Source organism: Crinia signifera, chromosome 4 (assembly GCF_055691185.1).
Source record: "Crinia signifera chromosome 4, ASM5569118v1, whole genome shotgun sequence".
NCBI classification, from domain to species: Eukaryota; Metazoa; Chordata; class Amphibia; order Anura; family Myobatrachidae; genus Crinia; species Crinia signifera.
Window position 1 is genome coordinate 289911321 of NC_139220.1, and position 68223 is coordinate 289979543.

Consider the following 68223-nt stretch of genomic DNA (forward strand, 5'->3'; position numbering starts at 1 on the left):
CATTAACCATGAGCCTCGCTGTTGGGGGAATCCTCACTGTCATCTGACAGCGAGGATTCCCTGAAACATTGAATAGGGTGAACGGCTGGCGCGGGGGTTAAATGGCGAAGGTCCCTTACTTTCAGCAATCCCCCGCTTTTTAACCCCTTCGACTTGAATGCAGCCCAATGTGTAAAAGTTCTGAATCTTGGTATAGAGAATGGATCCGCTTAACATCAACAGTTTGATTTTTTTTTTTTAGCTACAGAAATGTCTTTTGAGACTTCAAAGTAAAATAATGAAACCATTTTAATGAAAATACTTTATTGAGTGTCGAGAAGACATTCCTCCTTCTCTTGGAGATGTTTACTGGTGGGCCAGCAACTCTATGGAAACAACAATGGCCTACACAGAGCTTCTGGCAATATAGGCAGCACTAGGAAGTCTCATTCTCAGATACAAACATGACAAGATATACTCCAGCATACAAACTCCATACATGACAGGTCATTCAACAATCCATCCCTAGCACACCGCTCCTATTTAGTCTGCAACTCACGTATTTACTGCAGCAATGTTAAACACAGAACAAAGTGATTAAAATAAAATTATATATATAATATTTACACAACAAATACAAATGTATTTATATATAGAGGACACTGGAGTGCGCCTGTTAGTTCCTCACTTTCAAAGCAAAGAAGTCCCACCCTCATTCGAATGACAAAGTCGGTAAGATTTCAGAATAAAAGCAAATATAGCTCCACTGCGCCAGCTACTGGCTGAGCCACAAACTGCAACTGTTGAATGAAAGGGAGAGGAATAGAGGGGTGAAAATTAAAAATAAATAAAAAAAAAGGCCCTAACCCATAAAAACAATGCAAAAATTTCCAGGCATGCCCCAATTTAAACTGAGCTTATAAAATAAAAAAAAAAATTAAAAAGCAGTGCAACAAACATGTAACATAACAAGCACTCCAGTTAAACACGGTCAGAAAGCGAGATGAGACTAGATCTTTTAGAATTTGGTAGAGATATAGCTCAGAGTCTTGTATCAACAATGTCCCTTTAAGACACAGCATTAGTGTTTAGATTGGCTTAAAATGTGTGAGGGAAGGCTCAGATTTATCTCCATTTGGACTAAAATTACTTAGCAACATGTCTGAACTATACATTCAATGTAGAGTTACTACATATTGTTACAATAGGAATGGTTAAGAAAAAAAAAAAAAAAAACACCTCTGCACCCAGAAGACACAGCTTGGTCATTGGTGCAATTACTGTCCCTGTATACAATGGCCGTTGGCAAAGCGGTTTGTCTGTTTTTGTGTTTTTTTTTCAATTGCAAACGCAAAACAAAAGCATATTATGTAAGAAATACAAATTTCCATGGATATTCCCGAGTGTAGGCTTCAGGCATCTCTAAGCTAGAAAATGTCTGTGCATTACTGCTTTTTATAAAGACAGCCGATTAACAAATGTAAGAACTGTAGCTATTGTAATTGTGTGCTCTAAAAATAACCTCCACCCTTTTCCAGTTTATTTTGCACTGAAGACGTAAAATGACCCCTTCAGTGCCGCTTTGGTCTATGTTCTCTTGGGGCCACTGCTCACTACGCAGGTAGCACCCTTCCTAGTGTTTCCCGAGAAGCAGCAGAGAGGCGGTCAGGAAAACGGATGTCAAACTCCACTATTAAATCGCCCCTCTGGTCAGGTGATTTGGGTAACGGAAGTCCTTCTCCACAGATTCTGCGCTTGGTTCCTGGATTGATTATTTCCTTGATGACCTGCTGAATGGTACGCCCGTCCAAGGTGGGGACATTGATGGAGCAACCGCAGAGAGCCTGATAAAAAGTAATAACAGGCATGATCAGATATGAAATACTACAATACTGAACCGTACACTGTGCAGAACAGGGAATGTTCTGTGAATATAAAGTTTTTCATTGGATGCTAAGGGGGAAATTTATTAAGATGGGAGTTCTATTTCCCATGGGATGTTGCTATGGGCAACCAATCAGAATCTACTTATTTAACACCTTTTAAAATGATAACAGATAGTAGCTGATTGGTTGCCCATAGCAACATCCCATGTGAAATACAACTCTCATCTTAGTAAATTTCCCCTAATAGCAACCTGCATCTTTCAAAACCCTTTCCAAAAAGTTCCTCTTCCCTGTCTTTAGCATCGCTCTTTGCTGTGGTGCTTTGAGCACAGTGTGGTCTGTATTTTAGCACAGACATTTAGACCAGACCTGTGCTAGAAGCAGCACAGCGACACTCCAGGAAGGAAGAGGAACTGCACGGGTTTAGAAAGATGCAGGGTTCTAGAATGAACATTACACTCCTGCTCAATGTAAAGTATTCCACTAGATGCGGTATTGTAGGACTGCTTTCACGCTAAAATTAGCAATAAATAACCAAATCAAGAAAAGATAACCATAGTTAAAAAAAGTACAAACGTCACTGAAAACTCATGAGCTTAAGTTAATGACCATCCTTATTAGATATAATGTCTTCATCGGATTAGAGGTACTGCTGATACCTCTCACTTGGTTGCATAGTGAGAGGTATCAGCGGTAGAAAGAAGTAATAATGCCACTGTATAGGTCATTGGTACGACTTCACCTAGAGTATTGTGTTCAGTTCTGGAGGCCATATCTCCAGAAGGATATAAATACATTAGAGACTGTACAAAGAAGGGCAACTAAAATGGTGCATGGCCTACATCACAAAACATACCAGGAAAGACAAAGATCTTAATATGTATACTTTGGAGCAGAGAAGGGAAAGTGTGTGTGTGGGCATGATAGAGACGTTCAAATATATTAAGGGCTTTAACAAGGTACAGGTGGGAGCCATTCTTCACAGGAAGAGCAGCAGCAGAACACGAGGACATGCACTGACACTAGAGGGAGGAAGATTCAGGGGAAATTTGAGGAAGAATTACTTCACAGAAAGAGTGAACCACTGAACCTCATTTTAAGTTCAGTGGCCATTTAAGAGTGAGATCACAAAGATTAGCAAAATGCCACATACAACGTCAGATTTGGGTGTCAGTGAAGTCTAGAAGCCAACAGTATTTTAGGAGTCCAAAAAGCTGTGTACCCACTGACATCATAGAAATGTCACTCTTGCTACATGCACCGATTACATGGCTCCTGGGACTCTAGGAGACCAGGCTAATATTTGGCATGCTCACCTCTCGTAGGCTTATCTTAGCTGTGTACACCAAGTTAGAGGAGTCTCTCTTGAACACTGAATGGGGTTTGTCTTTCAGGACAAACACAATGTCTGCGGGGATGTTGGTTGGGGTCTCATCTCCCTCCTTGGGGAAGGTGATCTTTGTGCCTTCCTTCCATCCTTTTTTCACTTGAATGGTCAGGATTTTGTCCTCTGTGTGAATATTTCTCCCATCAGGGCTCAGACGTTTGTGTGAGATTTTCATCTTCTTAGTGCAGCCAGTGAAAATCTCTTCAAGAGAGACCGGAAGCTCTCTAATCACTGGGGCATCTTGTTTCTTAGACATTGGTTCACGTCGACCGGGGACAGACCTGGGAAAGCCACCTAAATGGCCAAAGCCTCCCATACCAAACCCTGAGAAAGGGTCTTCAGTGTCCATATCCTCTTCATTACGTCCAAAAAAGTTGTCAAATGGGTTGCGACCCCCAAAGAACTCTGCAAACATGGCATGAGGATCTCCATGGAAAGTGTAACTGTATGATGGCCCATTGGTACCACCACATCCTCCGCCACCTGGTGCCCCCTTCAGACCTGTTAACAGCGTAGGAAAGAAAAGGGGAAAAAGTTTAGAGTTTACGAAAATGCATAAAGATATGTATTCTGTAGCCATGAATATTGTACTGTACCCTAATGCACCATCCAATAATATGTAAATGTAATTAAGGATAATAAAAACTTGCTATGTGCCACTGCACGCACATACATACATACTATCTGCACAGTTATTAAATAATCCCATAAAGTAAGGAGTAATATATAACACACACACACACACAAGGTAAGGTAAGAGAATCAAATTGTTGGGAAGGATGCAGAGAGGTGACGCGGTTAGAGACAGAATTCTGCAGATCTGGGCATGTCTGGTGTGCTGACAGTTTACGACGGGTCAGGTCCTGTAGACTGAGGTTTCTATATATACACACACACACACACACACACACACACATCTCCTACTGATCTCTAGGATCAGTAATTGTTCTCTCAGTTAATAGATAATTTGACCCAAAACTTTGTATGGAATACACTATGGACAAACTGATCTCAAAAAGTTATGTATCTGGAGATTTAGGGGGAAATTTACTAAAGGAAATGTGTAAAAAATAGGTGTAAAAATAGGTGTATTTGTACCCAGAAATACACTTATTTTTTACATTTTCTATCCCGAAAATATGGCAATTCGTATTGATAGCACATCAATATGAATTGCTGTATTTTCGGGATAGAAAATGTAAAAAATAAGTGTATTTCTGGGTACAAATACACCTATTTTTTACACATTTCCTTTAGTAAATTTCCCCCTTAATGTTAAGGCCATAAAGGTCACATTACCATTACTCACCTCACTCCTGCGGGTGGCCTATCTGTGGTCTGATAATAGACTGAGCCATACTCAGAAGTGTGGGATACCAGACCCCAGGTAAAATGATCAAATGTAGCTGTATCGCACTTATAAACTATTTTATATCAGACAGTCTTTAGGTGCAGTACATCCCGAGATGAAATGCTCACACATTATCACGTCACGTCCAAGTAAAACTTGTCTACACTGGTGCAGTGGGAAACCCCACAGAGGTGTGGTATGCAAGTGTGCCAGACTTGTATGTAACAATCTGCCTGAAGATGTGATCAGATTAGAATTGGTATTTAGGCTTTAGATCTACAGTGTCAACATAGACAATCAAAAAGGTGGACATGAGTTTTTCATGATTTTTTAATGTAAAAAAAAAAAAAACCACACACTCGACTCATTCTTTACCATCCATATGGGCATAGCGTTAGATTATAACAGTGCCCAAAGAATGGCAAACACAGCAAGCTATGCGAGGGGACGTGGTACACTTATATGGCGCTCCGACATGGGAACGCCCAGCATTTCATAGGCATCTCCATGTAAATGCGGCTGATGTCACATGACACCAGCCACTCGCCCAGTCTTCGTCCAGGAGCCCGCAATAATAAGTCAGTCTCCAATTACTTCCGAGGGATAAGTATTCATAACAACCCCTCCCCGGCATGGTTGAAAGGGGGGGTTAATCAGTCAACCAGAATCAGGCCCATAGTCTGATCTGACATATGTAATCTGTTCACATTCTCATCTACTGAACACTCTCCTTTCTTGTTGGCATTGTGCCCTATCTGGGTACAATCAAGGTGATAACACACACATACCTTCCTCCCCAAATTTGTCGAATATCTCCTTCTTTTTAGGATCGCTCAGCACGTCGTAGGCCTCAGCAATTTCTTTGAAGCGCTCCTCAGCGCCAGGGTCCTTGTTTTTATCAGGATGGTATTTCAGGGCCTGTTTTCTGTATGCCTTCTTAATGTCCTCCTCAGAGGCCCCCCGTACCAGTCCAAGAATCTTGTAGTAATCTTTGCCCATTCTTCTGACTGTACTTTGTGGTCACTGGTGTCTCAGCGCACAACTGCGGGAGTACAGAATAAAATGCATTAATAAACTATAGACGTTAAGTGTAATAAATGTATTTAATGAAGGAGTTTCTGTATGCTAAAAGAGCTGTATACCTGACACAAGGAAACTATTTTAAATCAGACAATATGAGCAGAACCTAGAACGCAGGTAGTGGGCAATAGAATTTGCCTTTTATACGTCTCCACACAGCTGCTAGTACGTGTGTGTGTGTGTGTGTGTGTGTGTGTGTTGGTTCCAATGTGGGAGTTATCACTTCTACATCTAAAATCAACTCAAGAATAAAATTAAATAATGCTCTATTTTACATTAAGGAACAATAAGAACATTTTGCCACCATCAAACCAAATCTACCCCCTGCATCCCACATTGGAGAAGACTTAAATGGATCTCACGTCCATACCATTCGTGTGTCAGCTGACAGAGATCCCTTACACTGGCCTAGCACTGGCCCTGCAGCTAATAACAGGGAGAATGCTGTGGTGCTGCACCAAGGTTTCCATTTCTGCTCATACATCCATTTGATAGACAGTGGGAACATATACAGATTATGCAAGCTGGGCACAGGTTAGAGATCAGGTGCCTGGGTGGATAAGCAAACAAAACCAAATGCAAAGATAAACAGCTACAATCTAGACAATGAAATAGCTGGAAGCTACTGTAGCTACACTTCCTGAAGCTTGTCAGGCTATTTTACACATTAGAGCGATGGGGTACAACAAGAGAATGTATACAATTTCCCTTGCTGTCCTGGACATGTGCTATTTTATGTACACACTATACCAGTGATGGAGAACCTATGGAACTCCAGCTGTTAAACTACACAAACCAGCATGCCCTGAAACAGTTTTAGCGTGGACCTATAGCAAAACTGTAGCAGGGCATGCTGGGATGTTTAGTTAAACAACAGCTTAAGCACCAAAGGTTCTCCATCACTGCTCTATGCAATGACCATAATATGTGCATAGCATCAACCAATATCTTACAGTCAACACTGCAAGCAGGACTACCATACAATGTCTAATAAGATGCATGGGAGTGTGCATCTTACCACACATTGTGTGTACACGTTATACAATATTGTACTGAACTGACTCAAATCATAACAATTGTGTACAATCTTGCATAATGTATATGGGCCTGTAGACTTTTACAAACAAATTATGGATAAAGGCTGCAAGGATAGGGTCTTCTATATATTGCAATAGGTCTAGGGTACACTGTATACAACTACACACTATACCTGTAAATAGATAGAAATCTGATTCCACAGAAATGTTCTATATAAACATGAACCATAGTCTTATAAAGAAATATTCAATAAAGGGGGGCATCGTTTCAACATCGTTTCCGCCAGGGGAAGTAGCGGCAGCGGCCTATAAAATTCTGCCATTTTCAATAGCATTGAAGGTGGATTCCGACAAAATAGATCAGACTTTAAAACAAATCAGATCTTTTTTGTGTCAGAAACGGCCCTGGAATTCACGGCAGTTTTTGCAGACACGCCCACTTTCCGAAACTCGACATCTGGAACATTGAATACCGGAGGTCAAGTTGCAGGCAAGCTAGGCAAAAGTAGCCTGGGATTCCGACTGTTCAGGATGTTCCGACAGTCAGAATCCCATATTGAATACCCCCCCAAAGTGTCCTAAAATGCATCATTCTCCATATGCAGAGAACTTAATTTATACATACTGCTCCTACATGCATCAGTCAGTACAGCCACCCTGACTGTACAGTGATTTCCGTGTCCAATACCTTTCTCTTATAAGCTGCCAACAGCAATCGCGTTCTTTATAACCAGTATCAATGTGCCCCACCCCTCCGCAACATGATGTGCTCCAGGTTGAAGCAGTAATATCTGACAGTGTGGCCAAACCCATCCCTTATGCTTTATAGATCCCTCATTATGCAACATCCTGACCCCTTATTAGTTTAGTGGGAAACCGTTCTCTTTCTTTACCACCAAACATGCCACCTGTACTTTAGTCCTGTGTCTCTAATGAAGACCCCTTCGGCAACTCTTAGGGGAAATTAAATTGTTTATCATGGCTCAGCTCCAGTCTAAAAGACACAGGGTGTTTTTTGGGCACCAATTACTTATCACGGATTTCTGCTTGCAGGATCCTAAGGTGTGAGCAGAAATCTGGCTTTTGGGTGTCTTAACTGTCATTAGAGATGGGAGAAGAAGCTTTACAAGGGTAATCCTCTGCATTGTGAGGGCGAGATCCACAATAGTGTTGGGTGAACTAGAACAACCATCGGTGAATGGCTTACGGTCACTTTATGAGTGCTAAACAACGGAATACTATCTATTCATTTATGCAGACTCTTATGTTGAGTACTGTGACTCAACAAGTACTGAACTGTTTTGTAGCCTTCCTCATACCTATTATGCAGTTCCATTGCTGTATGTTCCTAATGCTGTCCATTCATCAAACCAACTATTATCCCATAATCCAGCAAGTTGGTTGGATGGAATAAAAATATGGTATTGGATGGAAGTACATGCATTTTGCTCCCAAAATCCAGAAACGGACAACTGTTTGTCAGAAATGTTCCTGTAGTTGAATCTGTTCAATTTCAACAAATTCACTGAATGTTTGTGTCCAATTTCCTGTGTTAATGAGCAACTTGCTGATTGTCATTGGCTCCCATTCAGTATTAATTTACAGTTCAACCAACCAAATAGCGGACATACTAAAAAGAATGACAGTCTTGTCTGCAGATAAGGAATGCCAATTGACTATAATGGGAGAAAATGACTTTTATATTAATATTTCTGAAATTATTGCACATATCAACTATATTTTTGGTATACTTCTTGCTAAGACCATTACACATATTTTACATGCAGAATGACAGCTGCCTCCTATGGAATGACGGCCTTTTAATTCGCCATCCTGAAGCCAAAATAGCATTAAAGCAGCTCCATTATGCGATATTAACACCCCGATGTTAAGGGTGATCCCCATAGCGCACGTGCTCATCCTTTTCCAAATATGCCCGCCTACACCTTAGTACATCCCCCAAATAGCTGGATGAAAGTTGGTCTATGCCAGTGTACACATGTATTGTAATTATCCATCAAGTTATGTATATTGTTTGTACAGTGCCATGGGAACAACCTGGCACACAGTTGCCCTACTTTACACAACTCCATGGCCATTATACAGTAATACAGCATGATCCTCACCCCAATATATGCAGTAACATAGCATACCACCATATATGCAGTATCAGACAGCATACCGCCACCCCCATATACACTGCGACATCAGACAGCATACCCCATATATACAATGACATCAGAGGGTACCCTCATCCATATATACACAATAACATCAGAGAGTGTACTCCAACCACAATATACACAGTATGAGAAAGCGTACCCACACACCAATATATATATATATATATATATATATATATATATATATATATATATATATATATATATATATATATATATGTAACATCATAAATCATACCCCTACATATATAGTAACAAAAAGCATAACCTCCCCATATACACAGAAACATCACACAGGGTACCCCCAGAAATGTAACCCCCCCCCCCCCCCCCCCCCATACTCGGACATCTCAGTGTAACCCCTCCATATATAGTAACAATTGTAAATATCCGTAAACCCCAACCTAGGAAACAAATGTACCCAAACAATAACCCTTCTCCGAGAGCAGCAGCTGCCTGTCGCCCAGCTATGCCCCGCGCCTATGTACATAAGCTTCATGAGAACTCCCTTATAGCAACTAAACCCACATTGCGATCTGCCGAGTCCCCGTTATGCAGCACATCGTACACCTGTAGATACATACCTGTGAACACGGCTTCTGAGGACTACTCTGCTTCAATACAGTGACAGCCTACCACTTGTACAGACACAGCCCCACCTCCAGAACCTTCCAGATCTTTCTTCCGCACTCCAGAAACTTCGTGAGCGGCCTCCTTCTCCGGACCAATCACGGCCCACGGAGTGCAGACTTTATCCAATCACAGACAAACGACAAATTCGTTATATGATTACAACCAGTCACTGTCCTGAACTCTATGACCAATCGCTGCGCCCTTTGGCAATGTGCTACGCTTACGCAAAGCTGGTTGGTTGAAGGGGGCTGTTTGCTAATGCTTCGACCAATTACAAAACAGAGCAGAGATGAGCTATGAATGCCTAGTCCCCATTTTGAATGTGGGCAGATTACCCATGATAAACATAAAGTAGATATACATTTCAACTGTTCTATGGGGACACTGATGTTCCACAGTTTGTTTACTACCATACATTGGGCCAGATACACTAAACTTCAAAAGTGATAAAATAGTGATAAACAACCAACCAATCAGCTCCTGCCTGATATTTTTCAAACGGTACTTGTGTGTTTTCATGGCGCCCAATATATCGGATGCAATATCGGCCGATATATCAATGTGATCTGAACCGATTTTTGACCTGTCCAGAACCCCACTATCCACTACGCATGGAGTTGATTTCATATAGTGTGGAGAGCATAGTGAGCCACCGAGCCCAAAGCGTGGCGAGCGGACTGCGCTTGCCACACTATCTAAAATCATTATGAACAGGTCAAAAATCGATTCGGATCGCATCGATATATCGGCTGATATCGCATCCGATATATCGGGCGCCGTGAAACTACACAAGTACCTTTCAAACACTCGGGGTGAGATTTAATAGGATGAGAGATTCAGAAAGTGAGAGATTTGGTAAGAAATCTCTAGTTTTTTTTTAAGCGGCAATCATTTACACTGCAAAACCAAACTGGTTTTGCAGTGTAAATTATTGCCGCTTTAAAAAAACTGGAGATTTCTTACCAAATCTCTCACTTTCTGAATCTCTCATCCTATTAAATCTCACCCTGTGTGTGACATGGCAGGTAGGAGCTGATTGGTTGGTTGTTTAAAGTAGAGATGTGCAGACTCGGATTCCAGAGATCCGAGCCCCCACGGACGTCATCATTCCGAGCCCGGTTCCGAGCAGCGCTCGGAGATTCCCGCCTGACTCTGGTCCGTCCGCATGGTCAGAATGTCATCTCCCGTCGCCGGATTTCGCGAGGCTTTAAATAGCGGCTGCTGCACCCGCCATCTTCACTCCAGTCTAGTAGTGGGTTGGGAGAGGGTGTGTTGGTGCTGCTGCTGGGGCTTAAAACCAGGGTTGCCGACTCTCCCGGAATGGCCGGGAGTCTCCCGAAAATCGGGACCCCCTCCCGGTCCCCCGGAAGAGTGGGCAACCCTCCCGGATTCAGGGGGGACCCCCCCTGTGCCCCGGATCGCGGCATTAAAATGCCGCAATCCTCGGGTCTCAGAGGAGGGGGTGGAGCTAAAATGTCACAATCGCGTCATTTTAGCCCCGCCCCCTCCACGGAGATTCGTGAATTCGGCAGTTTGCTGTCATGGGGGCAGGGCTTAATGACGTTACACATAAGCCCCGCCCCCTGATCGGCTGCTGGAACTCTCCTCTCCTGGCTTCTCCCGGAGAGGAGAATTATAAAGTCGGCAACACTGGCTTAAACTTGAGCTTGACCTTGAACGCAATATTTTTTAGCCAGTCTAGGGCTAAAACTTTCTGCAGTGTGTGTGGGCACTAACAGGGGTTGATTGGGACAGATAAGCAGCCCTAATTGGGGTGGGGTCTGTTAAGGGGGTGGGATCAATTCTTATAGGGAATGCAGCCTAACCCTAACCTTCCTAATAGTGCCTAAACCGATGTTTGCTGTCTGTATCTTGATCCTTTTTTGAGGTTTCCGGCGCTGGACTTCTGACAGCAGTTGGGATGCTGGTGTCGGTAATCTAAACGCCAGCAACCTGACCGCATCTCGCTCTGATACCACTACTCCTCCATAACACCTAATCCAGGGTTGCCTACCCTCCCGGAATGGCCGGGAGGGTCCTGAAAATCGGGTCACTCGGAAAGGTGGCCAACCCTCCTGGATTCTGGGGGACCCCCGCTCCCCCCCTCTGATTGCGCCTCCCCCCCCCTGATTGCGCCTCCCCCCCCCCCGACCGCGGCGTTTAAATTACCTTATGTCTGCAGATCTCCGGGGAGGGGGCGGGGCTAAAGCACCATAATCGCCTCATTTAGCCCCGCCCCCTCCACGGAGATAGGCAAACTAAGTAACTTTACTTCATGGGGGCGGGGCTTAATGATGTCACATTTAAGCCCCGCCCCCGAGCTCCTGCTGAAAGTCTCCTCTCCGGGCTTCTCCCGGAGAGGAGCTTTTAAAATTCGGCAACCCTGACGTAATCATACATGTACACCAGAATCTTACTACTACTATAACTACTACAGTAAAAGTAAAACCATAAGTCAATTGTGCCCAATGTAGTGATCCCAAACAGTTAATTTGTTGCCAGCTCCCACTGAAGCTGAATTGCTCATGCAGAAAAATACAAACATTAGCTGGAAGTTTTAAATACCCTGTCAGGAGTGTTTTATGTGACCTGCCAGTGAACAGAAGAGGCTGAGCTGCATGTCACTATCTATGCTTAAAGTAACCCTTATTCTGCAAAGAAAAATACATGGTGCAGATGCACACTCCATATTAATCAATAAATCAATAATAGAGGCTCTTGGTATATTAATTGGCCAAGAAATATTTGCCCACCAACCAGCTTCACGGTGGCCTCATTTCTGGTGGGTCCCTAATACTAAGTTTGAATCTGGGGCGCAGAACCCCGAAAAGGTTGGCATAGGCCAGTCACCCCAGGGCAGCACACAAGTGAAAAACTAAGCTAAAGGTGTATTAATAAGAAAGTAGCAGAAGCTAGAGGTTAAAAAGTGAAGTGCTAGAAAGTATAATATATTAGTGGGAAATAAATAGTGCTAAATAAATGTTAGGGTGTGCCACCCCGAAAGCAACTCAGCCACACCAACCCCCCCACCTGATTTGAATATTATTTTACCAGCTTGGTCCCTGGTAGCCAGACTGCAAACTGGAGGCACAATATAGGTAAGACTTAAAATTTACATTTATTGCTAGTCTTGGGGATGGATTTGGGGCGCGGCTCCCCTTGGGTTGGTGTGGCTGAGTTGCTTTCGGGGTGGCACACCCTAACATTTATTTAGCACTATTTATTTCCCACTAATATATTATACTTTCTAGCACTTCACTTTTTAACCTCTAGCTTCTGCTACATTCTTATTAATACACCTTTAGCTTAGTTTTTCACTTGTGTGCTGCCCTGGGGTGACTGGCCTATGCCAACCTTTTCGGGGTTCTGCGCCCCAGATTCAAACTTAGTATTAGGGACCCACCAGAAATGAGGCCACCGTGAAGCTGGTTGGTGGGCAAATATTTCTTGGCCAATTAATATACCAAGAGCCTCTATTATTGATTTATTGATTAATAATATGGAGTGTGCATCTGCACCATGTATTTTTCTTTGCAGAACTACAAGTCCCAGCATGATAGCACCTCATGTATCTTGGGTGTGCATTCTAAGATCCCCCCCCCCCCAATAACCCTTATTCTGAGCTCAGAGAGGGGAGTATTTGATTTATTGAAGAAGGGTACAGTAGCTGGTACCTGCACTGCCGCTGTGATGTTTGGCTGGACAATGCAGAAATCACTCTTCCCCGCACTTTTGGTAGACTGTATCCAGCTTCGATAGCATCTCAGCTGCAGGGCCGGCGCCACCACTAGGCAGAACTAGGCATTTGCCTAGGGCGCCGGCCGCTGGAGGGCGGTAGTGAGCCGCCGAGGTACCCGAAAGCAGGGAGCAGGTAAGTCTGTGATTCTTCATCCTTCCTCCCCCCGCTCCCCGCTCCCATCCCGCCCGTGGCATGAAATAATGCTGCTCCCCCGCGCCGCCCGCTCCCCTCTCCTATCCCGCCCGTGTTATAAAAAAACGCTGCACGCGCCGCACGCTCCCATCCCGCCCGTGGCATGAAACTAAGCTACTCCCCCCGCGCCGCCCGCTCCCCGCCAAGGAGATTTCTGTGCAGCACCACCTGCGCTCCGGGGGGGGGGGGGGGGGAAATCGCCCACCGCAGTATCGCCGCCACCCCCCCCCCTCCTCCCCCCCTCCCCGGCAGGCGGGCGTCGCGCGTTTTTTTTGCCTGGGGCGGGCGGGGGGCTTGCACCGGCCCTGCTCAGCTGAAGCAGCAGGCTGACACTGTGCTACGCTGCTACTGAACTGCTCTGCAAGCCTGCACCGCTGCTGTGCTGTACTGTCCTGGGGAGCATGGCACATGTAGCCTATACCCCCGACCACAGCCATGCTTCAATGCTGCTGGCTGCTCTTGCTGGTGGATGTAGCGGCGCCTGCTCCCGGAAATGGCCAAAAGCCTATGCTGAGGACAGCATCTGACTTGCTTTCCACAGCGGAACGCGAATCTCTGAAGCTTGGTGTTGGGCCAGCAGCATGTGGATTGTTGGAGTAGCCCGGCTGAAGTACTTCAGGACCAGGGGCGGGCTGGGCCGGGGGGCAGAGTGCCATATGCCCCCCGGGCCGCTTACCCACCCACTGGCTGCGGGCCGTGCTGCGGCTGGATCAGCTTCTCCAGCCCTCCTGCACTGGCCGCGGCTTACAGAACACGGCCGCGGCTACAGGAAAATGGCCGCCGGCCCCCTGCACTGAGGACATGTTCTCAGTGCAGGACCGGCGGCCATTTTCCTGTAGCCGCGGCCGTGTTCTGGAAGCCGCGGCCACCAGCGCAGGAGGGCTGGAGAAGCTGATCCAGCCGCAGCACGGCCCGCAGCTAGCGAGTGGGTAAGCGCTCTCCCCCCCCCCCCCCCCTCACCCCAGCATACGTGTTTCTGTCACTGTGTGGGGGCATATCTGGCACTGTGTGGGGGCATATCTGGCACTGTGTGGGGGCATATCTGGCACTGTGTGGGGGCATATGTGTATCTGGCACTGTGGGGGGCATATCTGGCACTGTGGGGGCATATATGTATTTGGCACTGTGGGGGCATATGTGTATCTGGCACAGTGGGGCATATGTGTATTTGGCACTGTGGGGGCATATGTGTATCTGGCACTGTGGGGGCATATGTATATTTGGCACTGTGGGGGCATATGTGTATCTGGCACTGTGGGGCATATGTGTATTTGGCACTGTGGGGGCATATCTGGCACTGTGGGGGCATATGTGTATCTGGCACTGTGGGGGCATATGTGTATCTGGCACTGTGGGGACATATGTGTATCTGGCACTGTGGGGGCATATGTGTCTGGCACTGTGGGGGCATATGTGTATTTGGCACTGTGGGGGCATATGTGTCTCTGGCACTGTGGGGGCATATGTGTCTCTGGCACTGTGGGGGCATATGTGTCTCTGGCACTCTGGGGGCATATCTGGCACTGTGGAGGAATATGCGTATTTGGCACTGTGGCAGAATATCTGGCACTGTGGCGGCATTTGTGTCTGGCACTGTGGGGGCATATGTGTATTTGGTACTGTGGCGGAATATCTTGCACTGTGGGGGCATATCTGGCACTGTGGACATCACATTGTGCGGTGTAATGGGCATCATGGTATGGGGCGTAATGGACATTACGGTGTGGGGAGCATTGGGTAATTGCCATCACAGTATGGGGTGTAATGGGCATCAAGGTGTGCAGCATAATGTGTAATTAGCATCACAGTGTGCGGTGTATTGAGTAATTAGCATCGCAGTGTTGGGCGTAATGTGTAACTGGCATCATGGTGTTCAGCATAATGTGTAATTGGCATTACGGCATGTGGCTTTATGTGTAATGGGTATTACAAGGTTCGCTAAAATGTGCAATCTGCAGGTACACAATACAATCATGGCACAGGCAACGCCCCTTATGATAGGCCATGCCCCTAATTTTTCGGCGCGCCTACGGCGCGCAAAAGCATTCCTTCCGACGGTGACTTGGCTGATTATGGGCCAGTGCTCTGGACTTGCCCCCTAGGCTAAAAGTTGCCAGCCAGCCCCTGTTCAGGACAGTAGGTCACTGGGTGCAGGGGAAGCTGCGGGCCCTTGAAACAGCTCGAGCCCCATAGCAGCTGCACCCCCTGCACCCTCGGTAGTTACGCTGGGAAAAATGGGCTGGGCAAAATGTGTGCAGGAGCGCACATCTCATCGCATCTGTCCATCGCACCGTGTGTCATAAGATCAGTGCACATCACTTCAATATAAATGCAGACATTTCTTTCTCGTTGTTTTAGGGTCATCCATGTCCTGTCATCACGATAAATATACAAAGGGTTTTTTTTTTTTTTTATATTTATCCTGAGTCGATGGGACACGGTTGACTATGAAACTCTGAGAAAGTAAAGTCTGCATTTAAAAATTCTGATATGCCATAGAATGATTTTACTATCTAGGGTATTACACTTAAGGCCCCCATACATCAAGGCGATTCGGTCCGATTTTGGCCGAATGCGACCAATTGGCCCGTTAAATTGCCTCTTCCTGACATGCAGTCGGGTCCGATGCGCGGTCCCGACTAGGTCGGACCGGCTGGCCGTCCGACCACCCGTTCTGTGGCGGGCGGGAAGCACGGACGTATGCGATCCATCACAACGGATCGCATGTAACCCTGCCGTCGGGTGTCCGTACACTGCTGCGAGACGTCGCAGGCAGTGTATGGGCGACTTTACAGTATAGTACATACATATAAAGTAAAAATACACACACGCACAGACACACACATACAGATCATAATATAGACACACACACATACATATCATATTACACACACACACACACACACACACACATCATAATATAGACACACACACACACACACATACATACCCTCCAACATCTGAAGGGCAGAAATCGGTAGACATTCGGGAAGGGGGTGTGACCATGTGTGAAGTGGGCGTGGCCACAGGTGAAGTGGGTGTGGTCAACCCCCCTTTCCGAATGTGTACTGTAAATTTTTTTTTATTCCATGCTGCTTGCCCGTATCCCCTGCTCAGCATGATTTTATACTCTCACCATGCCACCCTAACCCCGGGGAGGACTCACCTGCGCTCCACTCCCCAGCACCCAGACCCGGTCACCGCACATCAGGTGTGGGGCGGCCCTCACACCCCACCAGGAAGCCACTAGTACGCCAAGGTATAAGAAGAAGCTGGCGCAGGGCACGGGCATCTCATCCAGCGGAGCTGCAGCCATGTCCCGTATCAGCCTGCACAGACCGCGACACCCGGAAGAGCATGCGCACAGTCACAATGTCCAAGAGGCTACTGTCACCAAGTCTCCGCACTCACACAGCCTACAACTAGCCGCTTCATTGGCCGCAGCTCACATCACTCTTCCCAACACAGCCCTCATTGGTCAAGTCGATCGCATTTTCAGTGGCTCACTGTAGCATCAATCACATAGCTCTGCTTGTAACTTGCTTCAATCTCACTCTGATTGGATGTCGATGACAGTTTCCAAAACTGCAACTCCCAGAGGCGCTGGCCACAAAAAAAAATCGGTACATTCGGTACAGTTAGATTTAGCCGGTACAGACCATTAAAAAACGGTACTGTACCGGCTAAATCGGTACAGTTGGAGGGTATGTACATATAATAATATCGACACACACATACATACATATCATAATATAGACACACACATACATATCATAATAGACACACACACACACATACAGTACATACATATAATAATAATATAGACACACATACATACATACATACATACATACATACATACATATAATATAGACACACACATATATTATAATATAGACACACACAGACATATCATAATATAGACACACACATACATATCATAATATAGACACAGACATTTCATGCACCCCATCCTACTAAAACAAAGCACAGAGGCACAGACAGACACCCTCCCTACCCCTCCCTCCCTCCCCTGCACCGTACCTATACACATGCTGCTTACAGTAACAACTGCATAGTTTGCTAAAGCAGCATGTGTCCGACCTGCCGCCTCCTCTCTTACCCCTCTCCATCCTGGGCTGTTGCAGTGTGGTGCTGCCTGGAGGCAGTCAGTCACTTGTTCGGCACTGAGGACATGTCCTCAGTGCAGGGGGCCGGCGGCCATTTTCCTGTAGCCGCGGCCCCTGCAGTTGTATGGAGAAGCAAGTGCTGAAGGAGGACGACAATGCTCTGGATCACCTAGACGGCACGATGGCCCGCAGCACTAACTTGTAAAGCGGCCCGGGGGGCGCATGGCACCCTGCCCCCCGGCCCAGCCCGCCTCTGGGTCTGGGGCCCACTGCCTAATACTGCCGTATCTACCGTCTGTTTTGGGGCTCACTGCCTAATACTGCCGTATCTACCGTCTGGTCTGTGGCTCACTGCCTAAAACTGCCGTATCTACCGTCTGTTTTGGGGCTCACTGCCTAATACTGCCGGATCTACCTGTCTGGTCTGGGGCTCACTGCCTAATACTGCCGTATCTACCTGTCTGGTCTGGGACACACTGCCTAATACTGCCGTATCTACCGTCTGTTTTGGGTCTCACTGCCTAATACTGCCGTATCTACCGTTTGTTTTGGGGCTCACTGCCTAATACTGCCGTATCTACCGTCTGGTCTGGGGCTCACTGCCTAATACTGCCGTATCTACCATCTGTTTTGGGTCTCACTGCCTAATACTGCAGTATCTACCGTCTGTTTTGGGGCTCACTGCCTAATACTGCCGTATCTACCATCTGGTCTGGGGCTCACTGCCTACTACTGTCATATCTACCTGTCTGGTCTGGGTCCCACTGCCTAATACTGCCATATCTACCGTCTGTTTTGGGGCTCACTGCCTAATACTGCCGTATCTACCTGTCTGGTCTGGGGCTCACTGCCTAATACTGCCGTATCTACCGTCTGTTTTGGGGCTCACTGCCTAATACTGCCGTATCTACCATCTGGTCTGGGGCTCACTGCCTACTACTGCCATATCTACCTGTCTGGTCTGGGTCCCACTGCCTAATACTGCAGTATCTACCGTCTGTTTTGGGGCTCACTGCCTAATACTGCCGTATCTACCATCTGGTCTGGGGCTCACTGCCTACTACTGCCATATCTACCTGTCTGGTCTGGGTCCCACTGCCTAATACTGCCGTAGCTACCGTCTGTTTTGGGGCTCACTGCCTAATACTGCCGTATCTACCTGTCTGGTCTGGGGCTCACTGCCTAATACTGCCGTATCTACCTGTCTATTTTGGGGCTCACTGCCTAATACTGCCGGATCTACCGTCTGGTCTGGGGCTCTCTGCCTAATACTGCCGTATCTACCATCTGTTTTGGGTCTCACTGCCTAATACTGCAGTATCTACCGTCTGTTTTGGGGCTCACTGCCTAATACTGCCGTATCTACCATCTGGTCCGGGGCTCACTGCCTACTACTGCCATATCTACCTGTCTGGTCTGGGTCCCACTGCCTAATACTGCCGTATCTACCGTCTGTTTTGGGGCTCACTGCCTAATACTGCCGTATCTACCTGTCTGGTCTGGGGCTCACTGCCTAATACTGCCGTATCTACCTGTCTATTTTGGGGCTCACTGCCTAATACTGCCGGATCTACCGTCTGGTCTGTGGCTCAATGCCTAATACTGCCGTATCTACCTGTCTGGTCTGTGGCTTACTGCCTAATACTGCTGTATCTACCGTCTGTTTTGGGGCTCACTGCCTAATACTGCCGTATATGCCTGTCTGGTGCCTAATACTGCCATATCTGTAATAATAACTGCCTGCTGGTGCATACTTACTGACATATTAAATGCACTCCAGTGGCGCTGTCCTGTGACATAACTCCACAAAAATAATGGAGATCCAAAATATGGAGGTTAAAAAACAAAGGAAAGATGAAGATCCATTTCCTCATAGTTTTGAAGCTGCTGCCACTAGTCATGACATAGACGATGAAATGCCAACAAAGTCGTCTGCCACGGCCGATGCCCAGTGTGAAAGCAGAGGGCATGTACAATCGAAACCAAACTTCCATATAAGGAATCAAAATATGAAATGTAAATCGTTGGAAGAGAAACTTAAACTTGGTAATATGCCATTTACAATACGGAGTGGCAAGGAACGGCTAAGGCCATGGCCTAACTTCATGACTAGTGGTGCAGCTTCACATGACAATGAAAGTCCTCCTCCTCTCCCCTCGCCCAATAGAAAATTAAAGAGAGTTAGGCTGACACCGACTCAAAAAAGTCTGAAAAAATTTCAGAAAAAAACCCAGAAAAAAACCTCTGAAAATAAATCTGAAAAAAGCCTTCTAAAGACATATCCCAAATCCCCAAGGAGAGTCCTAGGGTGGCGGTGGTTGTGATGCCGGACCTTCCCATCACTGTGCGTGAAGAGGTGGCTCCTTCCACCATTTGCAGTACGCCCTCTGCATATGCTGGAAGGATCACCCACAGTCTAGTTCCAGATTTTATTAATGAAGGTGATGTTGTACACCAGGAGGAGGATATTGATGTAGCTGGCACTGAGGAGGAAGTTGACGAGGAGGATGGAGAGTTGGATTGCTTAAATGACGCACCAGGGGGAATAAGGCACCTGGGGGTGAAAAAATTGTTGTCCATGGGATGAAAAAGCCCATCATCATGCCTGGACAAAGGACCAATAAATCCACCTCTGTGGTCTGGAATTTTTTTATCCGAATCCGGACCACAAAAGTATTGCCATTTGTAGCTTATGTAAAACTCCAATAAGCAGGGGTAAGGATCTTGGCCACCGAGGGACAACCTCCCTTTGACATCACCTAAGCAAGCGTCATAATTCAGTGTTTAGTTCAGGAACTACGGCTAGCAGTCCAGCGACACCTAAATCACTTGGTCCTCCTTTTGGAGCCAAGTGCCTGAAAAGCACACCACCAACTCCCTTCTCGTCAAATTCCTCCTCTTTCCGGATTGGGGGGAGTCCTGCAGTCCATCTCACCTGCATGAATGACTCCATAGATTCCTCCGGAAGGATCCTGCAGCGCTACGCCTACTACTACTGCCGCTGCTGCTGTTGCTGCTCCTGGAAGTCAGTTATCATCCCAGAGGGGAAGTCGTAAGACCACTATGTCTTTCACTAAGCAATTGACCGTCCAACAGTCGTTTTCAGTGAGGATGAAATACGACAGCAGTCATCCTATGGCAAAGCGGATAACTGCGGCCTTGACAGCTATGTTGGTGTTAGACGTGCGTCCGGTGTCCGCCATCAATGGAGTTGGATTTAAATGGTTGATGGCGGTATTGTGTCCCCGGTACCAAATCCTGTCTAGATTCCACTTCGCTAGGCAGGTGATACCCGCAATGTACAGGGACGTCAGAAAAAGTGTCCTCAGTGCCCTGAAAAATGCGGCTGTACACTTAACTACGGACATGTGGACAAATGGATCAGGGCAAACTAAGGACTATATGACTGTGACAGCCCACTGGGTAGATGCATCGCCTTCCGCAGCAGCAGCAGCATCTCCTGCACGCCAGCTCCTTCCAAGGCAGGCTACGCTGTGTATCACTGGTTTCAAGAAGAGGCATAACGCCAACAACCTCTTAGAGAAACTGAGGGATATCATCTCTTTGTGGCTTACCCCCCTTAGACTCTCCTGGGGATTTGTGGTGTCGGACAACGCCAGTAACATTGTGCGGGCATTAAACATGGGCAATTTCCAGCACGTGCCATGTTTTGCCCACACAATAAATTTGGTGGTGCAGCATTTCTTAAAAAATGACAGGAGTGTGCAGGAGATGATTGCGGTGGCAAGCAAAATTTGCAGACACTTCGGCATTCTGCCACTGCCTGCCGAAGGCTGGAGCGGGAGCAAAAACTCTGCAACCTGCCCTGCCATCAGCTTAAAAAAGAGGTGCTGACGCGCTGGAACTCCACCCTCTATATGCTGCAGAGGATGGAGGAGCAGCAAAAGGCCATTCAAGCCTACACGGCCAACTACGATATAGGCAGAGGAGCGGGGCTACACCTGGCTCAAGCGCAGTGGAGGCTGATTTCCGTGTTGTGCAAGGTTCAGCCATTTGAACTAGCCACACATGAAGTCAGTTCCAACACTGCCTGCATTAGTCAGGTGATTCCCCTGATCAGGCTGTTGCAAAAGCAGCTGGAGAAAGTGAAGGAGGAGCTAAAGTGTAGCGATTCCGCAAAGCATGTCGCTATTGTGGATGAAGCCCTCCATACGCTTTGCCAGGATACGAGGGTGGTCAGTCTGTTACAGTCAGAGGAATACATTTTGGCCACCGTGCTCCATCCTCGGTTTAAAGCGTATGTTGTGTCTCTGTTTCTGGCGGACACAAGTCTTCAAAGGTACAAAGACCTGCTGCAGGAGATTGTCATTTGAAGGGGACCGTGACACGACCCCAGCTCCTCCTTCATTTTCTCCCCCACCTGTGCCTGTGAGGAAACAGCTGTGATTTCCCACACAACCTGCTGGTGGGGATGCAGGGCAGGCAGGAGGGAGTTTGGACATCGGTCCGGACTCAAGGACCTGACAACGATTGCTGACATGTCTACTGTCGGTGCATTGGATGTTGTCACCATAAAAAAATGGTGGAGGATTACTTTGGTGACAGCATCCAAGTAGACATTTCAGACAGTCCTTACCTGTACTGGCAGGAAAAAAAGTCAGTTTGGAAACCCCTGTACAAACGGGCTCTATTTTACCTGAGTTGTCCCCCCTCCAGTGTGTACTCCGAAAGAGCATTTAGTGCAGCGGGAAACCTGGTCAGTGAGAGGCGAAGGAATTTGCTTCCGAAAAATGTCGAGAAAATGATGTTTATAAAAATGAATTCTAAATTATTCAATGAAGACCAGGAATTGCCTCCGGAGATTATAACGGGACCTGTGATTGTGGAGTCCAGCGGGGACAAATTTATAATCTCTGAGAATGAGGAAGTACAGACTAAGGGGGGTGAGGAATCAGAGGAGGAGGAGGAGGAGGAGGAGGATGATGATGAGTGACGATGACATCTTGTCCCTGTAGAGCCAGTTTATACAGGGAGATATTATGAATTGTTTTTTTTTGTGTGGGGGCCCAAACAAACCATTCATTTCAGCCACAGTTTTGTACGCACTATCGCTGAAATGTTTGGTTTGTTAAAGTCCTATTTTGTTAAAGTCCTATTTTCGCAACATAAGGGTGGGTGGGAGGGCCCAAGGACAATTCCATCTTGCATCACCATTCATTATTCCTACTGCTGAGAGTCATTCATATGTGGGACTTTGTTTGCATTCCACTAATGAGAGTAATTGATTGCTGCACCAATCGCCCACTGCTGGTTGCAGCTCTCACCCTGCATTAATTTGGGAGTCTGCCACTGCAGCTCTCACCCTGCATTAATATGGGAGTCTGCCACTGCAGCTCTCACCCTGCATTGATGTGGGAGTCTGCCACTGCAGCTCTCACCCTGCATTAATTTGGGAGTCTGCCACTGCAGCCTTTTTCTTTTGAGCCTTGATACTTTTAGGGATGCTGTACTAGCCCACACCTTTAGGTGGACTCTGGTCTGTCTTGTATCAAGCACAGTGGTCTCGTGTGCATGAGATTGTTCTCTGTCCTCTTCTAGAATTGTGTCACCATCACCATCTTCATTCTTGGTGAGAATGTGATCTCCCTGACCTTTCTGGTTGGAACAGCTCTCCAGCTCTCTCCTCACTTTTTTTCATGCCGCACCGCTGTTTCTGGGGCTGTCACTCAGCACAAAAAAGCTGCATTAGCAGCCGCTGTTCTGTCGCGTGGATACATGGTGACTTGAGTCCACGGGGTCTTCCTTCTTCCCAAGATTAAATTTTATAATAAACCATGAATTTCTCAAATAATCCCATTGGGCTGCAACAATCAATTTTCTTTGTTGAAACGTCAGAGTTAGTGGGATCCACATGGTATTCCATCTCTTCACTTTTTTTCATGCGGCACCGCTGTCTCCGGGGCTGTCACTCAGCACCAAAAAGCTGCATTAGCGACCGCTGTTCTGCTGCGTGGATACATGGTGACTTGAGTCCACGGGGTCTTCCTTCTTCCCAAGATTAAATTTAATATTAAACCATGAATTTCTCAAATAATCCCATTGGGCTGCAACAATCAATTTTCTTTGGTGAAACGTCAGAGTTAGTGGGATCCACATGGTATTCCATCTCTTCACTTTCTTTCATGCGGCACCGCTGTCTCTGGGGCTGTCACTCAGCACCAAAAAGCTGCATTAGCGGCCGCTGTTCTGTCGCGTTGATACATGGGGGGAAATTTACTAAAGAAAATTTGTAATAAATAGGTGTATTTGTATCCAGAAATACACTTATTTTTTAATTTACTATCCCGAAAATACGGCAATTCGTATTCGTATTGATAGCACATCAATACAAATACGAATTGCCGTATTTTCGGGATAGTAAATGTCAAAAATAAGTGTATTTCTGGATACAAATACACCTATTTTTTTACAAATTTAATTTAGTAAATTTCCCCCCCATGGTGACTTGAGTCCACTGGGTCTTCCTACTTCCCAAGATTAAATTTAATAATAATCAATCATAATCACAATCAAGACAGATAGGGGTCTTGTTAAATATTAAACTGATCAAAACAGATACACACTTGCAGAACAAATCAGTGCGGCACAAAATAATAGTCATAAAATGAATCAATCACATCATTAAATTAATTAATAATCAATCAATCATAATCACAATCAAGACAGATAGGGGTCTTGTTAAATATTAAACTGACCAAAACAGATACACACTCGCAGAACAACTCAGTGCGGCATGAATTAATAATCATAAAATGAAAAAATCAGATCATTAAATTAATTAATAATAATCATAATCACAATCAAGCCAGATAGGGGTCTTGGTACTTGTTTTGAGGTTGTAGCAGGGCAGTGCAGCTACTCGTATAACCTTGAACGAAGATCAGTACTTCTCTACCGGCAAAGGACATCCTAATCGACCAAGCGCGCAGCTTCGGTAGGGACGCATGTGAAACAGTGATTAAAGGGAACACCCGCCCAGCCAGCCAGATAGCTGAATCCACCCTAGCGATCAATTGAGTGACAGAAGTAGCAGCCAGATAGCCCTCAAATTCCAGATAGGGGTCTTGTTGGCTGCTTACCCGTACATGTACGGTTAGGTAGTAAGACACCGGTTGCTGAGGATTCAGTATGAAATCCCGGCGGTCGGGATCCCGGTGTTCAAAATCCCGATGCGATCCTCCCTGCAGTGCCGCCGGCCGCATCCCCCATAGGTTTCTATGGGGGATGCGAAGTTGCCCGATGCATCAATCTTCCATCCGCCACCTTAAAATTGATTAGCCCCCTCCCCTCCACCCATTAGGCGATGATTTAAGAGACGACTGGTAATAAATGAATAATAATCACAAAATTAAATAATCAGATTACATTAATTAATAAATAATAATCATAATCACACAATCAAGCCAGATAGGGGTCTTGTTGGATGTTAAAGTGATCAAAACAGTTACACACTTGCAGACAAACTCTATGCTGCACAAAATGCCCACTGCTCCTTGGCTGCACATGGTAAACAGAGCACGATCAAGCCAGATAGGGGTCTTTTTGGGGCCTAGTTTTTTAAACTGCCATCCTGTCTGCCGCTGCAGTGCAACTCTTACATGAGCCACGTGTTTGTGTCGCACACTTGTGCGGCTTAGCATAGTTATCCAGCTACCTCGGTGCAACCTTTTGCCCTAAAAACAATATTGTGAGGTGTGAGGTGTTCAGAATAGACTGTAAATGAGTGGAAAGGATGTTATTGAGGTTAATATAGCGTAGGAGCGAGAAAAAAAACACAATTTCTGCGATTTTAGCAGTTTTTATGCTTTTTTAACAAAGAAAATCAGAAGCCAAAACCCCAAAAATCCAAACACAAAACACTTAGGTGTTTTGTCAAAACCCATTAGAACCCAAAACCTCAAGGTAATCAGAACCCAAAACCCAAAAATTGGCCGGTGCACATCCCTAGTTTAAAGCGGAAGGAGAAAATGCAACAGCCAATCAGCTGTGTTTGAAAAATTACAGTTTGGAGTTGATTGGCTGGTGCGTTATTTCCTTCTACTTTATCTCCACTTCTCCAGTTTATCTCTTCACCTGGCTTAATACATTTGCCCCAGTGTTCCTTACCACATGTACATGCACACACAGACATTCTATGGTTAACTTGTTGTGAGCCTACCAGTATATTTTTGGATTGTGGGAGGAAACCGGAGTACCCAAAGGAAACCCATGCAAGTACGGGAAGAGTATATAAACTCAGCACAGTTAGGGCCATGGTAGGAATTGAACTCATGACCTCAGTGCTGTGAGGCAGTAATGCTAACCATTACACCATCTGTACTCTCTCTACTTTATCACTCTCCAAGGCTTGATACATTACCCTCCATGCCACATCCAGAACATTCCCCCACAATAATTGCTTTCTGGGATAGCAAAATAAACAGTATAGCTATAGAAAACCCTAAACCAGGGTTCCTGGACTTCCCTACCAGTGGCAGTTACAGAGGTTGGACTCCAGCACCGACCAACATTCAAAGAGGGGGGGGGGGGGGGTCACACCAACTGCCAGTGAGTCCAGGACAGTGGACTCACTGAAAGGTAGGCAAGCCTCCCGGGCAACCTCCCACAATCCCCCCGCACGGAAGGGGGTAAATGATGCAATTTACATCTTTGTAGCCCCACCCCCCACTGTGCAATGGCTGAAATACAGAATGGGGGGTGTGGCCATGAGGACGCAATGGTGTTGTCCATGACCCCACACTGATCATCAGCCGGCCGCCACACATCATCCCGCTCTGTCACTGGCCCCGCCCCTGTGTCTCGCTGAACTGGCTGCCCTCTCCCAGAGAGGGCGCCAGGAAGTAGGCAATCCTGTCCTAAACTAGGTGCTGTACCACCCTGGGGTGCTGCATGGCATTTGCAGGGGTTCCACAGGTTGGTGGTCAAATTTATGGTTATAGTACTTTATAACACACCAGCCAATCAGATCCTAACTGTCAAGTTACAGGCTATGGGGCAGATGTATACAGCCTGAAGAAGAGATAAAGTAGTAGTTGATACTGCACCAGCCAATCAGCTCCTAACTGACAAGTCACATAACATTTGTAAAATGGCAGTTAGGAGCTGACGGCTGCATTATCACTGGCCACTTCATTGCTTTACCAAGCTTAATACATCTGCCCCACAGAACTCAATACGGGGATGTATATCACATTCCTCCCAACTGTCCCGCTTATTGCAGGAACGTCCCTGGGGCATTACAGCATCCCACCCATAGCCGGCAGTGTCCCATGATGGGGGACAGTTGGGAGTCCCCCCTGTCCCCCATGAATAGACGCTTTGCGCATGCGTCTTTTCCTGCAGCCAGAGGGGCTGGGGCATGCCCCCACATTGGTAAAAATGGGCGTGGCCTACCGGTAGTCACGGTTACAGGCCATGCCCCCTTCTCGCTAGGTCACGCCCCCAAAATGTCAGCGCGTGCCGCATCAAATGTTGGGAGGTATAATATCGACCCAAATTATAGCCCATGTATAAGCAAAACCAGTGGTGCTGGATGCATATGGGATATAGTCATTAGGTCGACAAGCATTGGGTTGACACCATTTGGTCAACATACAGAAAGGTCGACATGGGTCTAGGTTGACAGGTCATTAGGTCGACATAAGTATTAGGTCGACATGGCAAGGTCGACAGCCAAAAGGTCAACATGGGATTTTTCACTGTTTTTTGAGCCAATAGGTGGTTTTTTATGCCCTACTATCCACTAGGTCATGGTGGGAGAATAAAATAATGTGCCGAGCATAGCGCGGTGCTACATTTCAGTGTTCATGTCAACTGTGTCTACATTCCAGTAAAAAAAAGTGAAAAAACAATGTCGACATTTTGACTGTCATCCTATACCCATCTCGACCTAGACCCATATTGACTAGAGATGAGCAGGTCCGGATCGGATCGCGATCCGAGTCGGGATCCGAGCTGACTCAGGAGTTCCCGTCTGAATTCCGGACCGAAAACGAGGCAAAACATCATCATCAGATTCTCGCGGGATCGGGATGTTATATAAGACACACGCGCGCCCCGCCATCTTCACTCCATTATAGGAGAGGGAAGAGGGTGGTTGGGAGATCTGTGCTCTGTGCACCGTGCCTCGTGCTCAGTGCTCTGCGCTCAGTGCTCCGTGCCCTGCGCCCTGTGTTCAGTGGTGGATTTAGAGGGGGGCACCTGGGCACGTGTCCCACCTGTCATTTCATTTCAAGTTCTACAATATGATACTTGTCTCATGTAAATGGGTCAGTTGGTTCAGAAGATATAGCCGGTTAAATGAGATAACTGGTTAAAGGGGGGGAGGGGTGGTTTTCTCTCCCCCTCACACCAGAAAATACAGGGACTAGGCTGGTGTAAAAGGGGCCAACCTGGGAATGCATTTTCTGGTGTGAAAGGGGTATTAGCCGGGACATGCAGTGCTCTGCATACAGCCATACTCTGCCACTGTCAGTGGCTATCACTTCTGCCTGGAGGCGGCTGTACCCCATTTACCGCTAGCATGAATTCCCCCTTGGCAATGAGCATGTAATCCCACATGGCAATGAGCATGGAACCTCTGGCAATGAGCATGGAACCCTTGGCAATGAGCATGTAGATAAGCAGCACTTATGTAGCATAATTTTAATAGGCATTAGGGTGTTTGGCATAATACATAATGGACATAATGTTTAATGCGCGCCTTTGGTGGACAATGTCCCTGTTTATGAAGCGTATTTTGAATTCTGGCTTAATCTGTGTGGCATTATGTGAATTCTGGCTCAATCCGTGTGTCATTATGTGAATTTTGGCTCAATCCATGTGGCCTTATGTGAATTTTGGCTCAATCCATGAGGCATTATGTGAATTTTGTCTCAATCCGTGTGGCATTATGTGAATTTTGACTCAATCCGAATGGCATTTTATGAATTTTGGCTCAATCCGTGAGGCATTATGTGAATTTTGGCTCAATCCATTTGGCATTATGTGAATTTTGGCTCAATCTGTGTGTTATTATGAACATTTTGGCTCAATCCATGTGGCATAATATGGATTTTGACACAATCCATGTGGCATTATTTGAATTTTGGCTCAATCCATGTGGCATTATGTGAATTTTGGCTCATTCCATTTGGCATTATGTGTAAGGGGCAAGTATAATGGGGTCTAGTATTTTGTTGTATAATGTGTAGAAGTTGTATATGGTGTTGTACACTACACTCAAGGACACCCCCCCTGTTGAGTGGCCACACCCCCTTTTCCAGAGCGCGCCTTCGGCGCGCGCACAACTACATCCTTCACTTTTGTCGCCATGGTGGGCCTGCGTACTTTAAATGCCAGGGCCTATTTTTAATCCCATTCCCACCCTCTCTCTGCCGCTCTCTTAGCATGTACACTGGCACCACTAACACCGCCCCCTCCCTCACCTAAACCCTCTTTTGTCATGGATCCCCCCCCTGTCATTTTATCCTGGATCCGCCCCTGCCTGTGTTAAATTTGATTGATTTTTTTGTTGTAACTAGGTGCTGCAGTGCTCACACTCAATTAGGGTCTGCAGTGCACGCAGGGGCTGCAGTGCTGCTGACTGTACACTCAGTGTACAGGGGCTGAAGCGTGCAGTGTCCATTATACAAGGGGCTGTGTGTGTCCAGTATGTCAGGGGCTGTGTCCAGTGTACAGGGGCTGTGTCCAGTATACAGGAGCTGTGTACAGGGGCTGTGTCCAGTGTACAGGGACTGTGTCCATTGTCCAGGGGCTGTGTCCAGGGGTTGTGTCCAGTGTACAGGGGCTGTGTCCAGTGTACAGGGGCTGTGTACAGGGGTTGTGTACAGGGGCTGTGTCCATTGTCCAGGGGCTGTGTCCATTGTCCAGGGGCTGTGTCCAGGGTGACGGCCTGTGTCCATGGGCAGACTGTCAAGTGTGACGGCTGTGTCCATTGTCCAGGAACTTTGTCCAGGGTGATGGCCTATATCCAGTGTCCAGTCTAACGGTTTGTGTCCAGTGTCCAGTGTGACGGACTATATCTAGTGTCCAGTGTGACGGACTATATTTAGTGTCCAGTGTGACGGCCTATATCCAGTGTCCAGTGTGACTCGCTATATCTAGTGTCCATGGTGACGGCTGTGTCCAGTGTACAGGAGCTGTGTCCAGGGGCGGTGTCCAGAGGCTGTGTCCAGGGTGGCGGGCTGTGTCCAGTGTCCAGGGGCAGTGTCCAGTGTGACGGCTGTGTTCAGTGTACTGGAGCTGTGTCCAGAGGCTGTGTCCATTGTCCAGGGGCAGTGTCCAGTGTGACGGCTGTGTCCAGTGTACAGGAGCTGTGTCCAGGGGCGGTGTCCAGAGGCGGTTTCCATTGTCCAGGGGCTGTGTCCAGGGGCTGTGTCCAGGGTGACAGGCTGTGTCCATTGTCCAGGGGCTGTGTCCAGGGTGACGTGCTGTGTCCAGGGGCTGTGTCAAGGGGCAGTGTCCAGTGTTCAGGCGATGTGTCCAGAGGCAGTGACAGGGGTTGTGTCCAGTGTGAATGGCTGTGTCCAGTGTACAGGAGCTGTGTCCAGAGGCGGTGTCCATTGTCCAGGGGCTGTGTCCAGGGTGACGGGCTGTGTCCAGGGGCAGTGTCCAGTGTCATGGGGCTGTGTCCAGTGTGACAGGCTGTGTCCAGTGTAAAGTAAGAAAAATAAATAAAAGTAATAAATAAATGAAAAACAGATTTTTGGAGGATGATGGAGGAGGAAATAGTGGGAGATCAGCAACCTGATAGAAGTGCTGAAGCTGCTACCACCAGTCATGACAAGGCCAATACCTCTTTGTATTTTTTGCTCTTTGGAGCATTTCTCTTTTTTGGGGGTAATTTATTAAACTGCCACCCTGTCTGCCCCTTCAGTGCTGCTCTGCTTCCAAGATGTGCCAGGTTGGAAGTGTAAGGGCTGTCGCTTAGCCTAGTCATCCAGCTACCTCGGTATAACCTTTTGGCCCAACTACAGTAAATTTAAACAGTTTTGTGAGCTGTGAAGTGATCAAAATTGACTAGAAATTAGTGGAAACTAATGTTATTGAGGCCAATAATACTTTAGGGGCAAAAACAGGCCCAAATTCTGTTATGTTAGCCATTTTTAGCATTTTTTCATAAAAATTCAGATCCAAAACACAATCCCGCAAGGGTGGTTTTGCCAAAACCAATCCAGATCCAAAACACGAAGGGAGATCCAGATCCAAAACCAAAACCTGAAAAAGTGGCCGCCGCAAATCTCTACTATTGACCTTTCTGCATGTCGACCTAATGGTGTCGACCAACATGACCTAATGATCCATATCCATGCATAGGATAACTGCTTTGGGGCTCATCTGCATTTGGATATAAGTCATTTTACAAGATTCCTCTCAGATTTTGCAGTACACACCCATGCTTCTAGGTGCCCCATTCACAATCTTCTTCACAATCGCACCATAGATGGAACTAGACACGCCCTTTGGGAGGAGCAAGACACGTTCCCTTAATGGGGCACTTTGCAAAATTCTATTACTAATTATAATCTCCCTGAAACTAGTTTTCAAAAGTAGGCAAGTATGACTCTCCATCTGTACCTTTTTGGCCAGTACAGTACCGTTTTTTGTGGCCTATACTGACCAGAGAGGGCTTTGTACCTTTTTTTGGTCTTAACGCATAGGCTTGGGGGCATGGGGGGTTGGGTTGCCCAGAAACCCCCATCCTCATGGCAACTTGCTAAAATTATGAAAACAATAGCAATATTATGCAGAATAAGGGACAGAGGAGAGCTTCTGCACATGTCCAGTGGTAGAAGTCCTCCATCAGTGCAGTAGACCAAAGAGCAGCTACCAGGAAGAAGAGATAGGAGCCATACCAAGGGGTGGTAGAATGTGAGCTTAGAAAGTGCAGTACTAGCTCCATTATGTTTGTGTATTTATTATAATGGTATATTTAACCTTTTCTTGATCACTTATTTATATTGTTTAAATGTTTGATACAGACATACAGCCTATACTATAGACCATCTATACTATATTTGCCCTTCAGATTTTAGAGGGTACAGTATGTAACACTTACTGAATAAACGAGGAGAGTTACTGTTGTTACATCTGAGAGGAGTTTTATAATAGTCTTAAAAGGAAATGTAAATGAGTCCCATAGCAGTCACTTGTACAGTCACAGTACTTGTTGATGAAAGGACACTGATACTTTCCAGGACTGGCTCATTTTTTGGGGGGAAATTTACTAAGCCAAATATGGCTAAAAAAATCATATTCGTATTGTAAAATACAATTTTTTTAGATGTATTCATATTTTCAGGATTTACTATGTTAATTAGTATTCATGTTCATGGCACATTCGTATTTGTATTTACAAATACGAATGTATATGCCATCGATAGAATACGAATAGGAACAACCTTTCAAAAGAATGGTGATTCCTAATTTACAAATTTTTAATACAACTGGTAATTACCGGCAATTAGCGGGATACGGTCACTAATTGCCGGCCAAAAATGTCTGGAGAATACAATTAATTTTCCTGGTGAATTTGGCAGAAGCCTGCATGGATCAGTCAGATCCGTGCAGGCTGCAGTGTAAAGAAAAAAATGGTACTTGTTTCCTAGAACGGCCACAATCTGGAGTAATCGTGCATCTTAACTTAAGGTACACGATTGACGCGATGGACCCGATTTCCTTTGAAATCAGGTCCATTTTGCCGGCAAAGGCAAAATCGGGTCCATCGCGTCAGTCGCGTGCATTAACATGGCACGCGACGCGACCGACGCGATAGACCCGATTTTGCCATAGGGTTCAATGTTAAAATATTTTTAACATTGTAATCGCGTTCATCGCGTCGGTCTTGTGCCATTATAATGGCACAAGATGCGATGGACGCGATTAAGCACATTTTACATAGCTAACAATGGGAAATGGGCCAATATGGGCCATTTCTTATTGTATATGCCCCCGTCATGCCTATAAATTAATGCCCCCCCCCCCCATTGTGAGCGGCACCCCACGATTGACGCCAACCCGGAGCGTAGCGAGCCCGCGAGGGGCGGCGGTACGCGTCCTCCGACCTTTTCATACCCCTATTATCCACGTCGGCGTGGAGTTGAGAATATAAAGTGTGGCGAGCGCAGCGAGCGCAGCGAGCCACCGATCCCGAAGCGTGGCGAGCGCAGCGAGCCCCGTGAGGGGACGCGTATACCTGTAAAGTAATGCGAGTCCCCTCGCGGGGCTTGCTGCGCTCGCCACGCTTCGGGCTCGGTGGCTCGCTGCGCTCACCTCACTTGGGCCCTTATTCTGGTCGGTGCGGTAATATCCGCGTGCGTTCGTGCCGCCGATGTTTTGTGTTTGCGCATGTGCAGAGGCATATCTGCGCATTTGCGAACGGCAGGCACGTCCAAATACCGCATGAATTTTCTACACTCCGAACAGGGGGTGGAGAGGGGCGTGAAGGGCTGTTTTGACTCATTACCATATGTGGACGCCCAGAGTTTCATGGGCGTTCCCATGCAAACGCTGGGCATACGTATGGTAATGCGGCCGTGACGCACTTGTAGGGGGCGGACATATGACATCGCCGGATGTCAGCTGCCCGCCCAGATCCCTGCTTTTGCACGGAAAAATGTCCGTGTGGTCTGAGGTTGCGGGAGCTGGTGGACCACTCGGTCCTGCATTCGATGTTCTGCGACCATCGAATGATGGGGGAGGTTCCCTGAGATGGAGGAGGCGTATTCCATGAAAAATACACGTGTGGTCCGTTCGGACAGCTTCTTACCGTGTATGGACGGAGTTGGCGATCCGTATGGAAGGCGGGGTTTCGCACGCACGGTCCTGTCCGCATATTCGGATCCGGCCGCACCTATCAGAATAAGGGCCTTTATATTCTCAACTCCACGCCGACGTGGATAGTAGGGGTATGAAAAGGTCGGAGGACGCGTACCGCCGCCGCTCGCCACGCTTCGGGTTGGTGTCAATTGTTGGGTGCCGTTCACAATGGGGCCATTTGAGCCATCAGGGGGGTTAAAATTGGGGTCTGGGGACAATTTTACATTGAATCCAATGTAAAATAGGGTCCCAGGGACCCTATTCACATTTGATTAAATGTAAAAATCGGGTCCATCGCGTCAGTCGCATCGCAAGCGATTTGGTCGCATGCGATGCGACCGACGCGATTTTTCCGACCCGATCAAAATCGGTGTGGCCGTTCTAGGAAACAAGTACCAAAAAATTATAGAAAAATAAATAAATTTCTGGAGGGGGGGACCCCTTCATTGGGGGGGTCCCCACTCCCCCAGGACCCCTGCCCAGGCTGACCGGTCAGGGGGTTAATGCTTTGGCCGGCTGTGGCATTACCCTGCTGGCTGGTTGGGCCTGGTGCTGGTTCTTGAAATACGGGGGACCCCTACTCATTTTGTCCCCCGTATTTTGGGAACCAGGACCGGCCCTTGGGTCTGGTACTGGTTTTAAAAAATATAGGGAACCCCTACTCAGTTTGTTCCCTGATTTTTTAAAAGCAGGACCGGCTCTTTGAGCCTGGGACCGGTTATGGCTGTGGTTTCCCACACCATTTTTTAAAATTATTTATTTCTTTTTCTTTCTTTTTTTTTTTTTTTTTTTAAACTGCAGCCTGCATGGATCTGAATGATCCATGCAGGCTGCCAATACAAATTTGTATTTTAAAATAGGAATTTGTATTTAAAAATCCGAAAATCTGCGAAAATATTAATCCATACGCCATCGGAGAATACAAATCAGTCAAATACAACTAATTAGTATATTTCCCTCCTGAATACGAATTTGTAAATGCAATACGAAAAAATATATATATCTTTGTAAGTATTTCCCATCTCTGCTCCAAATTATCCATATTAACATTTTGTTTAGTCTTTCCAGGTAATTTGTGTGATGTAATGTGCCATAAACCATTTTATTTGCCCTTCTTTGTACAAACTGTAACATATTAATATTGTTTTGGATATACTGTATGGGGGGAAATGTAATAGGATGAGAGAATCAGAATATGAGAGATTTGGTAAGAAATCTCCTTTTTTTTAAAGCGGCAATCAATTGCTCTTGAAAATCAAACTGGTTTTGCAGTGTAAATGATTGCCTCTTTAAAAAACCTGGAGATTTCTTACCAAATTTCTCACTTGCTGATTCTCTCTATTACATTTATTATTATTATTATTATTATTATTATAATTTTATTTATAAGGCGCCACAAGTGTTTCGCAGCGCCGTACAAAGGAACAATACAGGGAGACAAAACTTTGCATAACATTGAATAAATAACAAAAATACAGTACAAATAAAGAGCACCACAGTTCAATACACATTACAGCTTAAATGTAAGTAGTGAGGACCCAATCAACATACAACTAGAGGCTTGAGGCCAATGATGGAGATGAGTATGAAGATGGTTACTGAGTGTTGGAGTAAAGGAGAGCTGTGAGTGAAATGTGAAGAGAAGTGGGCTTTGACAACAGGAGGGAAGAGGGCCCTACTCGGAGGAGTTTACAATCTAGTAGGAAGGGGAGACAGACAGATTACAAGAGGTGCAAGCGAGGGGGTGGTGGTTAGATAGCAGGATGTAAACAGGCAAGGGGTCGGAGAACCAGCTGGTTTATGCAGTGGAAGGGTACGCTTTGATGAATAGGTGAGTTTTCAGTGCCCGTTTGAAGCTTTGCAAGGTCGGGGAGAGTCTAATGGAGCGAGGGAGTGCGTTCCACTGAAGGGGTGCAGCACGGGCAAAGTCCTGTACTCTAGCATGGGAAGCAGTGATCAGGGTGGAGGAGAGACGACAGTCGTCAGCTGACCGTAGAGGGCGGGAGGGTGTATGAATGGAGATGGGGGCTGGGGATGGTCGCACCAACGTGAGCTCCATCCGTCCTAGGTCGGGGGCTCCCATCCCCGGCCCCGGAGATGAGTGAGTGGCGTGGGGAGGACGGAGAAAGGAGGGCGACGGTGTGCGCTGGGGATTTCCCCGAATGCCGGGGATGAGGAGAGCTGCGGACCGGCTGTGGACCGGACGCGACGGAGCTCCCCCACGGCGGCACGGGCATCGGCTGCTTGTGTCGGAGCAGCCCTGCAGACACAGGCACAGACACAGCCTGCTCGCCAGCTGGGGAGGCGCTGTGGAAGAAAGAGTGCGGCGCTCGATGGAGGAGAGGCTTCCGGAGAGGCCGGGCCGCACTGAAACTGTAACCGCGAGGAGGACGCAGCGACACCCGGTCAGTGGAGGCCGGCACCGCAGCCTCCAGCATCGCCATCGGCCCGGGGGGGACCACTGGAGGAGGAAGATCATCTCCAGATCCCCCTTTACATGGATGGGAGTATCCTGGCAGGCCCGGTGCAGGTCAGGATGGTGAGGAGGACCCCGATCACTCTCTTCCCTGCAGGACCACCCCTGGCCCGCTGCCTCACCTAGGTGGGCCCCTGCCCTGGTAGTCTCACCAGCGGTAGCCTCCCTTCCCTGCAGGCCTGGACTTGGCTCCCTGTCCCATTCTCTGGCCTACTGCGGGCCCAGCCTTGGCCCCCCTGTCTCACCCCCTGGCTTGCGGCACGCCCTGGCCTGCTGCTCAGCCGCGGCCCCCAACAAAGGCCCCCGGACTCACTGGAAATGGTCAGGCTCCAGCCACAGGCCTCGCTGACTCTCCCCTGGCCTCAGTGACTCTCCCCTCCCCCCCACCACCATCTCCACCACTGCAAATGGCGCCGCAAATGGCTGCCTAGGATCTGTGCACTCAACCATATATAACCTGTGTCCCCTGTATGATAACTGTACTGCCTAAGCTATCTCTGCCTTAACTTCAATGTGATAACTGTACTGCCTAAGCTATCTTTGCCTTAAACTGCAATGTATTGCTCATACTGTTACCTACCTGGCTGCTGCAACGACCAGTGGCGCCGCTGATGGCTGCCTAGGCGCTGTGCAGCTTGGCGGGTATTTGTTACCCTATGTGATAACTGTACTGTCCCTGCTCATACTGCTACCTACCTGGCTGCTGCAACGACCAGTGGCGCCGCTGATGGCTGCCTAGGCACTGTGCAGCTTGGCGGGTATTTGTTCCTTATGTGATAACTGTACTGTCCCTGCTCATACTGCTACCTACCTGGCTGCTGCAACGACCAGTGGCGCCGCTGATGGCTGCCTAGGCGCTGTGCAGCTTGGCGGGTATTTGTTCCTTATGTGATAACTGTACTGTCCCTGCTCATACTGCTACCTACCTGGCTGCTGCAACGACCAGTGGCGCCGCTGATGGCTGCCTAGGCGTTGTGCAGCTCGGCGGGTATATGTTCCCTGTGTGGTATTGTACTGTCCCTGCTCATATTGTTACCTACCGGCTGCCGCAACGACCAGTGGCGCCGCTGATGGCTGCCTAGGCGCTGTGCAGCTCGGCGGGTATATGTTCCCTGTGTGGTATTGAACTGTCCCTGCTTATATTTCTACCTACCGGCTGCTGCAACGACCAGTGGCGCCGCTGATGGCTGCCTAGGCGCTGTGCAGCTCGGCGGGCATGTGTTTCCTGCATATAATGTCTCAATTTAATGTATGTAATGTCCCCCCCCCCTCCCCTCCCTGGTTGATCCTGCACTGTAAACCCCCCCCCCCCTCCCCTCCCTGGTTGATCCTGCACTGTAAAATCCACAAAAAATTCCTAGTGTGCGCAAGCACACATGGCCAATAAAGTTGATTCTGATTCTGATTCTGATGAGGTTAGAGATATATGGAGCAATGGAATTAGAGATGGCCCTGTATGTGAGTGTGAGGTGTTTGAAGAGGATTCTGTAGGGGAATGGAAGCCAGTGCAGATTTTGTTGAAGGGGAGTGGCAGAATTAGAGCGGCGGGAGAGGAAGATAAGCCTGGCTGCAGCATTGAGGACAGATTGGAGAGGAGCCAGTTGGGATTGAGCGAGGCCGGTGAGAAGAGCATTACAGTAGTCAAGCCGTGAGATGACTAATGAGTGGATGATCAGCTTAGTTGCACTCTGTGAGAGAAAGGGCCTGATGCGAGCAATATTGCGTAACTGGAACCGGCAAGAATGGGCCAGGGCTTGGATGTGGGGTGCAAAGGAGAGGGAGGAGTCAAGAGTGACACCCAGGCAGCGGAGTTGGGGAACAGGGGAGATGATGGTGTTGTTAACAGTGATAGAGATATTAGTAGGGGGCATAGCTCTGGGTGGGGGAAATTTTCACCCATGGTCTCCATAACTGAACACAATATTATAGACAAGGCCATACTAATGACCTACTGTATACATCTCCCATATTCATACGTATTCATCTCCCTATGCAACCTGCCTTTAGATCTCTTTCCTTCTCTATACTACTATATTTGGCTTTTTGATTTTTGAGTGCATGGTTTTCCATAATTTAGCATTGAACTGTAGTTGTCATGCTCTTCACCATTCCTCTAGTCTATTGTACCTAGATTATAAACCAATTATTTTCACTCTCCCGGTGTGCCTAGCCTGTTACATACCTCTATCTTATCTACAAAAAGACATACCTTACCTTCAATACTATTTTCAATGTCACCAACACAGATATTAAAAAGCACAGGTCCAAGTACAGATTACCGGACCTGCAACCAATATCTTATACATATACTCATCTTAGAATAGAATTCCAAGGTTATTTAACAGTCTGCAATCTATTACTTTAGTCATCCACTAAAAAAAAAAAAAAAATAACAATTGTTTGGAATGGTTTTCCACCAGTAAATCCATGCTGTTTGGGATCCTGTAAATTGCTAGAATTTAGATTTTCTACAACTCCTTCTTTTAAGATTGTTTCCACCAATTTCCCTACTACTGATGTAAGGCTCACTGGTCGGAACTTGCTTGTCCCTACCTTGCTTCCACTTTTGTGCAGTGGGATTAAGGCCTTTGGCATTACCTCTGTAGCTAGTGACTGGTTGCAGAATTATGATAATGGTGCTAACAGCACCCCTTTAAGCTCTTTTAACATCACTGGAGTTATCCCACCTGGTGCCATTTATATATCCACTTTCAGTTTTGTGACTTTCGATAGGAACTTCTGTGTAAATATGTGTTGTCTCCAGCACCACTTTATGCCTTCACAATTACTATAATTTGCCTCATACTCTCTCCTTTGCCTTTCATTATTAAAATGTGCCCCAACTCAACATCCCCTTTCCCATGAGTACTATAATGTAACTCATCCCAAACCCATTCTGCACATGACACCCTTGTCCCAGTAGATTAGCTAGGGCTTCTCTCTCCTTTTCTCTCAAAAAACCTTCTTCTCTGACAGGACATGGAACATCAAATTGTGATACAGTAAGATGGGTACAGCTGAGTTCCACCTGTCTCTTTAAGATTCTTCAGTCAACCAGATGCCTGGAAGATGTACTGTCCATGGGTCCACCCCACTTTAACTGCCCCAGTCTGGGTCTGGTGCCTGTACATCATTCTACCTTCATCCCCAAAATAGCCAGCTCTACAGTATACTAACACCCAGGACAAATACCACACTTATCTATTGCTTATTACACCAATGCACCAATGGTTGAACACTGGCAATATACAAATCTTTTTATGCTGATTTCTCATCGCAAAATGAAGGTTCGCACCAGGACTTTGAAACCTTCATTTTGCGGTGTTCATATCGCCACAGCGAACTGACAATAATGCCGGTTCGCTGATGTCATCCAGGGGGCAGTCGGCGCATCATCGGGGTGGTGGAGGAGGCAGCGCATAGAACTGGCGCTGCTCCAAGCACTGCCTCTTCCATAGTATGAACGGGAAAGGGGTCGGTTGACCCATTTAACCCACTCACACCGCTAAGCAACATGGCAATAAACCGGTAAGGACTCTACTTTTTTACCGGTTCGTCGTGCAATGTTGCTACCTGTTTTCGGGTCTCGGTATTCCCTTTCACATCTCACTAATTACCGGGTCAAAACAGCTTCTACTCGGTAATTAGTTGCGATGTGAAAGGGGTATTAGTCTGGAGATGGGATTTTTGTCCCCCTGTGTTCGCTCCTGCCCTCTGTGACATGAAGTCACACAGTGGAGGTAAGGCTGCTGCCACCATGAAGTAATGTGCTACTGCTGCAGGGCTACTGGCTGGTGGGCCCATTAGGGCAGTGCACCCTCTGTGACAGCATTCGTAGATATGGTCCAGCAATTCCCTGGCAAATGCATACCTGTCTGTGTCTATGTATAACTTCATTGCATTAATGTGAACATGGTCTTACTGTTCTCAGCCTATACTTACTCTCTAAGGTTAAGGAGTTGTAAATCTTGGATACAACCAAATCGACACATGTTTTTTGTATTCATGAAAAACACATTTACGTTCAACTCTTCGTTATGCAGCCGTGATGTCACCAGTTTTCAGAAATTTGATAGGTTGCATACCTGCCCATAAAATGACCACCTGCCATGAGTGTAAGTGATAGGTGCACTTTTTCAAGCGACCCAAATAAACCCGTTGTGATATATAAAGCCTCCCAGTAGCCTTAATTCAAAGGCTTTAAAACTATCAGTAAGACTATTCCGATGCAACGCTAGCAACCAAAGAACCACATCTTGTTAAAAGTGTAAATTGTATCTAATGAAAGTAATTAGCATAAGTTTCATGCTAACGCTATGCTAAGTCCACACACGCTGCAAAAGTCATGCAGGTTCCGTCTCACACGTACATATCAGCTTGCAGGAGGTGGAGACGTCAGACTGTCCTTCTCTCAGATCCATGTCACCAGCTGTTCACACTTATGGATGAGCTGAAGTACAGTATACTGTAACTGCAGGTGCAATGTGGCTACAACGTAAAGCAGAACACATACAGGTACTTGTGTATTATCACGGCGCCCCCGATTTCCATCGCAGGTCATTGTACAACCAAAAATCGCATCGCATCGCATGCGACCGATTTTAAGTCGCACATGCACCCAGATGCCTAATTCCTATGTTAAATGCCCCCCCAGACCCGATTTTAGATCGTACACCCACCCTGATGGATAATGACTATGTTAAATGCTCCCCCCATTGTTAACGCCACCCCGCTATCAACGCCAACCCGAAGCGTGGCGAGCCCAGCCAGCCCACGAGGGGCGGCGGCACGTGTCCTCTGACCTTTTCATACCCCCACTATCCACGTCGGCGTGGAGTTGAATTTATATAGTGTGGCGAGCGTAGCGAGCCACCAAGCCCGAATCGTGGCGAGCGCAGCGAGCCCCGCGAGGAGACGTGTAATACTTGTGAAGTTATGCGCGTCCCCTCGCGGGGCTTGCATCGCTCGCCACACTTCGGGCTCAGTGGCTCGCTGCGCTCGCCACACTATATAAAATCGACTCCACGCCGACGTGGATAGTGGGGGTATGAAAAGGTCGGAGGACGCGTACCGCCACCCCTCGCGAGCTCGCTGCGCTCGCCACGCTTCGGGTTGGCGTTGATAGTGGGGTGGTGTTAACAATGGAGGGCATTTAACATACTTATTACCCATCAGGGTGGGGATACAATTAAAAATCGGGTCTGGCTGGGCATTTAACATTGAAATCGCATCGCATCGCATGCCATTATAATGGCATGTGATGCGACGCGACATTAAAATTGTACACTCTGCCCGGGAAAAGCCTCAAATCGGTCCCATCGCATGCTATCGCATACCTTAATTAGTGGTATGCGATGCGATGCGATGGGCGCCGTGATAATACACAAGTACCCACATACAAAGTTTTTTTTATTTTTATCCCTTTATTAAATGATTCACTACTCATACTTTGGTGGACTGTGCATGGTCTAGGGGCAGGCGGCTGATGTCACAGGAAGTTAGCCGCCCGCCCTGTCTTCATCCTGGCACTCGCAAATAGAAGTCAGTTTCCACTGACTTTGATTGGCAAAAGCAGGAGAAATCATTCGATGGTCGGCGAGGCCAGCGGTGGCATGCGAGGGGATGTGGGTCATCTAGGCGGGTGGCATCTCAGGTGCTTGGTAAGCTGCGATCTTACCAAACCAACCTGAATCGCCCCCCCTTGTGTTATTACTGTTTTGATTACCCATTTGTAAAGCATAAAGGAATATTGTGCTGCTATGGGTCTATACCACTCCCTTTAATTAAGCCTCTCTGGTTCAGTTTTCTATACAGAAGTGTCTGTATCCACCTACTGTATTCTCAAATCGTGCCTAATAGCCCCATTTGGTTCATTCATTTCTGAGACTACAGTATACCGTTACTCTGCATTCTGCCCAACAGTATACTGAGGCGCTCCGAGTACCGGAACATAGCCTCTCTGCTATGCCTCTCTCATCTACAATCATTACTTATTCCCATTCATGGTTAGAGGACTTCTTCAGGCTTCCCCCACACTTTTTGGAATTACCTTACACACAAGCATAGCTTTTGACCCTTCAAGTGTTCCTTTAAAAACCACCTCTTCAGATAATCTTATCAAATTTCAGAGCCACCCACATAAGCTTTTCAACTAATTACCCCAATTAACTTTACATATGTTATTTCTACATTTGTACACCCTCCTGACCCTTGGCCAACATTCCCCTGAAACTGGAACATACACCACACAACCATTTTACCTTTGCAATCTGGCTGGACCATTTGCAATATGTAGCACTTATCCTCATGTATCAAATTGCATCTTTCTCTAATGATTTTTAGAATGTAGGCTCTCTATCTTAACTCTTGTCTGCTATTAGGGAAACGGAGATGGGGTGATTGAAGTTCACTCACTATATAGCGAATTTGTCCCCGTCCAGATTTTATGGGGACTGTGCATGGTCTAGGGGCAGGCGGCTGATGTCACAGGTGAGGCCAGCGGAGGCATGCGAGGGGAGGTGTTTTTGCTACATATCTCCTCTCATGTTAACAAGAAGAATCGGCAGGGGGGGTGGGGGTCATACAGTGTTAGATAGAATGTAAGGGACCTCAGAGACATCCAGCAACACCAATCCAGGGTCACTGCACCCCACACCAATGTTACCCCAATCTGGGTGTACAATTAACTAGCAAAGAGCCACGTGATAATGGCTCCTTATTCAAATATATCCAGACTAAGGGGTCAATTTACTAAAATTGAATGGGTATGAATGGTCGTATTCGTACCCATTCGATGTGGAAAACGTACATATTTCACACATCGGATAATTGTTGAAGTGTATGCAAATTCTATTTATTACGTATGTACTTTTTTATGTACGGAAAAAATATGAATGAATACATTGACCATTGAATGAGTTCTCCTGCCTTCGTAAATATGTCAGTGCACATTGATTTTTAGTCGCGTGCACCGGAACATGTGACATCAGCTGCCCGCCCCGGAAGACTTTTTATAAAAGATCTCGATCAGAAGGGCCTTTCTGAGCGATAGCTTTTAAATTCTCCTCTAGTATGTATGGGGCTTTAGTCGTCCATGTGGGACATCAATTTTCTTTCTTTTTATTACTACAATGGTCTTATTTTAATGCTTTGTTAATAGTGATTTATGTGGACAAATTAATGTTTCTGATGTAAAAATTCTGCTTAGAACAGTTCCTGCACATGCGCAGCCTCACAAACAATCAGCTTTACTTTCACCTCTAAATACAACACAGAATCCATATAATGGGACTGATTCATAAAGGGAGAGAAAAATCCGATATTTTGCAGTTGACGATGGTCCTACATTAGAGCCAGATTAAGCCTTCAGGGGCCCAGGTCACTTTAGACAGGGAGCCCCCTCCCACCTCACAGGCTCAGAGTTGCCTCTGATTAAAAACCCTTCCATGATGAGGCTGCTGCTGCTGTCCTCCACGGTCCTGAGAAACATGGGAAAATCGCCACCAATCACAGTTCAGCACAAGCCTCTCAGCTTCTGACCTCTTGTGCAAAGTCTCATGGGACTTAGTCAACTTCCAGTAATGCACTGCACACTTGTACAGTCGTTGTACCTCAGCTCCCGATGCTCAGCACCATTAATCATTGTCAAATTAGCAGATAGGTGAAGCTGCAGCACTACCCCACTCCCATGCACACACCTTTAGCTAAAAAAATAATATTTTTTATTAAATACATGCCGACTACAGGGGTTCTCTAGATAGAGGAGGGGGGATGGGGTACTGACCCAAGCCCCCCTCAATCTGGCCCTGTCCTGCACATGTGTCTGTGCCATAGAGTGCTTGTGCAACAATGATCTTGAGTAAAGTGAATTAGAATGCAGACAGTGACCATTTATGGAAGGAAATGCGGGGTGGCTACTAAAAAGCAGGCCTGTCATGAGCATTTGGGAGCATGTCAGTAATTGCGTCCCTGTACAATGGCTTAGCTGTTGATGGACTTTCTGAGCAAACATAAAATTGATCGGGGGTCTGAGGGTGCGTCGATCTGTTGGTGCGTCTTTTGTATGCAAGTGGCAAATCTGAGAAGCCGGCAGTGGCCGTTTCTGTACAGTCTCTTGTCAGAGCTGCTGCATGCAAAAATCTCAGCAGCGACGGGATATGCATCATCTTTTGAGTCCGATCCGCACACATCCGTCACATGACCAAGCAGCAGCCACATCGAGTTCTAAGAATCCTCTAAGTCATTTACGTATTACAAAACATGTAAATGACTAAGGAAATACTCAAATATAACTTTGCCTTGCGTGCCTACCACCAGCAGGAAGTGCTGCAGTATAGTCACAGAAGCCCAAGGTGACTTTTAATATCAATATTATTTAGGGTACAATATTCTCTTATAACATATATTTTTTTAAAGAAGCACTGAAATGATGGCATCATACAGACATGCACTGGAATTTTGGGGTATATTTACATGACTGTATTACCACAAAATAGAAAGGTACAAACAGAATAAGAACTATCAGATCACAGTATCATAAACTCCCAGCCATTCCCATGATGCTTTTGAAGCCAGTGATCGCTCAGAGTGTGAATTACTGAGCTCTTGGCAGATGGCACATGCTGATGGACTCTGTAGGATCTCAGAAGTAACTGTGATATTAATAAGTTTGCCAGGCATGTAATTTTATTCTCATATTGGCACCTTGCACAGCAGTGGCCTCCAACACTACTTCTATTCCTATACCAACAACACCGCCATAAATCAGCCCTCCCAGCATACCTTGTGTTAACAACAGGTAAAGACATTATGCAAAAGTGGGTTTTTATTGTTTTGTCCTAAATGGAATTAAAAAAGACTTCCCCCCAAAAATGACCATTACCTGTATGTGTTAGGCCCCACATTCACACCTCTTGGTTCAAATCTAAATTTCCCGCTTCAGCATCCTCAGCTTCTCAAGAATACCCGACTACTTAATCACTAACTAATTAATAATGAACCTTATTGACTCTCTCTCTCAAACCTATTGATACATGTTTAAATACTAGTGGATCAGACTCATATGTGATTCTTCCAATAAGCATAGCCTTGTTTAACAACCTTCTTTCTCTCTCTTCTATACCATTTACACCCCCCCCCCCCCCCATCCCTTCCTTTCTCTTCATCATACTTAAATTACCCTACTTCTGGTCCTCATGGATTAACTAGTCATACCTAATTAGACGCTTAGATAAGATATGTTGAAAAAGCTAAGCTTATACATACCCACAACAGTGGCTTCTTGAACTACCTTATTTCTTGATGCTTGATATTACTTGATGATTCATGTCTTTCTATCTATAAGGAATCTGATTGTTGTTTGTTGTCTCCATGAATCACCATGACACCATGACTCCCTGTTATACTTTCAAAACTTAATTAAAATATATTAAAAAAACATGGTCCCAATACTTTTCTGAGCATTTGTCCCAAAGGTACACCAAGGAATCTATCCCAGCATAGATTAAATCAGCTTCCAGCTCCTGAAGCCATGACATGATGGCTTGCTGAACTTTGCCGTCAGTTGTGAATCCTCCTCTATCAGTTGCTTCTTTAATTATCCATTACCTCCCAATGGTAGCACCATAACAACTCATGCGTGTGGTTGGCTGAGTATGGCCCGGCATTAAGATGTCTGGTTCTATGACATGACAATATTACCGTGTACCTTGACAAGTTGGTAAAGAATCTCAGCTGCTGATATGCCCTTTAGATGCAGAAAGCTGATCACACTATGCACCTCACTGTTCAACCATCAGCCCCATCATCTACAGCTGAAATGAGGTGAAGTCTAATGGCCATGAGGGGAAGCAGTGGTTTACTTGCTATGGCCTGGTGGGGAATTAGAATGAAATATAGAACAGTACACATGTGAGAGGTCTTGGTACTTTAGTTTTTGAACCATACTCATATTTTGTTATCCCTGCAAATGGTTTCTCTATGTATATATTAGAGATGTGCAGACTCTGATTTAAGGTGGCCATACACACGCAGATTTATCTGCAGATCTGTCTGGTTGGAACAAAAACCTGGTTATGGATGAGAGCAAATGACAGTTGACCATTTGCTTGGAAATGCTGGAAAACTGACAAACTGTCACTCATCCATAACCATGTTTTTGTTCCAACCAGCCAGATCTGAAGATAAATCTTACTAGTGTATGGGCACTTTTACTCTGCTTTCAAAGCAGGATCTTATTGGCTATCAACTGTCAACAACTGTCATGTGATTTGGGATAGCCAATAAGATCCTGATTTGAAATCAGAGTAAATCAGAACCTGCACATCTCTAGTATATATATGTGTATAGGTCTGTAAAAGTGTTGGAGCTAGGTTTTGTAAATAACACCTGGATTAAAATGTCATAGTGATAGAATGTTGACAGATCATACCTTGTGGTCTATTGGTGACTTTGCTTCTCCCGGTGGCAGCAGAAACTCCACTAGAACTCCTACGTCCTGGCAATAATGTGCGGAGCAATTCAGGTGCATACATCTGATGGAGAGCTGTGTCTCCCGGAAAGTATTCCTTCTCTATCCCTAACCATATTTTCCTAAGCCTAATGTGGCCAACCTTTTGTGGTGCGATGAGATGGTGGCAATGATCTTTGTTTCCAAAAACACAGGCATGTCACCACCATTTAGGGGAGGGAAGAGGCAAGGATCTACGTGGTTACACAGAGATTTCCTGGCCTCTGTGATGGGTTTGGTGATGAGTGGTCTGATGTTTGCATCTTAGGATGCATGTTGGATCACTACTGCAGTAATCTGCTTGTTATAGGCACCACCTGCTGAATTACATAGTAACATAATAATTAAGGTTGAAAAAAGACGTTAGTCCATGAAGTTCAACCTATCTAACTTGTAACTACTGACTTGAGTAAGTAATATCTATAGGATTCCCTTAGTGGCCAAAAATGCATCCAGTTTTGATTTAAATTCATTAGGAGTAGTTGCTGTAATCACACCACCGGCAATTAGTTCCAGAATTTTACTGCTCTCATAGTGTAGAATCCTCTTTTTAATTCAGTACAGAATTTGTTTTCCTCGAGCCTCAGTACATGCCCGCGTGTCCTAAGTATAGGCCTGTTAGTGAACAAATCATGTCTCAGTTCCATATGATTCTCAATCCTGTATTTGAACATAATAATCATATCACCTCTCAACCTCCATTTCTCCAATAAAAACATATTCAGCCTGGTTAACCTATCTTTGTATTCTAGTGATTCAAGACCTTTTACTAGCTTAGTCGCCCTTCTCTGTACCTGTTCCTATTCATTTATTTCCTTTTAACGGTGCGGTGCCCAGAACTGAACACAATATTTCAAGTGTGGTCTCACCAATGCTTTGTAAAGAGGCACTATCACATTGGCATCCCTTGAAACCATACCCCTTTTAATTGAGCAGTGTGAACTATTACCCAATTTTTCATCTATGATGACCCCTAAAATAACTCTATTTAGCCTATAAGTAGCTTGTTCATTTTTGTTCCCATACTTAATTACTTTACATTTTTCAATGATAAACTGCATTTTTGACCTTTCTGACCACCTTTCCAGTCTATTTAAGTCACTTTGTAGTGTTTCCACACTATGGAAAAAAAAATACAGAAAACTGTATAGAGCGCTTATCAGGGCTGTATGTCTCAATATGAGCAGCTGCAAAAGGGATTAGTCAATTCCTTTAGAAAGTGCAAGAACAAGAAGAAATATGCAGCGCTCTTTTAATGATGCAATCAAACTGATAATACAAAACACATTTATTTCTAAAATACATAAAAATAAAATTATATTATAAAAACTGTACAGATGAAATTATCAAGAATGGGTTAAAGTGCAATATGATAATGGCATGTGGACCTGTCAAGAGGAATAATGAGATATAACCTGCTCTGGTCTATTGGAGTTCCGGCACAAGTGGAGAGTGAATTGTATGGAGTCCAAAGATTTGTAATCCCAATCTGCTGCTGGAGGTGTCCTGGTCCTTGGGAGGACTATATATTGTCAAGGGATCCTCTCTAGATTGCGGCTGTACTTGTTAAGGGATGGGTACTCCAATAGAATGTCTCCATATGATGTCTGTAAAGGTATCCCAAATATAGAAGCAGAATGGTATAGGGATCCTCTCAATAAAGTGCAACAGTGCCTGGAAAATCGATTGCCAAAGTGGGGAAGATAAGCCAAGTCCAGATAAATAAGCAGGAATCTAGTTTTCAAATCTCAGACAGGTCCTAAGAACAGCACCAACGCGTTTCGCTGTCACTCTAGGGACAGCTTTTTCAAGGTCTTGAAAAAGCTGTCCCTAGAGTGACAGCGAAACGCGTTGGTGCTGTTCTTAGGACCTGTCTGAGATTTGAAAACTAGATTCCTGCTTATTTATCTGGACTTGGCTTATCTTCCCCACTTTGGCAATCGATTTTCCAGGCACTGTTGCACTTTATTGAGAGGATCCCTATACCATTCTGCTTCTATATTTGGGATACCTTTACAGACATCATATGGAGACATTCTATTGGAGTACCCATCCCTTAACAAGTACATCCGCAATCTAGAGAGGATCCCTTGACAATATATAGTCCTCCCAAGGACCAGGACACCTCCAGCAGCAGATTGGGATTACAAATCTTTGGACTCCATACAATTCACTCTCCACTTGTGCCGGAACTCCAATAGACCAGAGCAGGTTATATCTCATTATTCCTCTTGACAGGTCCACATGCCATTATCATATTGCACTTTAACCCATTCTTGATAATTTCATCTGTACAGTTTTTATAATATAATTTTATTTTTATGTATTTTAGAAATAAATGTGTTTTGTATTATCAGTTTGATTGCATCATTAAAAGAGCGCTGCATATTTCTTCTTGTTTTTCCACACTATGGGCCAGATGTACTAAGCTTCAAAAGTGATAAAATGGAGAGTGATAAACAGCCAGGCAATCAGCTCCTGTCTGCCGTGTCACAGACTGTGTTTGAAAAATGTCAGACAGGAGCTGATTGGTTGGATGTTTATCACTCTCCCTTTTATCACTTTTGAAGCTTAGTACATCTGCCCCTATTTCACTTCCAATATCATTAAACAAGGTGGGTCTCAATATTGAACCTTGCGGGACTCCACTTTGGACCTTACCTCAGCTGGAATGTATGCCATTTACCACTGCTCTCTGTTTCTCAATTGTGCAACCAGTTTTAAATCCAATTACAAATTTTATCTCCTAACCCTAAATTACCTAGTATCATTAATAACCTTTTATGAGGCACAGTGTCAAAAGCTGTAGCAAAATCAGTAGTATTACATCAACAGATTTCCCTAAATCCAGCCCCCTACTGACTTCCCCATAGAAGCTAATTAAATTAGTCTGACATTATCTATTTTTGACGAACCCATGCTGAGCCTTACGTATCACTTTTTCCTGTTCTAAGAAATTTTGGATACTATCTCTTATTATTCCTTCTAATATTTTCCCCACAATTAATGTAAGGCAAAGCCAAAAGCAGCAGCGGGCGGAACGGTCAGTGATGCTGACCATTCATACATACGGCTTGCTATCATTTAGATAGCAGCACCGATATGGACACGGGTGCATAGCGCCCCTGTCCATTACCGCACACTGGCACTGTCATACATGGGGGAGAAGCGGTATCAGTGCACATAACATGCGCTGATACCCTTCTCCCCCATATCGTCTTTATACATCTGCCCCTATAGTTGGCATCTATCTGCCAATTGATCAATTGGATAGGAGGTTTCTCTTTATAATATTTATTAGCCTGAACACGTATACAACTTGCAAAAATAAAGAAATATATAATATGAGATGAGGGGAGGGACATTGAGGTGGCTGAAGATACACCCTTAATGGTGCTAGCCACACCCCATGCACAGATTTTTCTCCAAAGCACAGGTGACACCGTCCACATTTGTCACACCCCTTATCGCAGAACACAATAGGCCATTCAGAAAATTCAGCTTCAGGCCCATGTGTACCTTAATCTGGCAGTGTTTTTTGGGACCGTCCTGGTGTGGGCTGCTCCTACCATGGTGGTGGTGATGGAGGGGGGAGGGGCAGAGTCTTTTCTATAATAGATATAACCAGGGCTATTTTTGTGCAGTCTCCAGCAGGAACTGAGGCCCTTATTCTAGTTCACTCTTTCAGACAAAATATTTCTTAGATGGACAAAACCATGTGCACTGCAGGTGAGGCAGGTGTTACTTGTGCAGAGATAATTAGATTTGGGTGGGGTTTTACACCTGCCTCCCCTGCAGTGCACATGGTTTTGTCCATCTAAGAAATATTTTGTCTGAAAGAGTGAACTAGAATAAGGGCCTCAGTTCCTGCTGGAGCCTGCACAAAAATAGCCCTGGATATAACTAATATTTTTAACAAGATAATTGCTATGGTCTAGCAGGGAATGTTAGTCACTTCCTGAAGAGGTAAATGAAATAGGGTCCAATTTGCAGAGGCCCGGAATTTCTTGTAAGAAAGGCCATATTTTGAAAGCAGCAATCATCTACAAGGCAAAACCAGGATGCTTTTGTCTTGTAAATGATTGCTACTTTGAAATACGATCATTGTCGAACAAAAATCTGAATCTCCTGAAACTCAGTTCCAATAACATTTATCTGCAAGTGTCTATGTTTTTGAATGATACACATTCTTCTTGCAATATCTATTGCATAGTCTGAAAATGCATGCATACAGTGAAATAGATTTATATTTTAGGATTATAATGTACATGATTCATTTTTCTAGGAAAATGGCATTAAATTCATATGGGATTTGTAACAGTGATCGTACTTAGTAAAGAATGCAAGATATGTGTCAGTGTTTAAAACTATCCAGAAACCCTATAAATAGAGATCTCTTTCATTTCTACGCCAGAAATGAAGAATCAGCGAGCTGCATAACGTGCAGGATTCCAGTGTCCCTGGGGGATTATGGGAAATGTACACAAAGCTCAAAATGGTCCTTTATTACACCAGTGTTACATTCTACCAATGTGGTCATAAGCTGAATAATAAAACAAAAAGAATAAACTCACTAGCGGGTTATTTCCATGTTACCCGTTACATGTTATTGATAAACTACATTTACATCAGAACTAATAATAAAGACCCAGACAACAGTGTTGGCATTTCAATTCTTTGTCAAACTTATTATTGAGAAGTACAATTTTAAATTAAACAGGACACGCACACCACACACAAAGGCGATGAGAGGGTGGGGAAACTGGAACAAAAGGCCTGATTCAGACCTGATCACTGGGCTGCAAATTCGAAGCCTGAGCAACTATTGAAGGACTGCGTATGGTACGCAGTGTGCTTGTGTGGGGTCCCACTGTGAACCAAACCAGTGATGGCTTGTCTCCACTGGTCATTCGCAAGGTGATTGACAGTTGGCTGCCATTTGTGGGTGGCACGCCAGCGTTTTCTGAGAATGACCAGGAAATCTCAGATGGCATCTGGCCGTTGGGAGGGCCACTTACGCCATCAGCGGCCGCCTTCTACCCACAGTAATCGCAGTGCCGAGTAACGTTAGCCTCACTTGGCGTTGCGAACAGGGGGGAAACCATTAAATGGTTAGTGATTGCTAATGGTTTTCTCCCTGTGTGCACAGGGGCGGGGAGAATGCCTGGTGGGGCTGCATTTACTTGATTGCTGGGATCCAAAGATTCACAGCCCAGCAATCAGGTTTGAATAAGGCCCAAAGAGGCAGTTATTCTGCCTTACTTGTTTTAACTCTAAATGCCATTCAACGACTATTGGTTGATGCATAAGCTAACTTCTTAAAAGAGAAATTCCATCACATTATTTAAAATGTAAACAGTCAAAGCCACTTGTGGTTTAATCATACTTCCCAACATTGGTGGGCAGTTGAGTATGGTGTTGCCTTGTGGGTATGGGAGCGTAGGCATGCCAATCACTCCCTGAGGTGCTAGGCTGCCCCAGAGACTGTATTTTGTAGAAGCTGTGTGGGTGAGCATGATATCTATTTACCTGCAGCTCACTAATCAAACACTGCTGCTTGCAGAGGGAGTGATCACCCCCAACTGCCCCACCCCATCCTCCATATGACAATGCGGTCCATGGGACAGTTCCAGGAAAATGGAACAGTCCCGTCAAAACAGAACAGTGGTAAGGTAAGGACACGGGGCAGCGGTCCTTCAATTTATTTATTTACTACATGTCTTTTTGGCATTTGCTTTTTCTCCCTTGCACGTAGCCTTGGTGTTTTTTGATCTCTGATCATTATAGTGATGAAGTGGCAACATTTGTGGCAATTTAACTAATGGTTTGCTATTTCACTTATACTTTGTTCTCCCCTCCTCCCGTGTGCTAAGGTCACGGGGTCTTACAAACATTTATGGTTGTTAGCATATTTAAAATCCACGCTGAACACTGAAGCACTGCGTGTCTTAGCACTTAGGGCAATCTAACTAGGTGAATACAACCATCTGCATTTATTATAACTAAAACCAGAGCTCTCAACAAAAGAACAGTTTGGCTTTTTGAATGGTTTTGACTCAGACTTTGTAAATCCTATCTGATTATATTTGGGGTGATTGATTGAATTGAACCATTGTATATTGAGTGATTTTGATTTTGGTTTTATTGCATCTAAAAATTGTATGGGGTGTGTGTGAGCCATTGAAGGCAATTTGTGAGGCATAGTTGTATTACCAATCAGCATCCTATAAGCCCACCAGCACTTTAAAACAGCTATTCTTATCTCAGCTAGGGCAATTAACCTGTTAACCTTTTTGTCTATAAAATCTGCTACAATGTGTGACAGCAGGTCTGCCACATAGTTTGATTTGTTGCCATTTCAAAACACATTGGAAAAAGTACCAATAAGTGCACCAAATGGCAGCCAAGGGAGCTTTTGTAATTAAAAAGCAAAACACCGTACATATGTAAATAATATTATGATAATTTTTGGTATGTGTATATGTCATTATTTTTCTACCTTTTGAAATTTTGAGTTACGCTGACCAATGATTATAATCCTTATCTCAAAACTAATTGAGACTACACTGACATTGCCTTCTGGTTAAAGGCATTAAGGATATATGATGGTCAGCTCTCATATTTAAATGTATATTTGCGCATACCAATTTGATTAAATCCTGCAATTAGTTAATAAATCGCCAGAACAGACTAATTGTAAAATAAATCAGTAACTTTGGTTACTAATCTAAAAACACTCAGCAAATATATATTAAAAATCACACTAAAAAAACTTCAAACTAAAAAATATCTTTATTGAGCAACTTTTGTGATTAAGATATTAAGAGTGCACCCCACCCGAGTTTCTTTCCCTTTTGTTTTTCATGGTTTAATGTTCCTCAGACCTTCAGACTATCAGCCTTTGGTTAAACAATGTTACATTTAGAAACAATAGACTTCAAAGAATGATCCCATTTCCATTACATTTATTACATATATTTAAAATTATTTTAAATATATGTAATACTGTGAATATTTACCTGTTGTTTACATCATAGTCATTATTTATGTGAAGCAGATATTGCTTTGATTCACTTCTGCAAAACATATTAACACATTTTATACCTTTCAAAATGTAGTTTAGGTTGGGGAAGCATTACGGCTCTGTGGGCATTGATTACAGCTGAAAATAAATCTGCCATCAAATGGATCTGGACTATGGGCCTAATTTAGACTTGGTCGAAGGACTGCGAATTTGCAGCCCTGATGCTTATTGAACCAACGCACATACACTTTGGGATGGGTGGATAAGGTTGGTTTTGGCACTAGTGGGGTTACTTAGAGTCAGGCTGCAGGAGGGGTAATGTTAGGGTTAGACTATAGGGAAGGGCTTGCGAGGGGTTTTTGTGTTAAGTTTAGGCACATAGAAGGGGAGGGTTAGGGTAAGGATGCTGGTTGGGGGTTTAGGTTTAGGCACTTAGAAAGGGAGGGTTATGGTAAGGATACAGGTTGTGGGTTTAGGCACTTAGAAGGGGAGGGTTAGGGTAAGGATGCTGGTTGGGGGTTTAGGCACTTAGAAAGGGAGGGTTAGGGTAAGGATACAGGTTGGGGGTTTAGGTTTAGGCACTTAGAAAGGGAGGGTTAAGGTAAGGATACAGGTTGGGGGTTTAGGTTTAGGCACTTAGAAGGGGAGGGTTAGGGTAAGGATACAGGTTGGGGATTTAGGCACTATTGGGGAGGCTTGTGGTAAGGTTGCAAGGGGGAGTGTTAGAGGGATAGGGGGAGTGTTAGAGGGATAGGGGGAGAGAGTTAATGTGCCTATGGAGTTGGTCGAGATTCTCTGTATAGGGATGCCGGCGTCAGTCTTTTGCCTCCAGGGATATAATATAAATCCCCATAAAATGCTATGCTAAAATAATATACTGATGACGTCAGGTTTTTCTAGACTGCAGTGAATGTATTAGGCTCAGTTTATACTGGATAGTAAAACACCTTTAAAGATGATTTGTCAAACTTTGTATCTTTAGTAAGAAATTTGATACAAGCTGTCATCATGGCTCATCTTATACAATGGATGCATATTTTGTTATTATGCTAATAGCTAGCAGAAATAAAAATGGCTGCAAATAACCTCTAATAAATGCTCGGGGTATTCCTATTTGGGGCAAACGCAGAATTTTCAGAAGGGGGTTTCCAGAGGGGCGGAGCAAAGTACTGAGATGGACACTTGGGTGACCCAGTATATGCAGGGTCAGTTAAAGTATTATAGATAGACCAAGGGTGACATTCTATAGGATGAGATTTGTGTTTTTTGGCGATTATTAGAAAAAAAAAATGGCGACATTGCATTTTTTCTTGAAATCGCATATTTAATAGGATGAGCTAAGGGTCGGATATCGCATATTCTGTGTGATAACTCATGCATACTGAAAGTGTTGAAATTTTTTTTATCGCATCCAGATGTTTTCGTACAGAAAAGTATACAAATCGCTTATTTAATGGGTTGCGTTTTCGGAAATCGCACTTTTAAGGTGTCTAAGAAACCCCCCTGCGTGTGCCACTGCTATTGATAGTGCTCACTGATAAAGGTGTGCAGTCCCTGGGTCGACAATGTCCAGGTCAACAGTCACTAGGGTAACGACTAATGTAGACAGTGACTAGGTCAACACCTGGAACTGGTCAACATTCTATAGGTCAGCATTGACAGAAGGTTGACACAAGCTTAAGGTCAACATGGAAATTATTGACACAAGTTATTTTTTTTACTTTTTTGGGTGCAGACCGACTTGGTTCATACTATCCAAGTGGGCATAGAGTGAGAATATAATAGTGTGCCGCGCGCAGCAAGGCACCTTGCCGGAAGCAAGGGGATGCAGTACACTAATATGGTGTCTATGTCGACATATGTTGGCAGACACAAAAAAACATGAAAAACTCATGTCAACCTTTTGAGTTTCAGCCATATCCATGTCGACCGCAAGCTCGTGTTGACCTGCTGGCAATGTCGACCTATAGTAATTCTCCCATTTCCAAGTGTCTACCTAGTCACTGTCAACCATTACTGGTGGACCTAGTGACTGTCGACATTATAGACCCACTATAGGGTATCCCTGATAAAATGGTAGTTTCTGCAGCTATTGGCACACAGATTCCTTTGCAGACTGCCTTTCGAAACATGCAGACGATACTGTAGTGATGATATTAGATCACGTCCGTCAATCAAAGTTTGTTAGATTCCATTTAGGAAGGAAGGAATTCTCTTTCACACATCCCAGACAGCTGCAAATTCATGCTGAGTACAGAGCAGGGACATTATCTTCTATTCTATAAAATGCTGAGGGTTATTATTATTTCATGAGATTTTTTCCATGATAAATAGTTATTCCATTTACAGTGGATAGTTCTAATTTATTTGTTTGTTAGTTTCTTGTTTGCTGTTACTGATAGGGTAGACCACAGGTTCTCAAAGTCGGTCCTCAGGACCCCACACGGTGCATGTTTTGCAGGTCTCCTCACAGAATCAAGTGAAATAATTAGCTCCACCTGTGGATCTTTTCAAATGTGTCAGTGAGCAATGAATGCACCTGTGCAACTTCTGGGTAACCTGGAAAACGTGAACTGTGTGGGTGGGGTCCTGAACCACTGGGGTAGACTAATCAGCTATGTTTTTAAAGGAGGGGTGGGATTGATAGTTGCATCACTTTCTATCATTAGAACACATCTACAGGAATAAGCTCCATTTTTATCTGTCTCTCTGGGGGAAATGTTTCAATTTGGCCCTTATTCTGGTTCACTCGCAAATGCAAATTCCTTCTCAAATGGACAAAACCATGTGCATTGCAGGGGGGGGGGTGGTAGATGTAACTTGTGCAGAGAGAGATAGATTTGGGGGAGTTATTTTGTTTCTGTGCAGGGAAAATACTGGCTGCTTTGTTTTTACACTGCAATATAGATCTCACTTTGAAGTAAAACCCCACCCAAATCTAATTCTCTGTGCACAAGGAACATCTACCCCACCTGCAGTGCACATGGTTTTGTACATCTGAGAAGGAATTTGCCTTTGCGAGTGAACCAAAATAAGGGCCTTTGGGGGTTATTCAGGTTGCTTCGCCCGCACAGCAGCGAATGGATGTTTTGCATAAACATCCATTCGCTTTGGTGGGGTGTCCGCCCACATCAATCGAATGATGTTTAGCGTGCACGCTTATATAAGTGACTTTTGAGTTACTTAGTTTAGCGTGCACGCTGGCGTGATATGGGCGGGCAGCTGACATCCGGTGATGTCAGCTACCCGGCCCACACACCCGCGTCACTGCCTCATTACCATGAGAATGCCCAGCGTTCTCATGGAACGCTGGGCGTTCCCATATGGTAATGGGGCAGCCCCGCGCTCCCCGCCCATCTCCGCCCCCCCCCCTCACTGCCATGGGTGCGTGCACCCGGCGACCCGAAAGGTCGCCGTGGGTGCACGCACCATGCGCCTGAACATGCGCAGAAACACGCCTGCGCATGCGCAGACGCACAACATTGGTACTGCGTGCGAATGCCCGCAGTACCGATGAAATCTGAATAAGGCCCTTTGTGCAGTGGCGTAGCTACGTTTTGGGCGCCCCCCCGCCGTTAGGGGGGGGCGCCCCCCCGCCCCGCTAAGCACCCCTACCCCCCCCTCCTGCCCCGCCGCCACCCTTGCAAACCCCCCCTCAATCCCCCACAGCCTTACCTATCGCGCTGGTCCCGGCGGCTCCGTTCTTCTGCTGAGGACCACCAGAAAATGGCTGCCCCCATACAACAGAACTGTGTGCTATATGGGGGCGGCCATTTTGTGGTGGTCCTCAGCAGAAGAACGGAGCCGCCGGGACCAGCGCGATAGGTAAGTCTGCAGGGGATTGGGGGGGGGGGGTTAACTATAGCACCGCAGCCCCCGGCGCCCCCACATGCACAGTGCCCCCCCGCGGTGGCGGGGGCTGCGGTGCTATAGTTACGCCGCTGCCTTTGTGTATTCACATAGGCCCCTTTTCAGATCTGATTGCAGTATAAATTTGTTTGAAAAATGGGCAAAACCATGTGCACTGCAGGTGGGGCAGATGTAACATGTTAAAGAGAGTTCAATTTGGGTGGGGCGTGTTGAAACTGAAATCTAAATTGCAGTGTAAAAAAATTGCAGCCAGTATTTACCCTTCACAGAAACAAAGTAATTCACACAAATCTAACTCTCTCTGCACGTTACATCTTCTGCACCTGCAGTGCACATGGTTTTGCCCATTTTCCAAACAAATTTGTACTGCGATCAGATCTGAATAAAGGCCATAGTGTTAATGTCTGGTTGGCACAATTCTTCTAAATGACCAAAACTAGATCAACATTCTATCACCTTTTAACTGGCATCTGGTCGATAGGTTGACAGTGTATTGACAATTTCCATGTTGATGTTCTGTCTATGTTGACCCTTGTTCTTCATGATGATCATTTTGTATTGACCACTACTGACTCTAGTCCTAGACACTGCCATCCCTTTATACCATAACCCTTTCATCTAAGAGCCATCCTTTAGGCTGTGGCACTCTGCCCTGGTGTTCCTGCTATTGCCCGTATTCTGTAGCCAAATCCCACATCAAAGCATTCACCCAATGCTGTTCCAAACAGGAGTATTGCTTGCACATGTTCTCTGAGTGGTACTTGGAAACTTGCCTTGTGTATGCTTAGAATAGATTTTTTTTATGTGACAATTCATTCACATGAATGGTGTTGATCAGAAATTACGTTTGCTTATTTCTAAGTCTAATCTTATATCATGTTTAAAAAAATAATTCAAAATGACTCAAGGTAAATAATTTCCTCAAACATTTGTTTGATTTGGGCCCGATTTTACCAGATTCCGATGGATAGGGCCGAAATCGAGACCAAATCAGATGTGTCTGACATCCGATCCAATGGGCATTGGGTTGGGGTCGGAGGAAGTAGGGGCTACACATATTTGTAGAAACACCCAGAAAATGCCAGCTTCCTGTCAGTCAAACTGGGACTCCATTGTGTTTACCATCCATGCGCACTTTAAGTCGCTAATTCCCTTTGCGCGTGCATGATGTTGTTCGATTTGAAAATTCTCTGATTAGCGATTCATGCTGCATTAGCCCCAAAATGTGGTAAAAACCCAGTTTTCTGGGATTTTACTAAATTTCCATGTATACTAAGCCCTGGATGCTGCCGCTTCAGTGCAGAGGGTAACTCCATAAAATAATGACCTATAGGCTTCTTTCTGCTTCCTTCCTGAGAGGAATCTGATCAAATCCCTCCCAGCAGCCAGCACATCACTCTGTGCATGCACAAACGGATTTACCGGTCATATGCCCAGAAGTTCAGGGGCTGGCACTGATCATAAAGGACAGCTTTAATAGAGACAGCGGTAGTATTTACATATGTTAGTAGAAATGTGATTAGTAATGGAGTCATTTGGATGCATAGTACATCCCGCCCATAGGAAGGTGACTGAGTACTGCACCCAGTATGCAGAAATATATGACAAGCCTGTGGCAGTGGCATCACAGTCATTTCCCACTCCCTGGTCCCCTTGCCGGCGTCTGCCATCCCCTGCTACCTCCGCCTGCAGCTCCCCTGGAATAGCATGTGATAAATCGCATGTGATTTATCACATGCAAAACTTGGCACATGAAGTGCCTAATCGCATGTGACCCCTCCCGGGAAGCTGCCGGGACAATCAGGTCTAACTTGTCCTTAGGACAAGTTAGACTAATGTATGGGGGCCTTTAGAGTTCAGAGAGTTATTTCCCCCTGGATCCTTCCTGCGTGACCATATAAGGATAACAGCATATGATATACAGGGTAATGCCCTATGAATGAAGTCCTGGGACTACATATACACACATGGGGAATAATGACAAAAGCATGACGGACTAATATGGCTAAAATTTACATTCATTGCTGTGGAGAATAAGATGGCAAAAATATGCTTTTACCACCAATGCCATTCCTTCACAGGGATGACCAATAATGTTGTGCTTAGGGGTGACCTGACCCTACATTTGCCCCTGGTAGAAGATGATTGGTTGCAATGGGCAACTGTTGTGCTAGTTCACTTCTCCACTCTTCACTGCTTGATACATCAACCCCTTAAGTATAGAGTTCTTTCAATTGAGACCTATGGAAATAACTCAGTTATTTGGTTCAGGTTTGAAGATAAACTTTTTCTATAGCGCTGTTTCTTCAACAGGACTCAAGGCGTGTGAGAGGAAACCACGTTCTCTCAATGAGGCTGTAATATTTGCTGGTTCTATATGAAAATCAGTAGAGTCTGCTTACCTGACATCCTCAGCTTCCTATATGTACATTCTGATCAGTGGCCATTAAAACTCCAGAAACTGACAAGAAAGAAGGTAAGGTGTAACGAGAGACAGAAGGCGGGCAAGCTGGAGAAGCTTTGTGTAAATGGCAGAGATAGGTGGAGGGATAGGTAAGGGGTAAAAGAAAGCAGGCAAAAACATACACAAAACAAAAAGGAGATATACTGATTAAAATGCGTTAGAAAAGATGGTGGAAGTTAGGCAATGATGAGGATACCCAGTGGGAGGGGGCCACATGCACTGGCATATGCATAATGAGCGCATTTAAATATCCTTACCATTCCACCCATCCAGTGCCGGCACCGCAGCGGCAAAGATCACTGGGAAAATGGCTGCCACAGCCATTTTCTGGGAATTCACGTATGTGCAATAGAGATGTCCTTGCAAATGCAGTGTGGGCGCCATGTTCCTGGAGACCTGAAAATGCACACAATGCTAGAGTCTTCTGCACCGCCTGAGAGAAGGGGTCCCACCCGAGGCCTGCAAATGGGTCCCTCTTCTCTTAAAGCACCTCTGTCCCCATGTGAAAAAAAGGGTTACAGTTGCCACATGTTGCCTCTGTATGGCAGAAGGGAGCATTCAATCGTGCACAATAGTGGGGGCACTTGCACTGGTGAACCAGTCTTTTCAGATACCACAAAAATTCTGCCAAAAAAACTCCCATGATATATGAACTATTCAGAGTAGAAAATTAAGGCTGTCAACTGATAGCAACCATGATTGACCTTCACTATATCGCAGTACTTCCTCTCTCTGGAGAGTTTCTGGAGAAAGCTTTTTTGCTGCATAGTCGCTCTTACTGCGGCTCAGTGTACATGTCTCCATGGTAAATTACTTTGGCATCAACATTTCCCAAGACCATTCAAAATTTGCTTAGCCTATCAGAGAACTAGGCTTAATGAAAATGGATGTGATTTGGTCAGATCTGAGTATTAACTAATGTATGCACTTTTCCAAGTGAGCAGAGTATGTATTCAGTCATTCCGGCTTTCGATCTTCATGCTGCAGGCCAAGTGACAAGTTGAGAAAATGGTCCCTTGGCTGCCCCTACAACTGTGCCACCTGAGACTAGTTTTCCACCTCATCAAGTGATAAGAATGGAAGGAAGAGCCCTGGTGCTAGCTACAAGTATGCCATGCATAGCTGTTGCCTCTGCTTTCTGACCACGTGCAGAGCTACAGCCAAGCAAGATACACTGCGCAAACTGATATACTGCTCAATCTGCCACATCAGCCTATAGGAGATCATCAGGAAAAGGAACGAATGCTGATTACATGCAGGCTGATTCTGCCACTTGACCTACTGTATGTGCTGTTTTGCATACACAGTGTCTAATTACAGCCACAGACATAGATGGCACAATATGGATGAGGTCAGGCCTTTCAGCTGTCAGGAGAAGTAGCCTGATCACTTGTGACATTGCTGATAATTGTTAATGTGGTTTCAAGACAACCACACACACAGCATACCTTCCAGCTGTCCCAGTTATAGCGTTGTCCTATCCCCACTGCATGGACAATGCTATCCTTTATACTGGCTCCATGCTGCGCACAAGATCTTGCAATACAAGCGAGATCTCACGCATGCCCAGAGAGCCGACCGGGGAGAGAGGGAGGACAGAGGGGGCGCTGATAAGGAGAGCCCTTAATGCTGGGCATAATGGCTCTCCTTATCAGCGAGGGGGGTTTAATACATTTGGCCTCTACAGGTGCCCACTTCTCCTCGTTATTCAGGAGAAGCGGGACATATTATTTTACAATCATAAAGGGCACTTTGGGGCATACATCTGCCCCAGTGTCCTGCTGTCACACCTGTGAGAAGTGATTGGCAGTTTGAGGAGTCAGTGATCAGTGCTGCTCTGCAAAGCAGCTGGCAATCACTGAGTAGATGCCATATACATCCGCATCTATCAGTGCAAGGAAGAGCACTCTGATGCCCCCAAAATGATAAAAGCAGGGATTGTGATGCTCAGATCTGCCGCTCCGCTTGAAGGTCCCACTCCATCCTTTTTTGGGAGCGGTCGAGCCTCTGCGGTGGCAGGTCACGCTTTACAGACAAGAATAGTTAGGAGATATGCACACGGTGACTAATAAATGTCATTTACCAACACATTTTCATCCAAATAAATATTGTGCTACAGATAAACTGACATTGAACTATTTATAAAGGGCGTTTCTATACAGGTGTGGTATCTACAGTTATAAGATAGTTACTAGGTCGACTCAATATGGTCAACATGCATTAGGTCAACAAATTATTATGGAAATGGTCGACACAAAAAAGGTTGACACTAGTTTTTTGGGTGTCATTTTGTATGTTTTATTATCTGCAACCACAATCAGTGTCAACATGTACTCTTGCTCACTTTGGTGTCTATGTTTCCCTTGCCACTGGTTGCTATTTCCAAAGTCTATGTCAATGGAAAAGCAAGTAAAAAATATTTGAACCCCTATCCATGCTCAAGATCATGCTTCCTACTTGAGGGATAAGATTGACAAGATCAGATATGAATTCGTATGCTCCAACTCAGTTGGTGATCTGCTCAATTCCATACCTGAGCCCTCTGACGCATTTACTTCACTTGATCCCATGAATGAAGATAAAGTATCTGCACTTTTCTCTTCCTCCCACTCTACTACCTCTCCTCTTGACCCTATACCCTCACAAATAAGTAAATCTGTCTGATGTGCTCATCCCAATCTTAACTAAAATCTGTAACCTCTCTTTCTCTACTGGTGTCTTTCCTTCATTGTTCAAACACGCAGTTATTACTCCGATTCTGAAAAAACTGATTTCTGATCCAAGCTCTCTCTCAAACTACTGTCCCATTTGTCAACTTCCATGCACCTCCAAACTACTTGAAAAACTACTTGCCTACACTCGCCTCACACACTTTCTTTACTCGCACAACTTTCTGGACACGCTTCAGTCAGGCTTTCGTGCCACTGCTAAGTCTAAAGGCCACTATTCACTACTAATTCTTCTAGCTGTCTCTGCTGCTTATGACACTGTTGACCACACACTTCTCATACAAACACTACAATCCCTAGGTCTTAAAGACAATACCCTCTCTTGGTTCTCATCCTACCTATCTAACCATTCCTTTAGTATTAGTTTCTCTGATTCTACTTCCTCATTCCTACCTCTTTCAGTTGGAGTACCTCAGGGTTCAGTTTTAGGTCCCCTGCTTTTCTCAATCTATACCTCATCTCTTGGCAAACTAATCAGCTCCTTTGGATTTCAGTATCTTCTGTATGTGGATGATACTCAGCTCTACCTATCCTCCCCGGACCTGTCCCCATCTGTATTGAGCTGTGTCTCTGAATGCCTTACTGATGTTTCATCCTGGATGTCATCTCGCCACCTCAAACTTAATATCTCAAAAACAGAATTAATTATATTTCCGCCAATAAATAGTAGTTACCAACCTGATATATCTATTGCTATTGAGAAGATGACAATCACTCCTACCTCTCAAGCTCGCTGCCTAGGTGTTATCCTTGATTCTGGACTTTCCTTTGTACCCCACATTCAATCTGTCTCAAAATCATGCCTCATGCACCTAAAAAAAAACATATTTAAAATTCGCCCTTACCTTGCACAAGACACTGCAAAAACTCTAATCCATGCTCTCATCATCTCACACATTGATTATTGCAATAGTCTGCTTATTGGCTTCTCCAATACAGACTCTCACCACTACAGTACATCATGAATGCAGCTGCGAGGCTAATGTTCCTAGCCAGATGTTCATCGTCTGCAAAGCTACTCTGTCAGTCACTTCACTGGTTACCTGTATTCTACCGTATTCAATACAAAATACTTTTACTTACACACAAAGCCATAAACCAAACTACACCAACATACATATCATCTCTTATCTCAAAATATTATTTCAACCCAACCTCTTCGCTCCTCCCAAGATCTGCGTCTCTCATCCACACTCATTACTCGCTCCGAATCCCGACTGCAGGACTTTCTTTGGGCTGCACCCACTCTGTGGAATGCCCTCCCAAGCACAATAAGACTCTCTTCCAGTCTCCAAACCTATAAGCGTTCTCTAAAAACTCACCTCTTCAGGCAAGCTTATCAAATTCCAGAACCAGTCACAGAACCTTGCATTCTGGTGGAATCGATGCAATAAAGAATACAGAATCTATCCTTATGTATCAATGCCTATTTCCCTATAGATTGTAAGTTTGCGAGCAGGGCCCTCCTACATTTTGACTGTCTGTAAATACCCTGTTTTGTTGTATCACTGTCTCCTTTGTAAAGCGCAACGGAATATGCTGCGCTAGATAAGAATGTTGCTATGGGCAACCAATCATAATCTTATTTATTTAGCACCATCTAGATAGAAGATAACTCCCATCTTAGTAAATAATCCACTGTCTATCTAACATTGAAAACCTTTCTATACATAACATAAACACAGCTACTTAGGAAAGTGGCAAAATAACAATACTATACATAGACATGTAATAAGGGTTAATTTATATTTGCAATTGGGAGGCCAATTAGTTAATTGTATGCAATAAACAACATACACTTTGGCTAATTGGTTAATGGATTTGAGCATGAGTTCCGTGCGGAATCGTGCTGGCCCGTGTTAAACTCCAGCAGAGGGCGTTTGGTTGTCTGTCCGGGCGTCCACACGCCGGAAGACCGTGTGAACTTTGTGAGTTCCGTCCGCACAGAGTGGCGTACGTGCAGTACCACGCCACTCCCTCTTATGTGGTAGTCCGTCCGATTGGATGCGGTGGCCCTTAGTGAACTGAATTTGGCCCCCGCCCCAATGGTCGGGGGTTTTGCATGCGCGTTTGCATTTCTGCGCATGTGCAAAACCCGACTGCGAATGGCCTCGCTATTTGCAATGTCGCCATGCTGTTTTCAGTGGGGAGGGACGTGTTGGTGGCAGCGCTGGGACATGGGAACGCCCAGCATTTCATGGGCATCCCCATAAAAGTGCTGAGCATTACGATGGGTGCATAGGCAGGCGGCTGACATCACATGGCGCCGGATGCCTGCCCTGTCTTCGTCCCGGGCACCCGCAAATATAAGTCAGTCTCCACTGACTTATATTTGCAAAGGCCGAAGTGATTCTCCTGCTGCAGGCACATGCAAGGTGATGGGCCTTCGTGACACATCCCCTCACATGGTTGTGAGGGGAAATAGCAGGGGGGGACTCTGACTCTGTAAGCTGTGAGCTTTGCAGCTCACCGAGTCAACTAGAAAGCACCCTCCCAGAGTCTCTCTTTGAAATATTTACCTGTACCCTCCATTGATCATCATTCCATCATCCCCTAACTGTGAAGTTACAGGCTTGGTTTGAAAAATGACAGGTAGGAGTTGATTGGTTGGTAATAAAATTCAGACCCTTTATCACTTCACCGAGCTTAATAAATCTACTCCTATGTATCTAATAAATGTGCTGGATGGTTCCCCCGGGGATTGGTAGCGCATGGGAATCGGTAGCGCACCGGGAATGGTAGCACATGGGAATCAGCATAATACACACACTACTAATCAAAGGGAGTCTGAGTGCAGGGCTGGCGCCACCACTAGGCAGCTTTAGGCATTTATGGGCACAGGAGAACGGCACTTGGGAGCAGGTCAACGGCGTGGAGCCAGGTGAGTGGCGCCCGCACCTTGCCCCCCCCCACCCAAAGCCAGTTGAGTCCCACCGCTGACTTGCTGCGGCACCCACAACCCCCCCCATGGACCATGCAACGAAGCAAGTCAATGGAGGCAGCATGGCCGCACACCCCCTCCGTGGAGCGACTCGCCGGCGGCCGCATCCCCCCCCGCACGATGTGTGAGTGCAGTTAGTGGTTTTTAATACTGCCATCCCTGGATGAACCATCCAGTACATATCTTTAACACACATGATCACATGACCCCTGCACTACAAGGTTGGCATTGCAACTCAGGGGCTGTAGCTACCACTGGACATTTATACAATGGGTACATTACCACAAATAAGTCCTGCTTTGACTGCACAAGTCACCAGGGAAATTGAATGACTTCCACTTTCCTGGCATTGAGAGCATGTGGAATAGGAGAATCACTGTAAAAATGGCCACTATTTTTTCCAGAGTTTTGTACATCCACACTAGATTTGGTACAATGCTAGGGTCTCCTCGTATCCCTAGTGCTCAGAAACTACTGTGCTGTCTGCTAGAGAAGAGCGGTCTCAGATGGAGACTCTCTTAATGGGAAACGGTCATCTGTCAGACCAGACTTAGGTCGACAGTCATTAGGTCGACCCCGGAAGGTCGACTGTCCCCAAGGTCGACAGGGTTAAAGGTCGACATGGCTCAAGGTCAACCTGGGCCAAGGTCGACATGGTTTTACATCGACAGTCATTAGGTCAACACAGGGGCGGATTGGGAATTAAAACCAGCCCGGGAAATATTCTGAAGCAGCCCTAACGCGGGGCGGGGCGGGGGGGTGGAGACCTGTTGCGCGCCGATGGCGCGCGCAATTTTTTTGGGGGTGTGTCCTAGCAATATGGGGGTGTGGCCTATTTCAACTAGGTCACGCCCCATTTTCGCCGCTGTGGGGGGCATGGCTAGTGGCTCTCTGAGCTGCTGGCTATGTTCCCAGCTCCTCAGGCTGTAGAATAGGCCCATGGGAGGGGGGGCGCAGGGTGGCGTAGAATGCTGGGAGGGGGGGCGCAGGGTGGCACAGGACACAGAGTGTGAGGGGGGAACGCAGAGTGACAGAGGATGCAGGGAGGGGAGTATGCGTGTATGGGTAGAGCAAGGCTGTGTGTGTGGGGGCATTATGGTTAGGCTATGGGGGTGGTATGGTTAGGATTAGGCTGCCTGGCTGGGGTGTATGGTTAGGGTTAGGCTGTGGGGTATATGGTTTGGGCTGTCAGGGGCGATGTAGTGTAGTGTAGTGTACTAACCTTGCCCTTTGCACCTGCTTGAGTTTCATCATGTGGCAGGGAGTCACTTACAGCAGATGCGCTAATCTGTCCCGGATATCCAGTAACATCCCTGGCGGACAGCACGGCAGACATGGACACGGCGGCGGAAGTCAAGGAAGCCTGGAGACGCAGCACAGCAAAAATAGTGAGCTGGGCACTTCTGCTTAGCGTTTCCAACACACAGACATACTGTATATACACCAACACCCCCTATCCGACACACACACACACACACATACTATATAAGCACATCCCCCCACAAATATATGTTTATGCACACATCCCTCCCACACATATACTGTATATGAACACCACACACACACTGTATACGCACACATCCCTCCCACACACATACTGTAAATGCACACATCCCCCACACACACATATACACACACATATATACTGTATATGAACACCACACTGTATACGCACACATCCCCCACACACATACTGTAAACACACACATCCCCTCACACACATACTGTATACACACACATCCCCTAACACACATACTGTAAATGCACACATCCCCCACACACATACTAAGTATATACACACACATATATATATACTGTAGATGAACACCCATACACACACTGTATACGCACACATCCCCCCGCGCACACACTGTATACGCACACACCCCCCGCACACACTGTATACGCACACACACCCCCGCACACACACTGTATACGCACACATCCCCCCACGCACACACTGTATACGCACACATCCCCCCGCTCACACACTGTATACGCACACATCCCCCCGCGCACACACTGTATACGCACACACACCCCCGCACACACACTGTATACGCACACATCCCCCGCGCACACACTGTATACGCACACACACCCCCGCACACACACTGTATACGCACACATCCCCCCACGCACACACTGTATATGCACACATCCCTCCGCACACACACTGTATACACACACATCCCCCCACGCACACACTGTATACGCACACATCCCTCCGCGCACACTGTATACGCACACACACCCCCCGCACACACACTGTATACGCACACATCCCCCCGCGCACACACTGTATACGCACACATCCCCCCGCACACACACTGTATACGCACACATCCCCCCGCGCACACACTGTATACGCACACATCCCCCCGCACACACACTGTATACGCACACATCCCCCCCGCGCACACACTGTATACGAACACCCCCCCAGACACACAATGTATACGCACACCCCCCCCCGCACACACACTGTATACGCACACATCCCCCCGCGCACACACTGTATACGAACACCCCCCAGGCACACACTGTATACGCACACACACCCCCGCACACACACTGTATACGCACACATCCCCCCACGCACACACTGTATACGCACACATCCCCCCGCACACACACTGTATACGCACACATCCCCCCGCGCACACACTGTATACGAACACCCCCCAGGCACACATGCTGAATATGCCCACATTCCCCCCCCCACACACACACATGCACACATATATATAAATGTACACACACACACACATATAT

General features: G+C 45.8%; 1 protein-coding gene across 2 annotated transcripts; it reads right to left on the reverse strand.

The window, feature by feature from the left end:
- Positions 1 to 286: 286 nt before the first annotated feature.
- Positions 287 to 59745, reverse strand: DNAJB1 (DnaJ heat shock protein family (Hsp40) member B1). 2 transcript variants are annotated; one of them, XM_083184995.1, is made up of 4 exons: positions 59717 to 59745; positions 5392 to 5645; positions 3182 to 3753; positions 287 to 1823 (listed from the first exon to the last, which is right to left on the reverse strand). In XM_083184995.1, the coding sequence occupies exons 2-4, from the start codon at positions 5600 to 5602 to the stop codon at positions 1593 to 1595; spliced, it is 1014 nt and encodes a 337-aa protein (XP_083041121.1). In that variant the 5' UTR covers positions 5603 to 5645; positions 59717 to 59745; the 3' UTR covers positions 287 to 1592. The 2 variants fall into 2 exon arrangements, with proteins under 2 accessions (XP_083041121.1, XP_083041120.1); XM_083184994.1 differs by lacking the exon at positions 59717 to 59745 and adding an exon at positions 9488 to 9641.
- Between the last annotated feature and the right edge of the window lie 8478 nt (positions 59746 to 68223).

Bases quoted from the DNA above. Each gene is read 5' to 3' on its own strand.
- DNAJB1 (XM_083184995.1), bottom strand. From the start codon at position 5,602: ATGGGCAAAGATTACTACAAGATTCTTGGACTGGTACGGGGGGCCTCT. The intron at 3,754-5,391 runs GTATGTGTGTGT...CGCTGTTAACAG, and splicing joins CGACAAATTTGGGGAGGAAG to GTCTGAAGGGGGCACCAGGT. The intron at 1,824-3,181 runs GTGAGCATGCCA...ACTTTTTATCAG, and splicing joins CTAAGATAAGCCTACGAGAG to GCTCTCTGCGGTTGCTCCAT.